The sequence below is a fragment of the Nerophis ophidion genome, linkage group LG01, assembly GCF_033978795.1.
Source record: "Nerophis ophidion isolate RoL-2023_Sa linkage group LG01, RoL_Noph_v1.0, whole genome shotgun sequence".
Taxonomy (NCBI): domain Eukaryota; kingdom Metazoa; phylum Chordata; class Actinopteri; order Syngnathiformes; family Syngnathidae; genus Nerophis; species Nerophis ophidion.
Window position 1 is genome coordinate 72893428 of NC_084611.1, and position 72089 is coordinate 72965516.

The window sequence follows — 72089 nt, forward strand, 5'->3', positions numbered from 1 at the left end:
TGGAATCCTATGAGCCAAAAGAACCCGATAGGACTCCTTTTTCAGCTGGACGGCATCCCTCACCACTGGTGTCCACCAGCGGGTTCTAGGATTACCGCCACGGCAAGCATCAACTACCTTGCGGCCACAGCTCCAATCAGCCGCCTCGACAATAGAGGTGCGGAACATGGTCCACTTGGACTCAATGTCCAGCACCTCCCTCGTGACATGTTCAAAGTTCCTCCGGAGGTGGGAATTGAAACTTTCTCTGACAGGAGACTCTGCCAGACGTTCCCAGCAAACCCTCACAATGCGTTTGGGCCTGCCAGGTCTGTCCAGCATCCTCCCCCACCATCGCAGCCAACTCACCACTAGGTGGTGATCGGTAGAACGCTCCGCCCCTCTCTTCACCCGAGTGTCCAAAACATGAGGCCACAAATCCGATGACACAACTACAAAGTCGATCATGGAACTGCGGCCTAGGGTGTCCTGGTGCCAAGTGCACATATGGACACCCTTATGTTTGAACATGGTGTTTGTAATGGACAAACTGTGACGAGCACAAAAGTCCAATAACAAAACACCACTCGGGTTCAGATCCGGGCGGCCATTCTTCCCAATCACGCCTCTCCAGGTTTCACTGTCCTTACCAACATGAGCGTTGAAGTCCCCCTAGCAGAACAAGGGAATCACCCGAGGGAGCACTCTCCAGTACTCCCTCGAGTGTACCCAAAAAGGGTGGGTACTCTGAACTGTTGCTTGGTGCGTAAGCACAAACAACAGTCAGGACCCGTCCCCCCACCCGAAGGCGGAGGGAGGCTACCCTTTCGTCCACTGGGTTGAACTCCAACGTACAGGCTTTGAGCCGGGGGACAACAAGAATTGCTAACCCAGCCCGTCGCCTCTCACTGCCGGCAACGCCAGAGTGAAAGCGAGTCCAGCTCCTCTCGAGAGAAGTGGTTCCAGAGCCCTTGCTGTGCGTCGAAGTGAGTCCGAGTACATCCAGCCGGAATTTCTCTACTTCGCGCACTAGCTCAGGCTCCTTCCCCCCAAGTGAGGTGACGTTCCACGTCCCAAGAGCTAGCTTATGTAGCCGAGGATCGGACCGCCAAGAGCCCTGCCTTCAGCTGCCGCCCAGCTCACAATGCACCCGACCCCTATGGCCCCTGCTATGGGTGGTGAGCCCATTGGAGGGGGGACCCACGTTGCCTCTTCGGGCTGTGCCCGGCCGGGCAACGGGGCCCTGCCGGCCCAAATATTCAATTTAATGCACTACAAAGACAAGATATTTGATGTTCAAACTCAAACTTTTTTTTGTGTGCAAATAATTAACTTAGAATTTCATGGCTGCAGCACGTGCCAAAGTAGTTGGGAAAGGGCGTGTTCACCACTGTGTTACAGTACATCATATTTTCTTTTAACAACACTCAATAAATGTTTGGGAACTGAGGAAACTAATTGTTGAAGCTTGGAAAGTGGAATTCTTTACCAATCTTGCTTGATGTACAGCTTAAGTTGTTCAACAGTCCGGGGTCTTGTTGTCGTATTTTACGCTTCATAATGCGCCACACATTTTCGATGGGAGACCTGTCTGGACTGCAGGCGGGCAAGGAAAGTACCCGCACTCTTTTACTATGAAGCCACGCTGTTTTAACACGTGACTTGGCATTGTTTTGCTGAAATAAGCAGGGGCGTCCATGATAACGTTGCTTGGATGACAACATATGTTGCTCCAAAACCTGTATGGTTTTTCAGCATTAATGGTGCCTTCACAGATGTGTAAGTTACCCATATGCCTTGGGCACTAATACACCCCCATACCATCACAGATGCTGGCTTTTGAACTTTGCGCCTATAACAATCCGGATGGTTATTTTCCTCTTTGTTAATGAGGACACCCCGTCCACAGTTTCCAAATATAATTTCAAATGTTGACTCGTCAGACCACAGAACACTTTTCCACTTTGCATCAGTCCATCTCAGATGAGCTCGGGCCCAGCAAAGCAGGCGGCGTTCCTTGGTGTTGTTAATAAATCGCATTCGCTTTGCATAGCAGTTTTAACTTGCATTTACAGAGAGTAGCGGCCAACTGTAGTTACTGACAGTGGTTTTCTGAAGTGGTCCTGAGCCCATGTGGTGATATCCTTTACACATTGATGTCGGTTTTTGATGCAGTACCGCCTGATGGATCAAAAGTCTGTAGTATCATCGCTTACGTGCAGTGATTTCTACAGCATCTCTGAACCTTTTGATAATTTTACGGACCGTAGATGTTAAAATCCTTAAATTCCTTGCAATACCATGTTGAGAAATGTTGTTCTAAAACTATTCGACAATTTGCTTACAAATTGGTGACCCTGGCCCCATCCTCGTTTGTGAATTACTTAGCATTTCATGGAAGCTGCTTTTATACCCAATCATGGCACCCACACCTGTGGGATGTTCCAAATAAGTATTTGATGAGCATTCCTCAACTTTATCAGTATTTATTGCCACCTTTCCCAACTTCTTTGTCACGTGTTGCTGGCATCAAATTTTAAAGTTAATGATTATTTGCAAAAAAAAAAAGTTGATCAGTTTGAACATCAAATATGTTGTCTTTGTAACATATTCAACTGAATATGGGTTGAAAATGATTTGCAAATCATTGTATTTCGTTTATATTTACATCTAACACAATTTCCCAAATCAAATGGAAACGGTGTTCGTACATATACAGTATGAATGTATATATATATATATATATATATATATATGTACACAAACACATGTACACACATATATATATATATATATATATATATATATATATATATATATATATATATATATATATATATATATATATATATATATATATATATATATATATATATATATATATATATATATACTGTATATATACACATAAACTGTACAGCAACTGTACACATATACCATACCAACTTTATTCATAAAGCCCTTCAAAAGCAACCACAGTTGAACAACACAGGGCTGCCTTTTAGGGATAAGCACAATATAAACTGATATTTGTTTAGTTAATTAACTATAATTTGAGTACAAATACTGTCTACTACACTTCTGACCCATGCAAACAAATACAATCATTGCATAAGGCGAAAAAGTTGAAATCTATTGATATTTCAGCTTTTCAATAAAGTCAGAAATAGACGACAAGCAACTCAAATATCTACTTTTGCTCATATAGTATTTCATATTCACATCTAACTATATTTGCAGTACGTGTGGTTCCAAAACAAATATAGACTAAGAAAAGCATTTGCAGAAAATATGTGCATGTTCAAGGCAGCAAGCAGAATAAAAAAGAGAGCCTATTGAATTAGAGAATGGTGACAGCTCCAGCATGTCTGCTTCCTCATTACTTGGCTCCGAGATGCACAAAAAGAAAAAAACACAAATGTGCTGTAACATGTTTCAACCACGCTGCTCATATTGATCCTACATTTTCCCTCAGGGTTGTCTGCCTTCACATTTGGCACGACTTCACTGGCTGGCTGTCATCAATGCCTGGCACGTTATTAGAAGTGAGAAAAGACGTGTACCAATTGTGTGAGGAAGTCGGCGGACTATTTTGTCACTGATTAAGACAAACTTTTGACATTTTCGTCAATTGTACTTTTTTTTTTTTTTTTTCCTGGAATACTCAATATTTTGTGTGACAGCAAGCAGCATATAAAGAGTTTAATGGACTAAAATACCAGTATAAAAACACTCTGGTAGGTTATAAATGTGACGTGTCGCAATTCTTATCTCATTGACATATTTTACAAGTTTTCATCTTAGTAAAAGGAAAACCTTGCTGCAGTTTAGTGATGACAATACCAGTACATACTCCACTGTCCTGGTCGCTTAGTACTATGTAGCTAAGTCAATGACAGGCAGATGAAAACACCACAACTTGTGCTTTATTTAAGGCCTGATTTACTAAAGGTTTGCGTGTACTAAAACACACGCAAACTACTAAACATGTTCAAATTAGATTGTGTCTGTTAAAGGAGAACTGCACTTTTTGGGAAATTTTCGTTTACAACCATGATGAAAGACATAATGATGGATGTTTTTTTTTTCTTTTGCATTCTAAATAATAAATAAATGCAATCAAAAGTCTGCTTACAATGAAGCCAATGAGACCTGCACAATTCTGCCTATAAAGCCCTTAAAAAACATCTAAACACCTTCATTGAGGTTTTAAATAATGATGCAAGTATATCTATCAATTAATCATAGTCCATTTATATAGCCCTAAATCACAAGTGTCTCAAAGGGCTATACAAGCCACAACTACATCCTCGGCTCAGATCCCAGGGCAAGGAAAAACTCAACCCAATGGGATACAATGAGAAACCTTGGAGGGGACCGCAGATGTGGGGACTCCTCCACTTCCCCCTGGCGACCGGTGCAATGGACGTCGAGTAGATCTAGTTAATAGTGTGAAAGTCCAGTCCATAGTGGGTTGCTACGTAGCAACCATGAATTGATTAACGTGGACCCCGACTTAAACAAGTTCAAAAACTTATTCAGGTGTTACCATTTACTGGTCAATTGTACGGAATATGTACTGAACTGTGCAATCTACGAATACACGTTTCAATCAATCAATCAAACCGGACCCAGCGTCTTTTTGTGTCCTAATTGGCAGTCAAAATGTAATAAACTTGTAAAAATACTGTACCGAATTTGTCTAATATGTTCACTATCTTATTTAATCACAAAATTGTTCCTTGATTCCAATAAGGAACATATGTTTAATGTATCATAAGATTTTTTTGGTTTAAAATACTGCCAAAAATTTCATTTTTTTGTGGTCCCCTTTAGTTAGAAATTTATCCAAATACAATTTGGTACCATTACCAAATTATTGGTATCGGCACAACCCTAATATACATATAAACCACAAAAAACAGATACGGAATCCTTCGGACCTTGGCACCATTTTTTAGACCTGTCCAAGCCAAGACTATGCGCATGAACTGGTGAAAACTACTAGGATAAGAGGCAAAACGTCTTCTGAGACAACTGGTCAATTGAACACCATGAGAACAAAATTTACCTGATGAATGAGAACACTTGTCGACACATTCATCTTCAAATAAAACAAAAACACATTCTATAAATGTGACATGCTTCCAGTATTTTTACATTTTAAAACACGTGGAAGCGTGCATCACCTTTTGAAGTAATCTTTCACGTGAGTACAATCCACGATCGGCATTGGGACACAAAGTAACACAGCGATAAAAAGCAATGGAGACGCGAAGGAACAGCAGATAGAGAATGACCGGCAGCAAATAGAAATTTAAGGCCCCTTCTACACTAAGCCGGTAAGGTTATCCAGGGTAAATCCCAACTAACCTTATCCTTGTCCACACACACACACTCACACACACACACACACACACTGGTCGTTTAAGACCCCTTCCTACCTCCGTCCGCAGAAAATGCGTACGTCATAGTCACCTCCAGTGATGCTTTGTATACAAGTTTTTAAATTAAATTTAACTTATCTGAACCATATCCAGTGTTGTGGTATTTCAATTAACTGGAATCCAGTGTGTTGTGGGGCCCTATTGTAGTGAATCCCACCTGAGACAATCTTTAATGGACATGTAAAAGTAAACAATGTGACAAAGAACATTTGACAATTTAACAATCAAACTAAGGATCACTCCTCACTCTTGTGCATTCAGCTTCATTGTCCATTGGTTTTTGGTGATTTTATATACTCTGGACCTAGACCAGTGGTTCTTAACCTGGGTTCGATCGAACCCTAGGGGTTTGGTGAGTCGGCCTCAGGGGTTCGGCGGAGGTCAAGACCCGACTCATTGTGTAAATAAAAACTTCTCCCTATTGGCGTATTACGGATACGGAAACAGCAGAACCAGACTGATTTGCAGGTGTGTAATTTGTTGTGAGTTTATGCACAGTGTGGGTTTTGTTCTTTGAACAAAGTGATGTTCATACACGGTTCATTTTGTGCACCAGTAAAAAAACATGATAACACTTTAGTATGGGAACATATTCACCATTAATTAGTTGCTTATTAACATGCAAATCAGTAACATATTGGCTCTTAACTAGTCATTATTAAGTACTTATTAATGCCTTATTCAGCATGGCCTTATTATAACCCGAACTCTCTAACCCTGGCCCTAACCCTTTTAAATTAAGTCTTTGTTACTTAGAATATGTTCCCCATACTAAAGTGTTACCAAAAACCTACAACTTTGTCTTGAATTTGAAAAAAAAACAACATTTTATTTTTCACTAAAGAAGGGTTCGGTGAATGTGCTTATGAAACTGGTGGGGTTCGGTACCTCCAACAAGGTTAAGAACCACTGACCTAGACGTTGACATACATGGCAGACAATAACTGATACAGTCTGTTTTGCCAGTCCAAATGCATTCCATGTTTTCCGTAGTCTTCCCTCGACGGCCACATCTATTGGAGTCCACATTCTCGTTGTCTCGCCTTCAAAAAATGGACAAAGTGTTTCGGTAAGTAGAATCACAGCTGACCAGGACATTGCAACGTTTTCTTGCCCTCTGAGATGTGTTGTATCCGGAATAGCTGCAATCGCTTTCTCTCAAGGTATTCATGTGTGACTTCCACAAGCGTCTGAACATGTAGAAGAAGGAGAAACATGGGCATGTCTGGAAGACTCGCCTCCATCTTTCCAGTGGTTAGCTTCGGTTGTTATGAAGCTGGCTCTGGCGCGTTATTTTTGACATCATTTCCTCTCTGAACTCAGTTTGTAAACGATCGATGAGTCCACATAAAGCTAAGAGCCGGAGATTCAAGAAATATACGGCACACTTACCCGTGTAAAAAAAATAACCTCGGAGGTGAACCTTAAAGCAGTGGTTCTCAACCTTTTTTCAGTGATGTACCCCCTGTGAACATTCTTTTTAATTCAAGTACCCCCTAATCAGAGCGAAGCATTTTTGATTGAAAAAAAGAGATGAAGAAGTAAAATACAGCACTATGTCATCAGTTTCTGATGAATTAAACTGTATAACAGTGCAAAAATATTGCTCATTTGTAGTGGTCTTTCTTGAACTATTTGGAAAAAAAGATATAAAAATAACTAAAAACTTGCTGAAAAATAAACAAGTGATTCAATTATAAATTAAAGCTGCAAGCAGTGATGGACGGGACCGACTTTTGCTGGTGTTTCCTGCCTTTACCCATTCAACATATCTTTACCTGCACGTTACCTACCATCCCTGCATCCTGGGGTCACACTGTTGCTTCTTTCTTTCACCCATACATGCTGGTGCTTCCTGCCATCACCCAGACAACATATCTTTACCCGCACATTAGTTACCTTCTCTGTATCCTGGAGTCAAACTGGTGCCTCCTTCTTTCACCCAGTCAACATATCTTTACCCGCACAGTACCTACCTTCTCTGCATTGTGTGGTCACGCTGGTGCTTCCTGCTTTTAAGTGGCCATCTTGAGACGGCAGCAGCGCAGCATCATCAGCGAAGCGGTTCTTTGAAGGCTCGTAAAATCAAAACCGGAGCAGTTAGAAAAACTCTTTGCGCAACTTTTAATCAGAAGGGTTCAATCTCTTTCCTGTGCGAGTTTGAAGCCGACACAACAAATGCGCTCAGAGGAGATAATGTTAGAAAATAGGTGACGGGTTTTTACAAAACTTTTGTTTTGAATGACATTCCTACCGGAAGTTACAAGCAGTTTTGTCTATGTTTTCTTTCCAAGAGCAGTTTTGTTAGTGTTTCATTCCTAGGGGGCGCTAGAGCGCAATTTTGAGTTTTGGGGTTTGGTTTTTATATTAGATCGCAATTTTCACAAGCCCTGATGTGTGTGTTGAGTTTGGTGAGTTTTGAAGCATTTTAAAGGGGTCAAATTACAGCTCAAAGAGGCAAAAATGACATTTTTTGGGAAACTTTCGTTTTGAAGGGGTTTTTGCCGACTTCCTGTTGATTTTTGCTGAAGGAGGTCAGTTTATGAAATCTAGGTCTAAGTCAGACCTACATAGAGGTTTTTGTTTCATGTCTCTACGACATTCCTAACTGCTACAAGCAGTTTTGTCTGTGTTTTTTCGTAGGGGGCGCTAGAGCGCAATTTTGACTTTTATTTTTATTTTTTATTAGATCGCAATTTTCACCAGTCCTGGTGTGTGTGTTAAATTTGTCGAGTTTTGAAGCATGTTAAAGGGGTCAAATTACAGCTCAAAGAGGTGGCGGTATTATAATAATAATAAAACCTTAGAAATACAATAAGGTCCTCTGTCCCAAAGGGACATTCGGTCCCTAATAAAGATTTCCCCACATAGAAGTAATCATCAACTTAAAGTGCCCTCTTTGGGGATTGTAACAGAGATCCATCTGGATTTATCAACTTAATTCCAAACATTTCTTCACAAAAAAAGAAGTCTTTAACATCAATATTTATGGAACATGTCCACAAAAAATCTAGCTGTCAACACTGAATATTGCATTGTTGTATTTCTTTTCACAGTTTATGAACTTACATTCAGTACCCTTATTTGAGAACCACTCCCTTAAACGATGGTTTAGTGTGGCCGACATAAATAATTATTTGTTTAAGGGGTTATCCCGCTTAGTGTAGACCAGTGGTTCTCAAATGGGGGTACGCGTACCCCTGGGGGTACTTGAAGGTATACTAAGGGGTACGTGAGATTTTTTAAAGATATTCTAAAAATAACAACGATTCAAAAATACTTTATAAATATATTTATTGAATAATACTTCAACAAAATATGAATGTAAGTCCATAAACTGTGAAAAGAAATGCAACAATGCAATATTCAGTGTTGACAACTAGATTTTTTTGTGGACATGTTCCATAAATTTAAAGATTTATTTTTTGGGGGAAACATTTTTAGAATTAAGTTCATGAATCCAGATGGATCTCTATTACAATCCCCAAAGAGGGCACTTTAAGTTGATGATTACTTCTATGTGTAGAAATCTTTATAATTAAATCACTTGTTTATTTTTCAACTAGTTTTTAGTTATTTTCATATCTTTTTTTCCAAATAGTTTCAGAAAAACCACTACAAAAGAGCAATATTTTTGCACTGTCATACAATTTAATAAATCAGAAACTGATGACATAGCGTTGTATTTTACTTCTTTATCTATTTTTTTCAACCAAAAATGCTTTGCTCTGATTAAGGGGTACTTGAATTAAAAAAAATGTTCACAGGGGGTACATCACTGAAAAAAGGTTAAGAACCACTGGTGTAGACATAGCCAAAGAAAAAAAGGATTCCGTAGCATCCGTCCATAATGAACAAAGTGTACACCTCGCCAACGAGACATCTTTTTCTATTTAATTGCGCTCTATATCAAAAGCCATATGGACACAAGGTACTGAAGGACGATAGGTATGTCTTCATTGTGGAAATGCCTTCTCTGCCCTGGGGGATCGTAAAATGCTCATTAATTCCTTATATTAGCTTAAACGCCCTTATTGAAGGCCACCTTGATGATTATTTTTCCCCCCCTACTTATTATCTATTCCCTTAGTGGGCTGCTTGGGGTACTGCCAGGTCAAAGGATGGCTGTGCATGTGTGTGTTATAGAGCAGTGGTCCCCAACCACCGGGCCGCAGAATAATTTTTTATTAAAAAAGAAATAAAAATAAAACTTTTTTTTAGTTATTTATTAAATCAACATAAAAAACACGATATACACTTAAAAAAAATATATTAAATCAACATAAAAAAACACAATATACACTTAAAATTAGTGCACCAACCACAAAAACCTCCCTTTTTCATGAAAAAAACGTCCCTTTTTCATGATAAAGAAGAAAAAAAAAAAAAAAAAAAGGACCCCCCCCTCGGTCCGCGGATACAAAAAGGTGGGGACCACTGTTATAGAGAACAAGCCAATGTACAGGCCAGCAGACCCCGCGCCCCCCCCCCCCCCACCCCCTTGTCTCATTCTGCCATGTATAGACAGGTGGGCCTATCGCCGTTGCCTTGGTGATGCGCGCCTGCAGCCGATGGCGGTGGATGCAAAATGTCAATTAATGCATGCTGACAACAGCAGACCAGAGAAAGAGCTGGAAAAGACACACAGTGAGGACTTAAAAGAAAGACAGGAGGTGTCCAAGAAGTGATGGACAGACAAAGATAACAGAAGGTTATATTAAGGGGGGAGGGTGGTTGTGTGAGGAGCGATGGTTTGCCACACAAAACGAGAACCGAGCGCCAAGGTGCTGACAGAGAATATCGCTCCACATTTTTTACGACAACCTTTCTCTTTTTCCAAAAGCAGCTTGTGTTCATTCCTCCTCCTCTCTCCCTCCATCTTCCTCATCCTCTCTCCCCGCTCGCAACCTTCAGCTCCAGCCTCCACCTCTCTCTGGCAATTTGATTAAGTCGGAGAGATTAGGTGGCACTGGAGAGCGCAGAGGACCAAAGAGGGCGAAGACAAGAGACATTCTGCTCTAATCACGCCATTGATCTGTTCAGGCATGTGGCCGGCGCAGATTATGGGATGGAGTTTGGCGCACGGTGGGATTCAGCGTACGAGATAAGGGCGCCTGGCTGTTTTTGGAAAATGACGTTCATTTACACGCCAGCCGGAAAAGCGGGGGATTTTTGGAAAATGTCAGCGTCTTCACTGAAAATGAAGTGTGCTCGTTCAATGGAAGCGTGCGTCAGTAACAGTAATGGAGGAACACCTTTGCATTTAGTGGCGTTTCTGATTTTATTCGCCAACAAAGTGGCCTGATTATACACCTTTAGCAACCGGTATATCTCCTCAAAGATAAATATCATAAAAACGAAACGGTAATGGTGTGTCTATGTATGTGTGTAGTGTGCATATGTATGTATATCCATCCATCCATTTTCTACCGCTTATTCCCTTTCGGGGTCGCGGGGGGCGCTGGCGCCTATCTCAGCTTCAATCGGGCGGAAGGCGGGTTACACCCTGGACAAGTCGCCACCTCATCGCAGGGCCAACACAGATAGACAGACAACATTCACACTCACATTCACACACTAGGGCCAATTTAGTGTTACCAATCAACCTATCACCAGGTGCATGTCTTTGGAAGTGGGAGGAAGCCGGAGTACCCGGAGGGAACCCACGCATTCACGGGGAGAACATGCAAACTCCACACAGAAAGATCCCGAGCCTGGATTTGAACCCAGGACTGCAGGACCTTCGTATTGTGAGGCAGACGCACTAACCCCTCTGCCACCGTGAAGCCCTGTATGTATATATTTATCATTTATGTATATACAAGTTCATTAAGTGTGTACATAGTGAACAGGTAGTTGTAGCTCAGAGTAATTTATGATTTAAAGAAAAGGGATGGAATTGAATAAGTGTAAACTTCTTCTCACTCCTTTTCAAATATCAATCCATCCATTTTCCACCCCTTGTCCTTTTTGGGGCCGCAGGGGATCGCAGCCTGCTAGCGGGGTGTATAAAATAGTCAGGAATTGTCATGAATACAAAGGATTATGGGTATTTGTTGTGTTGCGTTTATGTTGTGTTACTGTGGGATGTTCTCCCGAAATGTGTTTGTCGTTCTTAATTGGTGTGGCTTCACAGCGTGGCGCATATTATTAAGAGTGTTAAAATTGTTTATATCACAACCATTAGTGTACTCTGTGTCACCCAGTATACCTTGCAGTCGTGTGCGTGTATCTGCGGAAGCCACACACATGTTGCTGGGCTGACAAGCAGATCGTACATGTTGTAGAAGGTGACAAAGCCAATGGCTTCGCAGCACGCCCTAACACTTATTATCTGGGTGAATGGAAAAGGATATCGATCATAGAACCATGCATATCAAATATTTCCGGTTCAACCGCCACCCGCCCGAATCTAATTAAAATCTGTTTTTCGTCATGTCAACCGCCCGACCCGCGGTTTATCCGCGGAGTCCGCGGATGAGACCGCAAACCGCGCATCTCTAATCAGGAGTGTCCAAACATTTACCAGCAAGGGCCGATAAAGTTGAAGCATAAAGATGTAAATGACGATCCTTCACTTCCTTTATGTTTGTTTCCTTGTTTTTGTATTCACTTCCCATCAGTGCTCTTTAGGGCTGCCAATCTTTGGGTGTCCCACGATTCGATTCAATATCGATTCTTGGGGGTCGCGATTCGATAATAAATCGATTTTTTCGATTCAACGCGATTCTCGATTCAAAAACGATGTTTTTCCCATTCAAAGCGATTCTGTATTCATTCAATACATAGGATTTCAGCAGGATCTACCCCAGTCTGTTGACATGTTAGAGTAGTAGATTAAAAAAAAAAAAGCTTTTATAATTGTAAAGGAAAATGTTTTATCAACTGATTGCAGAAGTGGGAATTTGTTTTAACTATTAAACGAACCAAAAATATGACTTATTTTATCTTTGTGAAAACATTGGACACAGTGTGTTGTCAAGCTTATGAGATGCGATGCAAGTGTAAGCCACTGTGACACTATTGTTCTTTTTTTAAATTTTCATAAATGTCTAATGATAATGTCAATGAGAGACTTTTAATCACTGCTATGCTGAGATTATAACTAATGTTGATACTGTTGTTGATAATATTCATTTTTGTTTCATTACTTTTGGTTTGTTCTGTGTCGTGTTTGTGTCTCCTCTCAATTGCTCTGTTTATTGCAGTTCTGAGTGTTGCTGGGTCAGGTTTGGTTTTGGAATTGGATTGCATTGTTATGGTATTGCTGTGTAGTGGTTTATGGATCGGTAAAAAAAAGAAAAAAAAAAAGAAAAAAAATCGATTACAAAAAAAAAAAGAGAATCGATTGTGAATCGCTTCTCTTTTTTTTTTTTTCGATTGTGAATCGCATGAGGTGGCGACTTGTCCAGGGTGTACCCCGCCTTCCGCCCGATTGTAGCTGAGATAGGCGCCAGTGCCCCCCGCGACCCCAAAAGGGAATAAGCGGTAGAAAAATGGATGGATGGATGGATTGTGAATCGCACAACGCGAGAATCGCGATTCAAATTCGAATCGATTTTTTCCCACACCCCTAGTGCTCTTATTTTGTTCCATTTCTTCTTTGTTCCGCAACGCACTGTTTCTTCCACACCTGCCGTTGATTGGCAGCCGGTCCACACCTGCTGCCAATCAGCATTTGTTGTATTTATGTGTCGTCTCGAGCACTACTTTACCTGCAAGACTGCTTCCTCTCTGTTCCATCCATCCATTTTCTACTGCTTGTCCCTTTTGAGGTCGTGGGGGGTCGCTGGAGCCTATCTCCGCTGCATTCGGGCGGAAGGCGGTGTACACCCTGGACAAGGTGCCACCTCATTGCAGGGCCAACACAGATAGACAAACAACATTCACACTCACATTCACACACTAGGGTCAAATTAGTGTTGCCAATCAATCTATCCCCAGGTGCATGTTTTTGGAGGTGGGAGGAAGCCGGAGTACCCGGAGGGGAACCCACGCAGTTACAGGGACAACATGCAAACTCGACACAGAAAGATCCCGAGCCCGGGATCGAACCCAGGACTACTCAGGACCTTCGTATTGTGAGGCAGATGTTGATGATGATAAAACCATCTTACCTGCTCGTCGCTCTCCTGGTTCCTGCATCTGGGGGTCCCAAACAATTGCAGCCATGCGAGTTCCTCACATGCCTGATGCCGTCCCAAACAATTGCAGCCAGCTGAAGAACTTGCATCACCCCAAGATGCAGGAACCAGGAGAGCAAAGAGCAGGGAAGATGATTTTATTATCACCAACAGAGAGGAAGCAGTCTTGCACGTAAACGTTCCACAACACGAAGTGACCTTTGAGCACTGAGAAGCGCTCAAGACCAGGCATAAATACAACATATGCTGATTGGCAGCAGTTGTGGACTGGCTGCCAATCAACGGCAGGTGAGGAAAAAACAATGCTCTGCGGAACAAACAGGAAATGGAACAAAATAAGAGCATCTGTGGGAAGTAAATACAAAAACAAGGAAAAAAACAGAAAAGAAGTGACAGATCGTCACAGACAGTTTGGTTATGTTTTGTTTGTCCTCTGTCTGTGTTTTTTTTCCTGTCAGCGCTCTTATTTTGGTTCCTTTTCCTGCACGTCTCGCTGAGCGCCTCGCTGAGCGCTTGTTTCCCTCACCTGTACTTGATTGGCAGTGCGGCACACCTGCTGGTAATGGCCAATTTATACCTGCCTCTCCCTCCAGTCAGCGCTGGAGTATTGATAGCTGTTCGCAGTTTTCTGTCTCCTAGTTCCTTGTTTTCTGTTTGCCTGTTTCCTGGTTCCTGTGTGCTGTCACCTGTTTTCCTGGTATGCTGTAAACTGTTATCCTGGTTTGTGTTTTACCTGCTTTTTTGGACATTACATCATGTTTTCCTGCACCAAGCCTGCCATCTCTGCATCTTGGGGTTCGTCACCAACATTCCCTAACAGTAAATAGCCCAAGTAGACATTATATTTATAAAATTGTTGCATTTGAATCAATTGTAATGTTGATAATGGAGGTCATTCTAGTTATTCCTTATAAATAGTGGTATTTGTAATAGTATTTTTATTGCTAAATTTATAGTGCAATAATGCTCATTGTCTACTTCATCACCTGGTTCTTCTTTATAATTTTTGGTATCATTTTTATTTGCTGATGGAGTTATGTTGTTGTCTTTCTGTGTTATCCCCCTCTGTTTTTTTTTTCTTCTTCTTTCTATCCCTGCCTGCACCAAACACTGAATAAACCGATTGAATAAAGTCAAATACAAATATTTGATATTAGATAGATGTAGATATTGGTGATATCTACATCAACGATATTATTTGCCTGAATGGCTGGACTGGACATGTCAAAAAATAAAAAAATAAAAAAGTTGAACGCCGTAGGGGCCACCGTCATGATCTAGCACGGGGGTCGGGAAAGTTTTTGGCTGAGAGAGCCATGAAAGCCAAATATTTTCAAATGTCATACATTATTTTTTTTAACACTGAATACAACTAAATGCGTGCATTTTTAAGTAAGACCAACATTTTCAGAGTATAATATGTCTCTTATTCTTTATAATAAATTGTTGTTTTCAAGATAACCAACAATGAATACAATACTTCTTACCATTATTGTGACTTTTTGAACAGGTGTGGTAGAAAACGGACGGATGTATTAAAATGCATGAGAATGTTTTATCAATCAATCAATGTTTTTTTTTATATTTTCCGTTCGGGCTCCAGTACTCTGGAATGCCCTCCCGGTAACAGTTCGAGATGCTACCTCAGTAGAAGCATTTAAGTCTCACCTTAAAACTCATTTGTATACTCTAGCCTTTAAAAAAAACTCCTTTTTAGACCAGTTGATCTGCCGCTTCTATTCTTTTTCTCCTCTGTCCCCCCCTCCCTTGTGGAGGGGGTCCGGTCAGATGACCATGGATGAAGTACTGGCTGTCCAGAGTCGGGACCCAGGATGGACCGCTCGTCGGAACCCAGGATAGACCGCTCGCCTGTGTATCGGTTAGGGGACATCTCTACGATGCTGATCCGACTCCGCTTGGGATGGTTTCCTGTGGACGGGACTCTCGCTGCTGTCATGGATCCGCTTTGAACTGAACTCTCGCGGGTGTGTTGGAGCCACTATGGATTGAACTTTCACAGTATCATGTTAGACCTGCTCGACATCCATTGCTTTCGGACCCCTAGAGGGGGGGGGGGGGGTAGCCCACATTTGAGGTCCTCTCCAAGGTTCTCATAGTCATCATTGTCACTGGCGTCCCACTGGGTGTGAATTCTCCCTGCCCACTGGGTGTGAGTTTTCCTTGCCCTTATGTGGGTTCTTCCGAGGATGTCGTAGTCGTAGTGGTTTGGACAGTCCTTTGAGAAATTTGTGATTTAGGGCTATATAAATAAACATTGATCGATTGATTGATATAGCCCTATATCACAAGTGTCTCAAAGGGCTGCACAAGCCACAAAGACATCCTCGGTTCAGATCCTACATATGGGCAAGGAAAAACTCACAACCCAGTGGGATGTCAATGTGGATGACTATGAGAAACCTTGCAACATTACATTACATCACAAATTGCAAGAAATTTGAATTATTCCGCTCTCAGTGCTGCTAGAGTGCCGAATTACGCAACCGGGCGTGACGTCACGCGCAACCCACGTACTGTAATATGCCACCATTGGATTTTACATAAATCGGTGCCTGGTAGCACTGGCTGGATCCGGTCAATGCCAAAAAAGTACCGGATTTGGTAGCCATCCCGATATAAGACTACTTCTTGTAACATGTATTTTCATGCATTCTTGCATGCATTTTTGGTTCATTCCAGGCACACCATCACCACAACGGCGCATCCCAGAGCCCATTTTTGGCCTGATAAAAATAAGTTATGTTGTCTAAATCAGTGTTTCTCAACCTTTTTTGAGACAAGGCACATTTTTTTCCATTTAAAAATCTGGAGGCACACCCTTAGCAGAAAACATTAAAAAAATGAAACTCCACCAGATCCTCCTCTTGCCTTATTTTGAGTTTGTTGGGGTTTTCCTGTGTGTAGTGCTTTAGTTCTTGTCTTGTGCTGTTATTTTGGTGTTTTCCAGTTGCAGTTTTATGTCTTCCTTTGAGCGCTATTCCCTGCACCTGCTTTGCGTTAGCAAGCAAGGCTATTGAAGTTGTTGCTATTCTTCTTTGTGGGGACATTGTTGTTTGCCATGTCATGCACGGATGTACTTTGTGGTTGCCGTTCTTCTCTGCTCCACACGCTGCAAGTTTTTGCTGTCTTCCAGCATTCTGTTTCTGTTTACTTTGAAAACAGTTCAGTTTTACTGTCATTTTACATAGCCATCCCTATGCTTTATTGCCTTTTCCTTTTGTTCATTTTTGGCGTAAAGCGTTACATACCTTTTTTTACCTGCACCCTGTGGTCTGCATATTGGGATCACAGTTCTACAGACAAGTTCTACACAGCACGGACACTAAGGAACGGCACAGTATTTGCAGATTATAATTATTCATTTGCAAAAAAAACATTTTTTTGGACCAATTAGGTGAAGTTGCATCATTTCCCACGGCACACCAGACAATATCTAACGGCACACTGGTTGAAAAACATTGGTCTAAATCATACTTCTACGGTACATCCCCCAGAAAGGGCGATGTGTGCTGCATATTCCACAACATAACATAAAAGCACAGGTTGAAGCAATGGAGCATACGAGGTCATAAAATTAGCACAGACGTGCTAATGTTGGAACGCATTTCCTCAGCATATCTGCATATTGAGAATGAAATAGGCACGGACACTACCCAAAACCAAATACCTTTTCCCTGTCAGTACCTAACAGGCTAACGGGCATATATTTCCCTTGTTAGCCTATATGTTGATGTGTCATTGACCGGGCTAGCATGCGTCAGATGAAAAAATCTTCTCCGCCTTCAATCGTCTCCATCTTTCAAAGGCATCCCCGATACAAATCCTCGTTTTGTTCCTGGCTTTGCCATGGATAAGTTGAGAATCGTAACGAGGCCTTTTAGATTTACTAAGGTCCGACATGTTTAGTAACTTTACCAGTGGCAGTAGCCAGACGAAGATGGCAGTGTGTAACTGGCAACCTGGATGTGACACACTTACAGACTTTCTAATTGGTTAAACGATCGAAGGCGGGGCATCGAAATGAACACATAAACAAGAATTCAGGGCTGTAAATTTAATTTTGAAAGAAACATATCCTGGCTGAACTATTGTTATCAGTTATTGAGATATCTGAAATGAAGTGAAGTGAATTTATTTATATAGCACTTTTTCCTCAAGTGTCTCAAAGCGCTTTGCATAGTGAAACCCAATATCTAAGTTACAATTAAACCAGTGTGGGTGGCACTGGTGGCAGGTGGGTAAAGTGTCTTGGTCAAGGACACAACAGTGGTGACTCGGGTGGCGGAAGCGGGGATCGAACCTGCAACCCTCAAGTTGCTGGCACGGTTGCTCTACCAACCGAGCTATACCACCCCCCGTGAAATGGACATTTCTGTTGTCCTCTGTGTTTTTTATACACTTTGATTTCTATTATACTGTTTTAATTGATTTTACCCTTTAAAATAGTTTTTAATCATATTTGTTTTTATATTGTTTTTATTGGTTTCATATTTATTTATTTATTTTTTTACTATTTTTTTTAACACGGCTGTGCAGCACTTTGGAAACGTTATTGTTGTTTAAATGTGCTGTATAAATAAAGTGGATTGGATTGGATTATTTATTAATGCCTTTTGACATATCAGGGCCATTTAATGATGGCTTTGTTGCGATCCACTGCTCGGATCTTTACATATTCTTGTTTATTGTTCCTTTTCTGTATCACACTTTGTAGTTCGACCTCCTCAGTTCCTGTTTAGTCTGTCACCAAGGTTTCATATTGTTTTTACCTGCTACTCACGGTCCCTGCAAACATGTTTTACTAATTACCTGCCTTATTCAAGCTCGCCCCTTTTGTTAGTTCTGCCTGGGTTCCTAATTTGCCTACGTACGTGCAACAGTGAAGACTGCTCTGTTTATATATTCTCGCTAGCTTAAACGCTACGCCTTCGCTTTTTCTTAGCTTTCATGCTATTGTGTTGTTTTACCTCTTTTGTGCCTTCGTGCCAAGTATTTGGTGTTTCGTTTGTTATTCCTAGCCTCCATGCTAGCACCAGGGTTTTTGTTCTAGCCTGTTTGAGGTTAAATAAATACTTTATTTCTTACCTTTTGCTGTGTTCTTGCCGACGCATCCCTGGAGGAACAAACCCGGCATTGCTATGCCACTCAGCGTTACAGGCTTGACATTAAAATTATTACATATGGCAACCTTTAAGGACCACAATCAGACCTCTGCGCTGAAAATCTCCAAGTTGTATTATCCTGATCCATACGACGCTGGCATGAAAACAGAAGTTCGGAACATTCTGATTAAAGGCCTACTAAAATTAGATTTTCTTATTCAAACGGGGATAGCAGGTCCATTCTATGTGTCATACTTGATCATTTCATGATATTGCCATATTTTTGCTGAAAGGATTTAGTAGAGAACATCCACAATAAAGTTCGCAACTGTCGGTGTTGAGAGAAAAGCCTTGCCTCTACCGGAAGTCGCAGACGATGACGTCGCAAGTGTGGGGGCTCCTCACATATTCACATTGATTTTAATGGGAGCCTCCAACAAAAAGTGCTATTCGGACCGAGAAAACGACAATTTCCCCATTAATTTGAGCGAGGATGAAAGATTCGTGTTTGAGGATATTGATAGTGACGGACTACAAAAAAATAAAATAAAAAAAAAAACAAATAAAAAAAAATAAAAAAACGCGATTGCATTGGGACGGAATCCGATGTTTTTAAACACATTTACTAGGTTAATTCTGGGAAATCCCTTATCTTTCTATTGTGTTGCTAGTGTTTTAGTGGCTTAAATAGTACCTGATAGTCAGAAGGGTGTCTCCAAGGGTGTCTTGACGCGCAGTGTCTCAGGGGAGTCAACGGCAGCTATGGACGGCACAAGCTCAGCTTTTCTCCGGTAAGAACTGACTTTTTAACCACAATTTTCTCACGGAAACCTGCTGGTTGACATTCGGTAGGGATCCATGTCTGCTTGACCGCTGATCTATAGTAAAGTTTCAGCTCTGGGAATTTTAAACAAGGAATCACCGTGTGTTTGTGTGGCTAAAGGCTAAAGCTTCCCAACTCCATCTTTCTACTGTGACTTCTCCAATATTAATTAAACACATTGCAAAAGATTCAGCAACACAGATCTCCAAAATACTGTGTAATTATGCGGTTAAAGCAGACGACTTTTAGCTGTGTGTGTGCGTAGCGCTCATACTTACTAAAACGCGTGACGTCTTGCGTACACGTCATCATTACGCGATGTTTTCAAGACGAAACTCCCTGGTAATTTAAAATTGCAATTTAGTAAACGAAAAAAAGCCCTATTGGCATGTGTTGCAATGTTAATATTTCATCATTGATATGTAAAATATCAGACTGTAGTGGGTTTCAGTAGGCCTCTAAGAACATTTACTTCAATGTCCACCCGGATTTAAGCATACAAATGAAAATGTTTCCTTGTTGTTGTGTGTCTTAAGACTGTGTGTGTGTATCTTTGAATGCAGAGGTCACCATACATGTATATCCTTCATAGTTTACATGCTTCTTATTTGTATATGCGCATATTCAGACATTTAATGTCAATTTATGCATAGGTAGGTGTGTGTGTGTGTGTGTGTGTGTGTGTGTGTGTGTGTGTGTTGGTGTGCATGCATTGTGGAATGAGCACATGGGATTTGAGAGGCTCACTAGACCTAAGTTGAATTAATGCATCCCTGCTCCCCCTATGCCAATTTCCATCAGGGGTCTCTTGACCCTCCCACTCTTGCAGACTCATAATGGTTCCATTCGGGCGTTAGCAGTATGCATTAGCAGGGAGCACGGCGACACTGAGCTGGACTGTATTTCCATAAGACTGGGACATAGAGGCCCTTCCATACATATATTAGCCTCTTTGTGTCTGAGGGCGACTAACGCAGTGTTTCTCAGCCCCACACACACACACACACACACACACACACACACACACACACACACACACACACACACACACACACACACACACACACACACACACACATACGTGTTTGGGTGACATATGAGGACTTATGACAAAAACGTGACATATGGGGACATGCCTTTCCAATGGTCCTGCAGGCCTGGGATTCAGACGGTTAGTGAACCAGAATTTTAGAAACACAGTGGTCTATTGAGATTTTTGCAACTCTTTTGTTTTTTTCTGAACCTGATTTTTATGGTACATATGAGGACTTGTCAGGTTTAGGTGCCATATGAAGACCAGAGTGTTTAAGATTTCAAGTTTATGTGACATATGACGACCATGACGTCACCGAGTGTTTAAGATTTCAGGTTCATGTGACATATGATGACCATGACGTCACAGAGTGTTTAAGATTTCAGGTTCATGTGACATATGATGACCATGACATCACAGAGTGTTTAAGATTTCAAGTTTATGTGACATATGATGACCATGACGTCACAGAGTGTTTAAGATTTCAGGTTCATGTGACATATGATGACCATGACATCACAGAGTGTTTAAGATTTCAAGTTTGTGAAATATGACAACCATGACGTCACAGAGTGTTTAAGATTTCAAGTTTGTGAAATATGACAACCATGACGTCACAGAGTGTTTAAGATTTCAGGTTCATGTGACATATGAGGCTAATGACATCAGAGACTTAACAAAACCACCTGAGTTGGTTTAGTTGATGTGTTGTCATTTTAAAAAATCCCAATCCCATGCTACTGTAATCTAAAACCAAGAAGAGTTTAAAAGAAACATGGGTATAAATGTAATTGTCGACTAAGTGTAACTGAATTGTTTTTGTGGATTTTGTCGCTAAGAATTATCTGGAATAAATACAAAACGCTTGCTGTTTATTTTGCTTTTTTAATTGCTGGTAACATACTCAAACTACCACAGAAGATGTGGGAAAACATTTTTTTCCCCTTTTTTTAATATAATTCTGTTATGGATGTAGTACTTGATGGCAAGCCAATCTCTGTCCTGTAGAGCTACTAGTTCTTTATGGAGGGAGGCTTCACAATCTTTTTTACCTGGTACTTTGTTGCCAGTTACAAAATGCAACATGTGTCATTCAACTGCTTCCACTTCTTCCCCTTTGCAGCTGTCATAAAGGAGACAAAATACAATTTCATACTGAAGGAAAAATGACTATAACACAGTGAAAAGGTGCAAAACGTAATATAATATTCTAGTAAATGATGTGGATTATTTATTTACCCCGCTTTGGAGTGGACCAAGTGGAAGAAGCTTGAGACATACCTACTTCCAGCGATTTGTCCTGCTGTCAATCTGAAAGGAAGAATTAGAAAACTGTAAAAGTAAACATTTAACATATTGTGCTTTGTGAAGCAGCGGAGTATATGTGTTGTCCGTCTATTTATCAATAATGCAGACGAGGAGTGTTGGCTGAGTTCTTAACATTTGCTTTCAGAGCCTGCATATCACAACATACAAGATGCCGTCATGGCGACACAACTTATCCCGGGCTACCGCGCATGCTCGTCACTCCTGTTGCATGCTGGGTAGGGTAGTTCTTTTTTCCCCTGGCTCATAACATTAAACTATAGTACCATGTATATGCGTTCAGTTTATCAAAGCACCAAGCAAACAGATATGGTCATAATTATTTTAAGTCCACTACGCAGAATAAACACAACATTATTAATATTGCTACTACGGATAATTTGATCAAAAATTCCCTAAAACAGCGCACTACCTATAATATAAGTTTTTTAAACATAAGATCCCTGATAAAAAAAAAAATGTTTCTGCTGTTACCTCAGAAATTGCCTGTTCAGATGTTATGATTGTGGCTCAGAGATTTGTATGTAGATTATATTTATTTTCCATAACAAACAAGATAACTTAAATACCCTGGCAGTGGCAATAAGCTTAAATGTTTGTATTTACATTTTTTGAGTTGATTTTCATCAAATTTGCTATTTAACTGCTACTGTTTAACAAGGACTGATTTAAATTGTGTTTGCACAACAAATGTTTTGGCGCTTTTGTTCATGTGGGAGAATATTCCAATAAAGGTGCACTACACACTACTTTTGAATTCATTATTGGGCTTTGCGTATACAATGCAGTTAATCGCGATTAATAAGAGAAATAGTGCGATTAACTTCGATTAAAAATGTTAATCATTGCCCAGCACTAATATATATACAAACCCCGTTTCCATAAAAGTTGGGAAATTGTGTTAGATGTAAATATAAACTGAATACAATGATTTGCAAATCCTTTTCAACCAATATTCAATTGAAAGCATTACAAAGACAACATATTTGATGTTCAAACTCAAACTTTTTTTTTTTTGCAAATAATAATTAACTTTGAATTTCATGGCTGCAACACGTGCCAAAGTAGTTGGGAAAGGGCATGTTCACCACTGTGTTACATCACATTTTCTTTTAACAACACTCAATAAACGTTTGGGAACTGAGGAAACTAATTGTTGAAGCTTTGAAAGTGGAATTCTTTACCATTCTTGCTTGATGTAAAGCTTAAGTTGTCGTGTTTTACGCTTCATAATGCGCTACACATTTTCGATGGGAGACATGTCTGGACTGCAGGCGGGCCAGGAAAGTACCCGCACTCTTTTACTACGAAGACACGCTGTTGTAACACGTGGCTTGGCATTGTTTTGCTGAAATAAGCAGGGGCGTCCATGATAATGTTGCTTGGATGACAACATATGTTGCTCCAAAACCTGTATGGACCATTCAGCATTAATGGTGCCTTCTCAGATGTGTAAGTTACCCATGCTTTGGGCACTAATACACCCCCATACCATCACACATGCTGGCTTTTGAACTTTGCGCCGGATGGTTATTTTCCTCTTTGTTCCGGAGAACACCACGTCAACAATTTCCATATATAATTTGAAATGTGGACTCGTCAGACCACAGAACACTTTTCCACTTTGCATCAGTCCATCCTAGATGAGCTCGGGCCCAGCGAAGCCCGCGGCGTTCCTCTGTCTTGTTGATAAATGGCATTTGCTTTGCATAGTAGAGTTTTAACTTGCATTTACAGATGTAGCGACCAACTGTAGTAACTGACAGTGGTTTTCTGAAGTATTTCTGAGCCCATGTGGTGATATCTTTTACACACTGATGTCGGTTTTTAATGCAGTACATCGCTTACGTGCAGTGATTTCTCCAGATTCTCTGAACCTTTTGATAATTTTACGGACCGTAGATGGTAAAATCCCTAAATTCTTTGCAAAAAAAATGTTTAGCAGTTTTAACATCAAATATGTTGTCTTTGTAGCATATTCAACAGAATTGGGGTTGAAAATTATTTGCAAATCATTGTATCCTGTTTATATGTACATCTAACACAATTTCCCAACTCATATGGAAACGGGGTTTGAATGTATTTATATAAATATAGCCTATTATTTGCGCACTATTTACAAGTTATGTACCAAAAACACGACCACCGAAAAAATACTTTGATCAATGAAAACAGCGCTGCAAAAACCGGCTGTAAACAAGAGGCACTGCATTTTCTGAATTGAAACACTCATTTTAAAGCTTTGACATTAACATTTTAACACACACTAATCTGGTTCAGAAAATATGAGGACCTTATATGAAACACACTTTCTTGGTTCAAACAATATGAGGACATGACGAGTGCTCACATGTAGAATTTATGTTGTTGACTTGTAACATCTCCTGTTTTGCTAAACATGAGTTCCAAACTCCTTACTGACTAACATGGATGTACCCTTACGAAAATGTTGTCATATAAACTGATCTGTGAGAGATTAAAATTAATAAATGTCTTTCAAAATATAGGTTGGGTCAAATTTAGAGCAGATATAGTAAAAATAGACATGTAATAACCTGTTGGAGGGATGAAGTCGGTTTATGGCTGTCATCTGAATCTAGAGAATGTTGAGATAGAACCTCAACAGTTGGTTTCTGCAACAAAACACAAAAATATAATGTCATAACTAATTAATTATAACATTCTCACCACTTTTTGTTGATAAAAATCTGAGCATACAATGCCAGATAAAGGGTAAAGATTATTACAGAGTTTCAGCTCTTAGACAATTCATTAAGAATGTAACACACACAAAAATCTGGTTCAGAAAATATGAGGACCTGGATTGAGACACTCATTTTAAAGCTTTGACATTAACATTGTAACACACATTTTCTGGTTCAGAAAATATGAGGACCTTATATGAAACACACCTAAGTCTTTCTTGCTTCAAACAATATAAGGACATGACGAGTGCTCACATGTAGAATTTATGTTGTTGACTTGTAACATCTCCTGTTTTGCTAAACATGAGTTCTAAACTTTCTACTGACTAACATGGATGTACCCTTGCGAAAAAGTTGTCATATAAACTGATCTGTGAGAGATTAAAATAAATAAATGTCTTTCAAAATATAGGTTGGGTCAAATTTAGAGCAGATATAGTAAAAATAGACATGTAATAACCTGTTGGAGGGATGAAGTCAGTTAATGGCTCACATCTGAATCTGGAGAATGTTGAGATGGAACCTCAACAGTTGGTTTCTGCAACAAAACACAAAAATATAATGTCAGAACTAATTAATTATAACATTATCAGCACTTTTTGTGGATAAAACTCTGAGCATACAATGCCAGATAAATAGTAAAGATTATTACAGAGTTTCAGCTCTTAGACAATTAATTAAGAATATAAAACACACTAAAATCTGGTTCAGAAAATATGAGGACCTGAATTGAGACACACATTTTAAAGCTTGGACATTAACATTGTAACACACACTAATCTGGTTTAGAAAATATGAGGACCTTATATGAAACACACCTAAGTCTTTCTTGGTTCAAACAATATAAGGACATGACGAGGGGTCACATGTAGAATGTATGTTGTTGACTTGTAACATCTCCTGTTTTGCTAAACATGAGTTCCAAACTCCTTACTGACTAACATGGATGTACTCTTACGAAAATGTTGTCATATAAACTGATCTGTGAGAGATTAAAATTAATAAATGTCTTTCAAAATATAGGTTGGGTCACATTTAGAGCAGATATAGTAAAAATAGACTTGTAATAACCTGTTGGAGGGATGAAGTCGGTTTATCGCTCACATCTAAATCTGGAGAATGTTGAGATAGAACCCCAACAGTTGGTGTCTGCAACAAAACACAAAAATATAATGTCAGAACTAATTAATTATAACATTAACAACCACTTTTGGTTGATAATATTCTGAGCATATAATTCTACATAAACAGTAAAGATTATTATAGCGTTTTAGCTCTTAGACTATTATTTAAGAATGTAACATTCACTAAAATGTGGTTCAGAAAATATGAGGACCTGGATTGAAACACTCATTTTAAAGCTTTGAATTAAACATTGTAACACACACTAATGTGGTTCAGAAAAATATGAGGACCTTATATGAAACACACTGAAGTCTTTTTTAGTTCAAACAATATGAGTACATGACAAGTGATCACATATAGAATTCATGTTGCTGACCTGTAACATCTCCTGTTTTGCTAAACATGAGTTGTAAATTCCACAGACTAACATGGATGTACGCTTAAAAAATGTTGTCATATAGACTGATCTGTGAGAGGTTAAAAGGATTAAATGTCTTTTGAAGTATAGGTTGTGTCAAGTTTTTAGCAGATATAGGGCAGCACGGTGGAACAGGGGTAAGTGCATGTGCGTCACAAATCGAAGGTCCTGAGTAGTCCTGAGTTAAATCCTGGGCTCGTGATCTTTCTGTGTGGAGTTTGCATGTTCTCCCCGTGACTGCGTGGGTTCCCTCTGGGTACTCCGGCTTCATCTTACCTCCAAAGACATGCACCTGGGGATAGGTTGATTGGCAACACTAAATTGGCCCTAGTGTGTGAATGTGAGTGTAAATTTTGTCTATTTGTGTTGGCCGTGTAATGAGATGGCGACTTGTCCAGGGTGTACTCCGCCTTCCGCCCGAATGCAGCTCAGATAGGCTCAAGCACACCCCGCCAACCCAAAAAAGGGACAGGTATTAGAAAATGGATGGATGGATGGATAGTAAAATAGTCAAGTAATAACCTGTTGGAGGGATGAAGTCGGTTTATCGGTCACATGAATCTGGAGAATGTTGAGCTAGAACATCAACAGTTGGTGTCTGCAACAAAACACATAAAAATAATGTTAGAACTTATTAATTATAACATTATCAGCACTTTTTGTTGTTAACATTATGAGCATATAATGCCAGATAAATAGTAAAGATATTTATAGAGGGTTTCTGTCTCTTGTCCCGCTCATGTCTTGAGATGAACTTCCCTCGGTACTCGACCACAAAATAACCTTTTTAAATTGATGCAAGAGCAAATACACCATATTCTGATAAAACAGTTTATCAATTAACAATGTTTGGAATATCTGTTTTAAAAAGCAATAATAATAGTCGTTACTTGACTAAAAATTATATTACAAACAGAATTACTCTTTCATAAATGTAAATAATTATTAAATTAAGTACAAACCCCGTTTCCATATGAGTTGGGAAATTGTGTTAGATGTAAATATAAACAGAATACAATGATTTGCAAATCATTTTCAACCCATATTCAGTTGAATATGCTACAAAGACAACATATGTTTGCCTGTGTATCGGCTGGGGACATCTCTGCGATGCTGATCCGCCTCCGCTCGGGATGGTTTCCTGCTGGCTCCGCTGTGAACGGGACTCTCGCTGCTGTGTTGGATCCGCTTTGGACTGGACTCTTGCGACTGTGTTGGATCCATTGTGGATTGAACTTTCACAGTATCATGTTAGACCCGCTCGACATCCATTGCTTTCCTCCTCTCTAAGGTTCTCATAGTCATTATTGTCACCGACGTCCCACTGGGTGTGAGTTTTCCTTGCCCTTATGTGGGCCTACCGAGGATGTCGTAGTGGTTTGTGCAGCCCTTTGAGACACTAGTGATTTAGGGCTATATAAGTAAACATTGATTGATTGATTGATATTTGATGTTCAAACTGATAAACATTTTTTTGGTGCAAATAATCATTAACTTTAGAAATTGATGCCAGCAACATGCAACAAACAAGTTGGGAAAGGTGGCAATAAATACTGATAAAGTTAAGAAATGCTCATCAAACACTTATTTGGGACATCCCACAGGTGTGAAGGCTAATTGGGAACAGGTGGGTGCCATGATTGGGTATAAAAACAGCTTCCCAAAAAATGCTCAGTCTTTCACAGGAAAGGATGGGGCGAGGTACACCCCTTTGTCCACAACTGTGTGAGCAAATAGTCAAACAGTTTAAGAACAACCTTTCTCAAAGTGCAATTGCAAGAAATTTAGGGATTTCAACATCTACGCTCCATGATATCATCAAAAGGTTCAGAGAATCCGGAGAAATCACTCCACGTAAGCGGCATGTCTGGAAACCAACATTGAATAACTGTGACCTTCGATCCCTCAGACGGCACTGTATCAAAAACCGACATCAATCTCTAAAGGATATCACCACATGAGTTCAGGAACACTTCAGAAAACCACTGTCACTAAATACAGTGTGTTGCTATATCTGTAAGTGCAAGTTAAAGCTCTATTATGCAAAGCGAAAGCCAATTATCAACATCCAGAAACGCCGCCGGCTTCTCTGGGCCCGAGATCATCTAAGATGGGCTGATGCAAAGTGGAAAGGTGTTCTGTGGTCTGACGAGCCCACATTTCAAATTATTTTTGGAAATATTGGACACCGTTTCATCCGGACCAAAGGGGAAGCGAACCATCCAGAATGTTATCGACGCAAAGTTCAAAAGCCAGCATCTGTGATGGTATGGGGGTGCATTAGTGCCCAAGGCATGGGTAACTTACACATCTGTAAGTTACCCATCTGTTTGGAACAACATTTGCTGCCATTTAAGCGCCGACTTTTTCATGTACGCCCCTGCTTATTTCAGCAAGACAATGCCAAGCCACATTCAGCACGTGTTCAGCTTCATAAAAAAAGAGTGCAGGTACTTTCCTGGCCGGCCTGCAGTCCTATCAAAAATGTGTGGTGCATTATGAAGCGTAAAATACGACAGAGGAGACTGAAGCTCTACATAAAACAAGAATGGGAAAGAATTCCACCTTCCAAGCTTCAACAATTAGTTTCCTCAGTTCCCAAACGGTTATTGAGTGTTGTTGAAAGAAAAGGTGATGTAACACAGTGGTGAACATGCCCTTTCCCAACTACTTTGGCACGTATTGCAGCCATGAAATTCTAAGTTAATTATTATTTGTAAAAAAAATTATTCCGTTTGGATTTACATCTAACACAATTTCCCAACTCATATGGAAACGGGGTTTGTAATTAATGTGTTACTTGAGAAAGAAAAGTTTTAAATATCTAGCATATGCAGTTGAGAGACATTTCATGAGAGCAGAGTGTGTGTGTGCCTTTAAAAAGCTGTGCCTTTTGCCAAGTGACGTGGGACTTCAGCGCCCAGACATAGCAGAATAGTTCAGCTGTATTTTTTAGCTTAGCAGTGGCAGTTAAGATAGTTCTGTTGAATGTTTTTGTTTGTGTGTGGATGAGGCCTCTTTCTATTTGATATCGTGTTCGTAATTACTTCCGGGGGTTGCTTTCATTAGTAAAAAGATATTACCTGCACTAACCCTTTTGTGCTTCTAACGCTGTCTTGTTGACATACAATCACATCAAAAGTAGCATGCCAGATTACATAAAACGCATCGTAACAGCGTTGTAGCGTACATAAAAGTTATTAGCTTACTCGTTACCGGTAAAAGTAACAGCATTAGTAACATCGTTTTCATATACCGCTGTTATACCATCCATCCATCCATCCATCCATCATCTTCCGCTTTTCCGAGGTGGGGTCGCGGTGGCAGCAGCCTAAGCAGGGAAGCCCAGACTTCCCTCTCCCCAGCCACTTCGTCTAGCTCTTCCCGGGGGATCCCGAGGCGTTCCCAGGCCAGCCGGGAGACATAGTCTTCCCAACGTGTCCTGGGTCTTCCCCGTGGCCTCCTACCGGTTGGACGTGCCCTAAACACCTCCCTAGGGAGGCGTTCGGGTGGCATCCTGACCAGATGCCCGAACCACCTCATCTGGCTCCTCTCCATGTGGAGGAGCAGCGGCTTTACTTTGAGTTCCTCCCGGATGGCAGAGCTTCTCACCCTATCTCTAAGGGAGAGCACCCCTACCCGGTGGAGGAAACTCATTTGGGCCGCTTGTACCCGTGATCTTATCCTTTCGGTCATGACCCAAAGCTCATGACCATAGGTGAGGATGGGAACGTAGATCGACCGGTAAATTGAGAGCTTTGCCTTCCGGCTCAGCTCCTTCTTCACCACAACGGATCGATACAACGTCCGCATTACCGAAGACCCCACACCGATCCGCCTGTCGATCTCACGATCCACTCTTCCCCCACTCGTGAACAAGACTCCGAGGGGCCATAGAGGTCAGGTGCATTGTGAGCTGGGCGGCAGCCGAAGGCAGGGCACTTGGCGGTCCGATCCTCGGCTACAGAAGCTAGCTCTTGGGACGTGGAACGCTGTTATTCCAAACACTTCTAATTAAAGCCATATAATACAACCTCTATTAGACAGTAAGGAAATGATCCAAATGAGATGTTGGTACAGTTACCATTGATATGATACATAACAAGACATACCTTTCCAATCATTGATCCACTGGGCCTTAAAACAAGACTTGTCACATCCAGATCAAATAAACTCGGTAGCTTCAGCCTCAGGATTACGTCTCGCTCTTCTTTTGGGCACGATGTCTATATCATGTGTTGATGCGCCTAACAAATCCACACATAAAAATGAAAAAAGTCAGTGACACAGAAATAAAACAAAGAACCAAACCCTTCAAAAACTGTTAAATTTAGGATCAGTGCAGACATGAAGCTTCTCAAACAAAGAACTAATGTAACAATATCAGTAACATGCCTACTCCACAGTGCTTATCAGCTTGACATATTTGTATTTGAGAAAAAGTATAAACAATTTGAAGAACTTTAGTCTGTCTTGTTTAAAATTAAGAAAAGGTTTACTAGCATAGTGATCAAGGGTGATGGGTCAAATGCAGAGAATAATTTCACCACACCTAGTGTGTGTGTGACAATCACTGCTACTTAGAATCTTCCATGCAACTTTAAAAAAAAAAATTTAAACGCCTTGGCCTTGGCCCAGAACTGAAATGCTTAATTTGACCTCATAAAATCAAATCTGATTGCAATTAATAACAACAAACAGTTAACTGTTGTTTACAATGAACTATTTTCCTATGTTAAAAAACATTGGTCTATTTAATTACGTTAAACTTCATTTTATGCTCACCTGATTCAACCATGCTGCCGAAGACTGTCAAAGATGGTTTGTGACCAAGATAGATGTCCCCCTCCGGTGATGCAGGTCCCGGAAGTGCTGTTCACTGAGCGCTCTGTTGTGCTCAAAATCGTGTGTGAAGTTTTGTATTTCGATTATAAATGGTCCTTTTGGAAAACCCTTTTTATATATATTCAATATTAAGTGTGATACGTGAGCTGTATAACTTCCATGAGGAAAATAATTAACTAGTGATTTAGCCATCTGTTAGGATCAGACATCATCCAACGGCCAATCAGGCGGCGCCTAACTGAAAATTGGACCAATCAGACGCCGAGACTCTTCACAGTGGGCGGAAGTAACCATCTTGAATACAATGTGAAGTGAATACCTCCAAAAACAATCCCCAATTGAATCCAAAATTTGTCCCAAAGATAAAAATACCAAAATCATGTGCTATTGTAACCATTTGAAAATATTAAATACTGTATGTAGTTTGAATTCCATTTGAATTATCGCCTTTGTCTCAATCAAGGTTGAAAGTTTTTTTTCAGGCACATTTAAAGTAATTATTGTGCGGCATTGTATTTTAGACAACAGAATAGAAAAAAGCCCAATACAGTAAAATACTGAATCAAACCGATTAAATCATCACCATAATCCCTTTATTATTGATTGTCTAGCCCAAATCCTCTCCAGATAAACCAAATGAATAGATAAAACTAACATAAAAAAGGTTGAGATCATCAGATCAGTTGAAAATGTGTTACTTGATTTAGATTTCAAAAGTATGTTCATTGCTGTAATGATTATATGTTTTTCAAATGTTGGAGTGTGTGAGTTTCTGCCCCACACGACATATGAGGACATATGACATATGAGGACAAGTGTGTGTGTGTGTGTGTCATAATAGCAAAGATGGCCACTAGGGGCAAAATCGAAAGTGACCCAAAAAATTACACACACTTTCACACACTTTTTCTGAAAATTTGACAAATGAAGACTTTAGAGATTTTTGGTCTGGGAACATGCTGGGAGGGTCTAGAACACGATAGCATTGCGGGAAATATGGGGACATGGAAAATGTCCTCATATTTCAACAGGTCCTCATATGTAAGGTGAAATTTCATAAAAATGTCCCCATATGTCACTTTGACAAACGCACACACACACACACACACACACACACACACACACACACACACACACACACACACACACACACACACACTCATTATTGTAATTGTTACCTTCTTGAGATCTTTGAAAAATGCCTCCCTCTTTAAGGACCACCCTTTCTAGATGTATAACGATTTGTATTTGCAACAATAATAATATACACATACTATGCAAATATAATAGATGATAAATGGGTTGTACTTGTATAGCTCTTTTCTACCTTCTACTCAAAGCGCTTTGACACTACTTCCACATTTACCCATTCACAAACACATTCACACACTGATGGAGGGAGCTGCCATGCAAGGCGCTAACCACCACCCATCAGGAGCAAGGGTGACGGACGTGACGAAGTTGGTACTAGGTGGGGATTGAACCAGGGACCCTCGGGTTGCGCACGGCCACTCTCCACTGCGCCACGCCGTCCCTTAAAAAAGTAAAAGTAAAAAAGTAAAAAACACACCAATAAAAAAGCAAGCTTTTAGTTATTTTTTGAATTTTTTATTTTTTGTTTTTAATTGGTTTTTAATCTGCATTATTTAATTCAAGTTATTACAGTATGTGTCTATATACAGATTTATTTAATTTAATTGATTAATTTTGGCCAAAGAGGGCTCATTTCAATTTCTTACACACACTTGTTATTTCATATGTTGGCCAGAGGGGGAGCACTTCAAATTTTTACACACACTTGTTGTTTCATATGTTGACAAACAGTCAATTTGAAATATCCCTTCTTTTTGGGACCACCCTAATTTTGATAGATTTCACCACCAGGGGTGCAAATGAGACATTCTCTATTAGATGCAATGGTTTTCCGTATTGGGACCATGATTTCGGTCTTAACTTGTTCACCGGTCCTCATGTGGACGGTACTTTTCCTTGTTGATGTCTCAAGAAGGGTAGAAATACAAGAACACGCACGCACGCACACACACACACACACACACACACACACACACACACACACACACACACACACACACACACACACACACACACACACACACACACACACACACACACACACACACACACACACACACACACACACACACACACACACACACACACACACACACAGTAAAATGCCTAACTATAAGCGCACCTATAGCAATAAGAGCACGCATGCATATAAATAGTGCATACCGGTAGTAGTCCACAGCCAGTGCAGCCCAAATGAATGCAAACACACACAGCGATGCAGCCGTAGCGATTGGACCATCACAGCAAGCAACACTTGCCTGTGATAAGACAGAAGACAAACACCATAGAATGTGTGATCGATCGATCTTGAGCGCATCGCAAACACTGCAGGCAGTGGCCATGTGGCACATGTATGACAAAACATGTGAGTGTGATACAATTGATGGTTACTGCTGGGTTTGTTGTTCTATGACACAATGATAACAAACACACAGTAAGTCTCATAAAAACACACCAATAAAAAAAATAAAATAAATGAAGGGTTCCAGCAGCTGGGGTGGAATTACCTGAGTGGTCCATCAACCCATCCATTTTCTACCATCATTCCCTTTTTGGGGTCGCGGGGGGCGCTGGCGCCTATCTCAGCTACAATCGGGCGGAAGGCGGGGTACACCCTGGACAAGTCGCCACCTCATCGCAGGGCCAACATAGATAGACAGACAACATTCACACTCACATTCACACACTAGGGCCAATTTAGTGTTGCCAATCAACCTATCCCCAGGTGCATGTCTTTGGAGGTGGGAGGAAGCCGGAGTACCCGGAGGGAACCCACGCATTCACGGGGAGAACATGCAAACTCCACACAGAAAGATCCCGAGCCTGGGATTGAACCCAAGACTGCAGGACCTTCGTATTGTGAGGCAGACGCACTAACCCCTTGCCACCGTGAAGCCCCGGATGGCTACCAAAAGCGCCTTATTGCAGTGAAACTTGCCAAAGGACATGTAACCAAATATTAACATTGCTGTATGTATACTTTTGACCCAGCAGATTTGGTCACATTTTCAGTAGACCCATAATAAATTCATAAAAGAACCAAACTTCATGAATGTTTTTTGTGTTTGTGCTCCAATCACTCAATCACAAAAAAATAAGAGTTGTAGAAATTATTGGAAACTCAAGACAGCCATGACATTATGTTCTTTATATATATATATATAATGTCTTTAATGTCCTCTGTGTTCTTTGATGTTTGACGTTTCCCTCTTACACACATGTAAGAGGGATGTGTTCTATGGCTATGAGTTGTTTTTTTCCCTTGGCCTCAGTCTGCACCCCCTCTCCAGGGCCCAGGCTAAGACCGATTTTTTTTATTTTATTTTAATATTCTATCCCCCCCCCTTGTTTACCTGTATCTCATCTTTTTTGTAAGGGGCGCTGGAAGCCGATCCGGTTCTGTCTACCTGTAATGTTTGTCTGATCTTGAATGGGATTGTGCTAAAAATTTTAATTTTCCTGAAAGAACTCTACTGACGGAATAAATAAAGTGCACACACACACACACACACACACACACACACACACACACACACACACACACACACACACACACACACACACACACACACACACAACCCACACACACACACACACACACACACACACACACACACACACACACACACACACACACACACACACACACACACACACACACACACAGTTTTTATCTAATTTTCAAAAATCATAATTATGAATGAAAATTATTACAATCAATTTTAAATTTCAGTAAATGAAAATTGTGAATGTGAATCACTCTAGAACAGTGGTCCCCAAACTTTTTGTAGCTGCGGACCGGTCAATGCTTGAAAATTTGTCTCCAGGACCGGGAGGGGGTGGGGGGAAGGGTTTTCTTCATAAAGAAATACAATCATGTGTGCTTACGGACTGTATCCCTGCAGACTGTATTGATCTATATTGATATATAATGCATATATTGTGTTTTTTATGTTGATTTAATGATTAAAAAAAAAAAAAAAAAAAAAAAAAAAAAAAAAAATATATATATATATATATATATATATATATATATATATATATATATATATATATATATACATATATATTTCTTGTTTGGCCTGGTACCAATCGGTCCGTGGACCGGTACCGGATGGGGACCACTGCTTTAGAATAGAGTTGATTAAAATGACACTTTGAGCATTGTGTCTTTTCAAAAATATGTTATTAAAATGGATAAGTGTGCACACACGAAGTCAGACAGACGACCAAATACAGTATGTACATTAAGATTTTTTTTTAGTATATACATACATTCTATCGGACATGAAGTGGAAGAGACATCACAAAGAACTGGGCTTCCAATTCAAGTGATTGCAAGATGCATTGTTCAAATGTTTTAAATAAAACCACGTGGACCTTCAGTGTTTCAGATTTATAATTTCCCTTCCACTCGGCGAAACAGCGGCTTGGAAAACGCGAACAAATGAAAATAATTTCTTTGCAATCAAACGTTTCATTTGTCGTGTCAATGGAGGCGAGGAGCGTGCTTGTGAATTGTAGACCTTCCGTTTTATGGAGTAGCTCTAATAGTCACAGCCCCTCAAGTGCTTAAATTGCCATCAAGTATTAGGGCTGGGCTTTCATCAGCATTTGATCATGAATGAGCAAGACCCTTGGAGAGCACCTTAATGAACATCAGCATGGGCATGACTCACATCAAACACAACACACACACACACACACGCCTCATTTCCACACAGTGCAAATATCAGCAAACAGCTGACGCTGCTCTCTGCTGACCCACTTCCTGCTGCACCGTCTTCAAAGACAGAAGTAAAAGTGCCGAAAGGAGCACGAGGGGATTAAACTGAAAGCGAGGGAGTAATTGGTGGCTGCATCTTTATTTCAGTGAGTGCGAGGCTCTTTATAAGGACATATAGTGGAGTACGGCTCGCCGGGGGGCACACATTCACACACTGCCTCCACCTCCAAATGTTCCATTCATTTACAATTTACCGAAGGAGACACTCGTCTTCATTTGGGATTCACACGTGCTTGCCTGTGGCTGATGGCTATTTCATCATCCTCACAATACAGACAGTCGCAAGAAGTTACATGAGCTCCCATGCATGTGTAAGAATGTATATGTGAGTGTATGGAAGGGTATAACTGGCTGGCTTGAGCATTTGGAGATAACTGGTAGCTGAGATAGGCGCCAGCGCCCCCCGCGACCCCGAAAGGGAATAAGCGGTAGAAAATGGATGGATGGATGGTACACACCGTAACTTAAGGGTATTGTAGTGATAAAGATGAAGATGCAGACATTCTGGTTGGTCACAGAGCCCAGTACAGTGGTTCTTAACCCGGGTTCGATTGAACCATAGGGGTTCGGTCAGTCGGCCTCAGGGGTTCGACGGAGCCTCTGTCCAAACCTGACTAAATAACAAGTTCAATGTTTTATTATTATAATCAAATGACAGCAATCATTCTCATGAGATTATTTTGTAATATAAGTGTTTTGGCACACTTACAATGACAAAAAAACCCATTGTTTTTCATGAGCTCTGTACAAGGTGGGGTTGGAAATACTTTGTACCCCTTTCAGATATCGCATTTAGGTCCAACTAAAACAGGGGTGTCAAACTCAAATAGACTGGGCCAAAATTTAAAACTGAACAAAGCCGCGGGCCGACGTTGAACAAATTCATTTTTTAATATTGACCCAAACAACTTTTTCATTGAATATTGAACAAGCAAGGCTTATATAACTTTATAGTGACATGCAAAATTGAGTTTAAAATAATAATAATAATAATCAAAAAATATCAATGGCATATCAAATCAAATTTAAATAAAAATTGAATGCCCCTTTTGTATTTGCAGCCTTCTGAGGTAAATATTTACATTAACTTTTTCCAGAGGCTAATACATTTGAAAATAAAATAATGAATAAATCAACCGTTCAGGCCTTTTTACTGCTCAGTTAATGTCGGGGCTCAGGTGGGTGGGGTAAGGGGGGCGGGTTTGTTTGTAGCGGGGAGGGGGTGTATATTGTAGCGGTCCCGAAGAGTTAGTGCTGCAAGGGGTTCTGAGTATTAGTTCTGTTGTGTTTATGTTGGGGAGGAGACCCTGTCCCATGCGAAGGAGTTCAAGTACCTAGGAGTTTTGTTCACGAGTGATGGAAGAGTGGATCGTGAGATCGACAGGCGGATCGGTGCGGCGTTTTCAGTAATGCGGACGTTGTACCGATCCGTTGTGGTGAAGAAGGAGCTGAGCCGGAAAGCAAAGCTCTCAATTTACCGGTCGATCTACGTTCCCATCCTCACCTACGGTCATGAGCTTAGGGTCAAGACCGAAAAGATAAGATCACGGGTACAAGCGGCCGAAATGAGTTTCCTCCGCCGTGTGGCGGGGCTCTCCCTTAGAGATAGGGTGAGAAGCTCTGTCATCCGGGAGGAGCTCAAAGTAAAGCCGCTGCTCCTCCACATCGAGAGGAGCTAGATGAGGTGGTTCGGGCATCTGGTCAGGATGCCACCAGAACGCTTCCCGAGGGAGGTGTTTAGGGCACGTCCAACCGGTAGGAGGCCACGGGGAAGACCCAGGACACGTTGGGAAGACTATGTCTCCTGGCTTGCCTGAGAAGGCCTCGGGATCCCCCGGGAAGAGCTAGACGAAGTGGCTGGGGAGAGGGAAGTCTGGCCTTCCATACTTAGGCTGCTACCCCCGCGACCCGACCTCGGATAAGCGGAAGAAGATGGATGGATGGATGGATGGATGGTGTTTATGTTGTGTTACGGTGCAGATATTCTCCCAAAATGTGTTGGTCATTCTTGTTTGGTGTGGGTTCACAGTGTGGCGCATATTTGTAACAGTGTTAAAGTTGTTTATATGGCCATTCTCAGTGTGACCTGTATGCTGTTGATCAAGTATGCCTTGCATTTACTTACATGTGTGTAGAAGCCACATATATTTCGTGACTGGGCCGGCACGCTGTTTGTGAGGAGGAAAAACAGACTTGACAGGTTGTAGGGCACGCTAAAGGCAGTGCCTTTAAGGCACACCTCCAATATTGTTGTCCGGGTGGAATTCGGGAGAATGGTTGCACCGGGAGATTTCCGGGAAGGGCTCTGAAATTCGAGAGTCTCCCGGGAAATCGGTGAATGCGGTGTTACAGCGGCACCGCTGTATAACACCGGCGGGCCAGCTCTAATGTTAATTTGATATTGCCTCAAGGGCCAAATTAAATTACATGGCAGGCCAGATTTGGCCCGCGGGCCAGAGTTTGACACATATGCACTAAAACATTCACTCGTTGCACAATGAGATGTAAACATGGGATCATCTGTACATTCCTGTAACGTTCTGTTTGTAAAATATATCTTTATTTGTATTTCTTTAATATAGTAACATCAATAAATTAAGAAAAAAAATTTGATTTTTCACTAAAGAAGGGTTCGGTGGATGCACATTTGAAACTGGCAGGGTTCGGTACCTCCAACAAGGTTAACAACCACTGGTTTAGTAGAAATGTTCTATTTATGTCATTTACAGATACAATTTTTTTTCTTGCTTGGATGTGTCTTTCAAATTTATTCAGTGCTTGATTTCTTTGTTTAGACTTAGACTTCCTTTTGTTGTCATTCAAATTTGAACTTTACAGTACAGATAAGTACGACATTTTGTTGCATTGGCTCGTTGTATCCATCCATCCATCCATTTTCTACCACTTGTCCCTTTGGGATCGCTGGGGTGCTGGAGCCCATCTCAGCTGCATTTGGTCAGAAGGCGGTGTACACCCTGGACAAGTCGCCATCTCATTGCAGGGCCAACACAGATAGACGGACAACATTCCCACACTAGGGGCAATTTAGTGTTGGCAATCAACACTAAATTGAAAAAACACTAAATCAATCAAGTATTTAGTCAGCCACCGATTGTGCAAGTTCTCCCACTTAAAATGATGACAGAGGTCTGTAATTTTCATCATAGGTACACTTCAACTGTGAGAGACAGAATGTGAAAAGAAAATCCAGGAATTCACATTGTAGGAATTTTAAATAATTTATTTTTAAATTATGGTGGAAAATAAGTATTTGGTCAACCATTCAAAGCTCTCACTGATGGAAGGAGGTTTTGGCTCAAAATCTCACGATACATGGCCCCATTTATTCTTTCCTTAACACGGATCAATCGTCCTGTCCCCTTAGCAGAAAAACAGCCCCAAAGCATGATGTTTCCACCCCCATGCTTCACAGTAGGTTTGGTGTTCTTGGGATGCAACTCAGTATTCTTCTTCCTCCAAACACGACGAGTTGAGTTTAAACCAAAAATTTCTATTTTGGTTTCATCTGACCACATGACATTCTCCTAATCCTCTGCTGTATCATCCATGTATCCATTTTGGTATAAATTCAACACGTCGTGTTTGGAGGAAGAAGAATACTGAGTTGCATCCCAAGAACACCACACCTACTGTGAAGCATGGGGGTGGAAACATCATGCTTTGGGTCTGTTTTTCTGTTTAGGGGACAGGACAATTGATCCGTGTTAAGGAAAGAATAAATGGGGCCATGTATTGTGAGATTTTGAGCCAAAACCTCCTTCCATCAGTGAGAGCTTTTTGAATGGTTGACCAAATACTTATTTTCCACCATAATTTACAAATACATTCTTTAAAATTCCTACAATGTGAATTCCTGGATTTTTTTTATTCACATTCCGTCTCTCACAGTTGAAATGTACCCATGATGAAAATTACAGACCTCTGTCATCATTTTAAGTGGGAGAACTTGCACAATTGGTGGCGGACTAAATACTTTTTTTCCCTACTGTATCCCCAGGTGTATGTTTTTGGCGGTGGGAGGAAGCCAGAGTACCTGGGGGGAACCCACGCAGTCACGAGGAGAACATGCAAACTCCACACAGACAGATCCCGAGCCCGGGATTGAACCCATGACTACTCAGGACCTCGTATTGTGAGGCACATGCACTAACCCCTGTACCACCGTGTTGCCCTAGCTCGTTTTGGTGCAGGATAAAGGAGGAATAATGTGCAGGTATAAATAAATAGATTACTGTACAGATTAGTCTTCTAACGATACCAATATTTTGGTACCGGTACTAACATTTTTTTGATACTTTTTGTTACTTTTCTAAATAAAGGGGACCACAAAAAATAGAATTATTGGCATTATTTTAACAAAAAATCTTAGGGCACATTAAACATATGTTTCTTATTGCAGTTAAGTCCTTAAATAAAATAGTGAACATACTAGACAGCTTGTCTTTTAGTAGTAAGTCAGCAAACAAAGGCTCTTTATTAGTCCGATGATGTATTCAATAACATGTTGTATCATTTCTATTCTATTATTTTGTTAACATTATTAAGGACAAGTGGTAGATAATGAATTATTAATCTACTTGTTCATTTACTGTTAATATCTGCTTACTTTCCCTTTTAACACTACACTTCTGTTAAAATGTGATAATCACTTATTCTTCTGTTGTTTGACACTGTACATTAGTTTTGAATGATACCAGAAATTTTGGTATCAATCCAATACCAAGTAGATACAGGTTCATACATTGGTCATATTTAATCTCCTCATGTGTCCAAGGACATATTTCTTGACTTTATAAAAATAATATGAATGAATAAAATCAGTTTATTTCGGTCATATAATCAAACATCAACCATTTTGTGTGACCAGTTTAACAGTACAGATTAGACATAATTATCAATCATACACATTTACACAAATAAGGAAAAGAAAAGAAAAATAATGACTGAAAAAGGAATAGGCTGAAGCCAAGGCTTATATTTGCCTATCCTATGCATATTATATATATTATATAACTATATATGATATATACATATAAAAGAAACAGTAGCAGTCATGGCGCCTGTTGTTTAGTTGGCCGTACTCTCTTTATACTCAACTCTGCAAAAGGATAGACCAGGGGTGTCAAAAGTCCCACTAGATGAGTTTGCTACGTATAAAAATTAACCTACAATTTCTGGAATGAAAGAAACAGCTGTTCTAAATGTGTCCCATGAATAGCTATTCCTTGTATCTTTGTAGATGATGTTACATATGTACAAAATAAACCACGTGATGTCGAAGAAAATGATCAAACTAAATAAATAATATCCTGTAATTTGATTTTGATATAATTTTTTATCTTGACAGACACCAATGAGTTGCTTGATGAATGTTATCACATATTTTTTTTCAGAAAATATAAATAACGACAAATAAATGATTAACCGCTACGTCTAAGTGTAAAGAAACCCTAACATTATGATTTGTACATTTGTGCCTGTTCTATTTTCAAACAAAGACAACAATCGGAGGTTGTCTTTATTTTTAAGTTATCGTGCCGTGATTTTACCAGTCCAGCCCACTTGGGAGTACATTTTTCTCCATGTGGCCCCCGATCTAAAATGAGTTTGACACCCCTGGGATAAAAGGAAAAAATGAGCTTATTGACTACAATGGCAGACTTGCACAAAGCACTTGGGATATATTCATACCAAATAAGGAGATATCCGCTGATGTCACAATTGTGGTAAAAAATCACCAAATGGAGCAAATCCAAACGACTCATTTGGAGGCAGTAAGGCAAGATTATTTTATAAATATCTCCACCTTGCCTCCATTGTTTGAATTGATATTTTTGGGACTCATCCCTATCCTAAATACACAAAACCAGGTACCAATAGGTAAGGCCTATAAGCAGCCTCCCTAGCACCACACACATCATCAGCAGATGCAGAGAGCTTTCTGCATCATTAAGTATTCCACACACTCTCTTTCATGCTCTCCCTTCAGGCAGGAGGCTGCAGAGCATCCGGAGTAGGACCACCAGACCGAGGAAGAGGTTTTATCCGGAAGCTGTTAAACTGCTGAACTCTGATGGTGTTCTGTAGAAAAGAATATCAATCTCCCAACTGTCCTTAATATGATGAGCATACATTTTTTTTTTTTACATTTTAGATCAGGGTTCTCAGACACACAGCCCGCAGGCCAATTGCGGCCCGCGAGACTTTATTTTGCGGCCCCCACCATAATATGAAAGTTTAATGTTAGTGCGGCCCCCGAGTTTTATATGAATGGCGCTTGACAGCGTTGTGTTATTTGGGTCCAAAATTACTCTTTCAACGTTCTGGGTTGCCTACCCCTGCATTAGTGGAAAAGCGGCAAATGAGTGAAAGCGACAGAGACATCGCCATGGATACCAGGGTTTTCTTACGTGCCTGTCTGCAGTCACACGGCGACACCTGTCCGTAAGTAATAACAGTCCCTGATAACCTGGACCAAGTCAAAATGTTTATTTTTTTATTTTTTTATTATTTAATTTGCATTGCCTCACATTTCTTGATTCTCATTTTGTTCATTTATATTTTGATTTTATTTTGTGTTGAAAACAAAAATAAAGACATTTAAAAGGTTTTTTTTAAAGAAATATTTTCTTGCGGCCCAGCCTCACCCAGACTCTGCATCCAGTGGCCCCCAGGTAAATTGAGCTTGAGACCCCTGTTTTAGATAGATAGATAGACAGTACCTTATTGATTTCTTCAGGAGAGTTCCCTCAGGAAAATTACAATTGCAGCAGCAGTGTACAGAATTGAGATCGAATATAAAAAGTAAAAAGTGTAAGGGGGTGTAAATGGAAACAAAATGGAAAAATATTACAATGATACATATAAAAAACAGCAATGGGAATAAAAAAATATAGTAGTAAAATAAGAATATAACAAGAGAAACTAGGCAGTAGTGACCATATTATGAAAAAGTATTGCACTGTTATTGTTGTATTTTTCTTGCAGTATAGGATATCTATTAGGGCTCTGAATCTTTGGGTGTCCCACGATTCGATTAAATATCGATTCTTGGGGTCAAGATAATATATCGATGTTTTCGATTCGATTCGATTCTCGATTCAAAATCGAAATTTTTCCGATTCAAAATGACTCTGTATTCATTCAATGCAAAGGATTTCAGCAGGATCTACCCCAGTCTGCAGGATCTACCCCAGTCTGCTGACATGCTAGCAGAGTAGCAGATAAAAAAAAAAAAAAAGCTTTTAAAAATGTAAAGGACAATGTTTTATCAACTGATTGCAATAATGTGAATTTGTTTGAACTATTAATCGAACCAAAAATATGACTTATTTTATTTTTGTGAAAACATTGGACACAGTGTGTTGTCAAGCTTATGAGATGCGATGCAAGTGTAAGCCACTGTGACACTATTGTTCTTTAATTTTTATTTTTATAAATGTCGAATGAAAATGTCAATGAGGGATTTTTAATCACTGCTATGCTGAAATTATAACTAATATTGCTACTGTTGTGGATAATATTCATTTTTGTTTCACTACTTTTGGTTTGTTCTGTGTCGTGTTTGTGTCTCCTCTCAATTGCTCTGTTTATTGCAGTTCTGGGTGTTAATGGGTCAGGTTTGGTTTTGTAATTGGATTGCATGGTTATGGTATTGCTGTGTAGTGGTTTGTTGGGTTGATGAAAAAAAAAAATAATAAAAAAAATCGATTTTTCGTATTCGAGTCGATTTTTTTCCCACACCCCCTAATATCTATCTATTTTTCTATATTCATATATTCCAATGAACATATGCTATTAATAACCTACTCTATTTTAATCAAAGTCTATTTATCTCATTATAGTTCTTGTGGTGCTACTACTATTCTTCACAGCTTCAATATTACAAATTTGGATGCTTTAAATGGCCGCTTGGCACCATATCTGCTGAGTTGTTTTTGAAAGCTGTTCAAGGCTTGGATCCATTGCAGTCTCTCCAACATCAAAGTAGGGGAAAGTCTTGAATTGAACTGTGGCCCCTGAGGCAAACTTCCATTTTGGCAAAGTAGCGGTGGTAGAAGGAGCCGTATGCGAGATGCTGCCACCTACAGTGAGCACGGTAATGAATTCAGCTCAGCGGCGACAAAGAGCCTCTGGCAAATAGGAACAGAGGTTCCAAAATCGGCTGCAATGAACCTCAATCATACGCCACTTAGCCTGCCTGTCTGTCACTCAAAACAGAAGCATGAATCACCGGATTAAAAGGGGAAAATAGAGCTGAGCGAGGTGAAATTGGAAGAGTTTCCTATTTAGTAGGTCGTTCCACATAAAATCCTAGTAATTGTAAATTTCCCCCCACAGTGCAAGATTCATCCTGGAGGATTATTGCACTGAAATAGAAGAGGTCGGACTCATTCCGTGTACGTTCTCGGTGAATATGTTTGTAGTGATGGGCGTCCATGCCAAAGGGAGCATCCAAAGAGATAACGCCGCCTCCGAGGGACCAAATTAGGAGCAAAACGTGCGTTGTCTGCACTTGTTTCTGCGTGTGTGTAAGCTCATGCCCGCAGGCGATGGGCAATAAAAAAGTCAGTGGGCGTAAATGTGAGGCATTACCTTGGGATGCGAGTAACGGCCAAAGCAGAGACGGCGACTGGCAAAAAGGTCAAGGCGAAGCAAGGAGAAGAAACGCCTGCAAAAGGTCGACTGGCTACACAGGGGGGAGAAAAGAAAAAAAAAAAAAATTCCATGTGAATAAAATCACGGAACAGCGTGTTCTCTGACCTCCGTTGAAAGAAATTAGCCGAAGTCTGATTGAAATTATACCTGAGGTGATGAAGGCTTGATGACGGGCTGCAATTAAAGTGTGAAATTGTCATGCGGTGCTCATTTTCTGGATGTGTGAGCGCTCACTTTTTCTTTCTGTAGTCTGATAAAATCAGCTCCTCTGTGTGAGTTCCGAAAGAATGAAAGCCTGTGAAAGCATGTGGAAGTGAAAGATGTTGCACTGATGTATTTGTGTTTGTGTGAGGGACCATTTGTTCGTGATACTTCTCGATTCATGATAGGTTACTTAAAGGCCGACTGAAATGAGATTTTCTTATTTAAACGGGGATAGCAGGTCCATTCTATGTGTCATATTTGGTCATTTAAAGCCTTTTTATTAGCGAAAGGAACAGTTTTGTTTTTAATAATCTAAATTTCTGAATAAAAAAACACATGACATTTATTGTTTCTAAAAGTTTTTCATGATTTTTCCCCCTTTTTTCGAATCCCTTAAACAATATCAATTTTAGAAAACATGGGAAAGTTTGGAATGTTAGGGTAAATCATCATCCCACATCCATCCATTTTCTACTGCTTGTCCCTTTCATTTTACCTTTAATCACAAACTTGTCCGCCAATGGGTGTTGCGTTTTGGAGAAACTCCTTCTCCACTCTACCAACCGGTATAGCTCGGTTGGTAGAGCGGCCGTGCCAACAACTTGACGGTTGCAGGTTCGATCCCCGCTTCCGCCATCCTAGTCGCTGCCGTTGTGTCCTTGGGCAAGACACTTTACCCAACTGCGCCCGGTGCCACCCACATTAGTTCAAATGTAAAAATTAGATATTGGGTTTCACTATGTAAAGCGCTTTGAGTCGCTAGAGAAAAGCGCTATATAAATATAATTCACTTCACTTCACCTTGCCTTTACCGGAAGTCGCAGACGATGCCGTCACAAGGGTGAGGGCTCCTCACGTCCTCACATTGTTTATAATGTGAGCCTCCAGCAGCAAGAGCTATTCGGACCGAGAAAACGACAATTTCCCCATTAATTTGAGCGTGGATGAAAGATTTGTGGATGAGGATATTGATAGCGAAGGAATAGAAAAAAAAATAGAATAAAAAAATAAAGTTAATAAAAAAAAGGCGACTGCATTGGGACGGATTCATATGTTTTAAGACACATTTACCAGGATAATTCTGGGAAATCCCTTATCTTTCTATTGTGTTGCTAGTGTTTTAGTGAGATTAAATAGTACCTGATAGTCGGAGGGGTGTGTCCACGGGTGTCTTCACGCCATTCTCTGAGGGAAGTCGACGGCAGCTGCATGGACGGCGCAAGCTTAGCTGATCTCCGGTAAGAGGCGACGTTTTACCACAATTTTCCTCACCGAAACCTGCCGGTTGACAAGTGGTCGGGATCCACGTTCGCTTGACTGCTCTGATCCATAGGAAAGCTTCACCTCTGGGAATTTTAAACAAGGAATCACCGTGTGTTTGTGTGGCTAAAGGCTAAAGCTTCCCACCCCCATCTTTCCACTTTGACTTCTCCATTATTAATTGAACAAATTGCAAAAGATTCAGCAACACAGATGTCCAGAATACTGTTTAATTGCGCCATGAAAAGAGACGACATTTAGCCGCAAATGGTGCTGCGTTAATATGTCCCCTTTCAACCCAGGACGTCACGTACACGCATCATCATTCCGCGACGTTTTCAACAAGAAACCCCGCGGGAAATTGAAAATTGCAATTTAGTAAACTAAAAAGGCCGTATTGTTATGTGTTGCAATGTTAATATTTCATCATTGATATATAAACTATCAGACTGCGTGGTCGGTAGTAGTGGGTTTCAGTAGGCCTTTAAGATGTCTGGACTGTACCATTTTCCAGTCTGAAGTAGGATGACTAATTCCGTTGTTTCTTAAAAGAGTCTTTCTAAGATTTTTTTTAACATTGAGACACTTTTTTTGTGGTCCACATTAGTGTTATACTGTTTACCAGTATTAATATAGTACCGCGTTACTAATGAATCACCTTCGGTACTATACCGCCTCTGAAAAGTACCGGTCCACCCCCCCGCTTCCCCGTCGTCGTCACTTCGTGTCATTGCTGGTTTACTCGACGAGCATGTTCGGCAGTGCACAATCACGGAGTACTTACAAGCAGACACAGTGTGTAGACAGAAAAGGAAGAACAGACGCATTTTGGCTTAAAATCTTACAACAAAGGTGAAGTTATAACATTGGAACACCCACCAAAATAGGTGCTTTAAGACATGTCTAGCTAGCTAGCGGCAGTGTTTTAGCTACTTCTAAATCACTAATCCTGGTCTCCATGGCGACAAATAAAGTAATTTTATTACAAGTATCATCCCTGTAGGACGAGGAATAGCTAAACATGCTTCACTACACATCATAGCTCACCGGCGTCAAAATGTAAACAAACGCCATTGGTGGATCGACATCCGCTGTAATGATATCAAGTACAGACGCGTATTTAGTCGATACCACTATGATTACGTCAATATTTTTTGGCATCACATCTTCTTTCATTTTTTTAAATGTGTATTATGTTCATACATTCGGGAAATACATCCCTGGACACATGAGGACTTTTAATATGACCAATGCATGATCCTGTAACCATTTGGTATCGGATTGATACCCAAATTTGTGGTATCATCCAAAACTAATGTAAATTATCCAAAACAACAGAAGAATAAGTGATTATTACATTTTAACAGAAGTGCAGATAGACCATGTTAAAAGAAAAAATAAGAAAATATTAACAGTAAATTAACAAGTAGATTAATAATTCATTTTCTACCACTTAATCTTTATAATGTTGACAAAATAATAGAATGGAAAATGACACAATATGTTACTGCATATGTCAGCAGACTAAATTAGGAGCCTTTTTTTGCTTACTTACTTCTAAAAGACAAGTTGTTTAGTATGTTTACTATTTTATTTAAGGACAAACTTGCAATAAGAAACATGTTTAATGAACCTTGAGATTTTTTGTTAAAATAAAGACAATAATGACATTTTTACATTTTATTTTATCACAACATAAATGTATGTGCATTTATTTTTCATCAGTTTGAGTCCTCTCTTATGCAGTATATTCGATTATTATGCACCTGGGGACAGGTTGATTGGCAACACTAAATGGTCCCTAGTGTGTGAATGTGAGTGTGAATGTCATCTGTCTATCTGTGTTGGCCCTGCGTTGAGGTGGAGACTTGTCCAGGGGGTATCCCGCCTTCCGCCCGATTGTAGCTGAGATGGATGGATGAATGTATGGATGGATGGATTTATTTGTGTAATCAGCCTGACCGATGCCTTTGATAATAATATTTGTAATTAACACAATATTTCATATCATTTATGCTGTTAAATTGTAACTAGGTTAGATATAATTATTTAATAACATTGGAATCCTGAGTAAGATTAGTAATTCCGTGTTAATATTTGAGTGGGGCCCGGGGCCCTGTGGAGTGGAAAATGTGGGCCCCGAGGTCAAAAAGGTTAAGAACCCCTGATATGGAGGATAGTATACAAATAAAATGACTAGAATGTTCCATTTAAGATTGTGGTGGAGTGTAACACTCACTTAAAGGCCCACTGAACCCACTACTACCCACCACGCAGTCTGATAGTTTACAGTATATATCAATGATGAAATATTAACATTGCAACACATGCCAATACGGCCTTTTTAGTTTACTAAATTGCAATTTTAAATTTCCCGGGACTTTTTTCTTGAAAACGTCGCGTAATGATGACGTGTATGCATGACGTCACGAGCTGTTATGAATATGAGCGCTGCGCACACACACAGCTAAAAGTCGTCCGCTTTAACGGCATAATTACAAAGTATTTTGGACATCTGTGTTGCTGAATCTTTTGCAATTTGTTCAATTAATATTGGAGAAGTCAAAGTACAAAGACGGAGTTGGGAAACTTTAGCCTTTAGCCACACAAACACACGGTGATTCGTTGTTTAAAATTCACGAAAGTGAAACTTTCTTATGGATCAGAGCGGACATGGATCCCGATTACATGTCAACCAGCAGGTTTCGGTGAGAAAATTGTGGTTATAAAGTCGCCACTTACCGGATATCAGCTGACCTTCTGCCTCCCGTACAGCTGCCGGCGACTTCCCTGAGACACTGCGCGTCAACACCCGGCCGTGGACGTACACTTCCAACTATCAGGTAGTGTTAGACTCACTAAAACACTAGCAATACAAAAGAAAGATAAGGGATTTCCCAGAATTATCCTAGTAAATGTCTCTAAAAACATATGAATCCGTCTCAATGCAACGCGATTGCAATCGCGTTTTTTTTTTCTAGTCCGTCGCTATCAATATCCTTAAACACGAATCTTTCATCCTCGCTCAAATTAAGGGGGAAATTGTTGTTTTCTCGGTCAGAATAGCTGTTTTTGTTGGAGGCTCCATTTAAAGGGGAACATTATCACCAGACCTATGTAAGCGTCAATATATACCTTGATGGTGCAGAAAAAAGACCATATATTTTTTTAACCGATTTCTGAACTCTAAATGGGTGAATTTTGGCGAATTAAACGCCTTTCTGTTTATCGCTCTTTTTGCGATGACGTCAGAACGTGACGTCTCCGAGGTAATACAGCCGCCATTTTCATTTTCAACACATTACAAACACCGGGTCTCAGCTCTGTTATTTTCCATTTTTTCGACTATTTTTTGGAACTTTGGAGACATCATGCCTCGTCGGTGTGTTGTCGGAGGGTGTAACAACACTAACAGGGAGGGATTCAAGTTGCACCACTGGCCCGAAGATGCGAAAGTGTCTGCTGACAGACCCCCATTGAATGTGCCAGAGTGTCTCCACATTTTACTGGCGATGACAGACATGGCACAGAGACGTATGGATAACCTGCAGATGCATTTGCAACGATAAAGTCAACGAAATCACAAAGGTGAGTTTTGTTGATGTTGGATTATGTGCTAGTCAGACATATTTGGTTGCGGCGTGACTGCCAGCTAATCGATGCCAACATGCTACGCTAATCAACGCTAACATGCCATTTACCGGCGGTGCTAAGGCAGACATGGCACAGAGATGTATGGATAACCTGCAGATGCATTTGAAACAATAAAGTCAACTAATTCAATAAGGTGAGTTTTGTTGATGTTGACTGCTAGCTAATCGATGCTAACATGCTATGCTAATTAATGCTAAAATGCTATTTACCGGCGGTGCTAAAGCAGACATGGCACAGAGATGTATGGATAACCTGCAGATGCATTTGCAACTATGTTACGTTTCCTTCCACCCACATTTAATGCGAAAAAAACACTTACCAATCGAAGGATTTAAGTTGCTCCAGTGTCACGAGATGCGAAAGTCCTGATCGTTTGGTCCGCACATTTTACCGGCGATGTTAGCGCAGCTATTCGGCCATGCTATGGTTATGAATAGCGTCAATAGCTATTCGCTCAATAGCTTCAGTTTCTTCTTCAATACTTTCATACTCCAACCAGCCGTTTCAATACATGCATAATCTGTTGAATCGCTTAAGCCGCTGAAATCTGAGTCAGAATCCGAGCTAATGTCGCTGAATCTTGCTGTGGTATTCGCCATTGTTTGTTTACATTGACGGCACTGTTTGATGTCACAGGGAAATGGATAGTCGCATCGCAAATGGCGAAAACCAAGCACTTTAAAGCTTTTTTTAGGGATATTCCGGGACCAGTAACATTTAAAAAAACCCTTAAAAAAATACAACAAGCCACTGGGAACTGATTTTTATTGTTTTTAACCCTTTTGAAATTGTGATAATGTTCCCTTTTAAAATCAATGTGAATATATGAGGAGCCATCAACATGTGACGTCATCGTCTGCGACTTCCGGTAGAGGCAGGGCTTTTCTCAAGTTGCCAACTTTATCGTGGATGTTCTCTACTAAATCCTTTCAGCAAAAATATGGCAATATTGCGAAATGATCAAGTATGACACAGAATGGACCTGCTATCCCCGTTTAAATAAGAAAATCCCATTTCAGTAGGCCTTTCAGAAGTTAGGAATATAAAGACAGGACTGAACCATTAGTGTTTTAGGCGAAAGAGAAACAGTTTTATCATGACTCAAATAGTAAGAGGTTTTTCTTTCAGAAGCACATATAAAAACATGACCCCGATAATCCATAAGTGATAATCCGGTGATCTAACGACATTAAATCATAAACACATGCTCTGGATAATTAATCACATCCATGTTATTTACACACACTGAAGTGCTGAACATGATTTACATCATTATGATTATGAATGCCATAATTACTGTTAGTGCTGTTATTACTCTCATTATTAATAGAAACTTCATTATTATTAGCCTGCCTGCTGGTGTACTACTTAGTTTAATTATTATGTTAGACTGTCCGGCAGGATGCCGCTGCACAGCTCCGACAGTGACAAGGTCAGCAAGTAAGGAGATCCCACACTTACTTAATTCTGCCACTCATAATCTCCTGTAAATGATAGAGAACGCCTTAATTCTTCCCTTGCTCAATTTATTAGTGTGTGTTTGTGCTGCAGGGACCCAGCAGTGCATTACTGTCACGGCTAATCCAATTAATGTGTGTGTGCGTCTGGTTGGGCCTAAGGGGAGGAATGGGGAGCAGGTATTGGATGGCGAAGAGGGAGACGGTGCACCCCGCTGTGGGCGCAGCACGACGGGGAGACATTTTTTATCACCCCTATGATGGCCTTATAATTGGTGTGTGATATGCCGGGAATATGGAGCATCTGTGTGTGTGCGTGTTGCTTTGCACTTGTGTGTATTTTATGCATTTATTTGCAAGTGTGCACATTTTGTACAATGTGTGGAATTTACAGAGGGAGTGTGATGGCGAGGTTATTAGTGTCAGGCTTTCTCCTGACAGTTTGTCTATGTTTTAGTTTTTTTCCTCTGCATTTGTCTGTTTCCTCTGTGTTTAGTATCTCCTGTCTTTAGTTCCTGTCTAGTGCTCTTATTTTGTCAGCTTCCTGTCTTGTTCCCTGAGTGCTGTGTTCCTCCTCAGCTGTGGCTGATTGGCACCTGGCCACACCCGTTGCCAATCAGCCTGCTCCTATTTGTACCCACTTTGTCTTCCAGTCAGTGCTGGATCATTGTCGTTGCCACATGTCGCTCCTGTCGTTGCTATCGTGTTGTTTTATTGCAGCGTAGCGGTAAGCTACATTCGTTTGTTTGTAACTTACTGTCTTTTGTTCCTGCTTCTGTTTTGTTTTCACTCTACAAGTAACGACTTCTGTTTTCCTGTTTGCTACCCGCTAGCTTCCACGTTAGGCCCTTTTTTGTTTCTTGCTAGCTTCTATGCTAAAGACCCTTAGTTTGTTATCCGCCTCGTGCGCGCTTTGTGTTAGTACCCTTTTGTTTGATTTTGTCTTAGTATCTTTATTAAATCATGTTTTCTCACACCATGCCTGCCTCCATCTCTGCATCTTGGGGTTCGTCAACAAATAACTCTGACAATTAGCAGGGTAGGCGTAACTGGGAGAAATGTAATGACAAGTCTTTTTTGGTACAGTATGGTTTGGTTTCGTCCAAAATGCCGCCGCAGTTTTTGAATACCCTATCACAGTGTTTTTCAAACACTGTGCCGCGGCACACTAGTGTGTCGTGTGATACAGTCTGGTATGCCGTGGGAGATGATCTAATTTCACCTATTTGGGTTGAACATATTTTTTGCAAACCAGTAATTATACCGTATTTTTTGGGCTATAAGTTGCAGTTTTTTTCATAGTTTGGCCAGGGATGCGACTTATACTCAGGAGCGACTTATGTGTGTATAGGGACGGCGTGGCGCAGTGGGAGAGTGGCCGTGCGCAACCCGAGGGTCCCTGGTTATATATATATATATATATATATATATATATATATATATATATATATATATATATATATATATATATATATATATATTTACTACAAAGCCACGCTGTTGTAATATGTGCTGAATGTGGCTTGGCATACCATACTCTAACACCCCGCCTCGGGTGAAGGTAATGTAACCTTTGCAAACCAGACTTCAAATCAAGGATGGCAAGGCACGCAGTTGACTCCTCCTGAGTCTTTTAGCCAGTCATGCAGAGCCATGGTGAGTGACAGGTTGTAACTTGTTTGTGGAGCATGCTGTTTGTGGTGTGTCAATGTAGAGCTTCTTAACAAATGTGCACGGTTTGTGAGGAAGTCAAAGGTCAAACAGTGACAGTGTGGGGTCAAACTGTCACACATACCATCACGGATGCTGGCTTCTGAACTTTGCGCCTATAACAGTCCAGATGGTTCGTTTTCTCTTTGGTCCGAGGACACGACGTCCATAGTTTCCAAAAACAATTTGAAAAGTGGACTCGCCAGACTACAGAACACTTTTCCACTTTGCATTAGTCCATCTTAGCTGAGTTTAGGTCCAGGGTGTTGTGGATAAATGGCTTTCGCTTTGCATAGTAGTGTTTTATTATTGAAAACCCAAAAAGTGTCAAAACGTGAACAACAACAAGAAGACAAAGCACCCACAATCTGTAACTGTAATAAAGACAATATTAGTATTGTATATTGTATATAGTACATTTATATTCTAAATATATTTCAAAAAGTTGCATGCATTAAATAGGCCTATATATAATTAATCAAAAAGCATATTAAAAATAATCAAAATATAAATCATCCATTATATCAAAATACATATATTCACAATCAAAAGGTCAAACATCAAATATATCAAAGTACAGAATTAAATGACTAAACATATTTAGCAAAATAAATTAGCAATCAACAAAACTCATTGAACCGGTTACATCACAACATAATCTCATCATCAAAATAATCACCTCAGTAGTTGGTTTGATGTATGAAGACCGAAATTCTTGGTCAGGACAGAGAACCTCCTCTGGCAGTGACAGACAGCAGACTGGCAGAAACATGGCATTTCCACCTCTTAAATAGCCCATAACCCCGCCCAGTAGCTGGAACCAATTTGACAGGGGAAATTAAGAAATCAGTTATTTTGTAATTTACACCATAAGTAACTATCACATGTCTAAAAAATATTCACATTGTACTTTTGTATTTGTAAAGCAGTCATTTTTGTTCACAGTGTATTCAGGCTTAGACAACACAACTTTCAAATTTCCAGTGTCCCTCTTCAACACCCAGTTACCGACAATAATGGTTTGGCCCAAATTAGGCCTAATTAGTCAAAGCAGGTGTGCTCACCTACATAAAGCCCTAATCCCCACCCAGAGTCTTTTAGCCAGACATGCAGAGCCATGGTGAGTGACAGGTTGCAACTTGTTTGTGGAGCATGCTGTTTGTAGTGTGTCAATGTAGAGCTTCTTGACAAATGTGGACGGTTTGTGAGGAAGTCAAAGGTCAAACAGTGACAGTGTGGAGTCAAACTGTCGCACATACCGTCACGGATGCTGGCTTCTGAACTTTGCGCCTATAATAGTCCAGATGGTTCGTTTCCTCTTTGGTCCGAGGACACGACGTCCATAGTTTCCAAAAACAATTTGAAATGTGGACTCGCCAGACTACAGAACACTTTTCCACTTTGCATCAGTCCATCTTAGATGAGTTTAGGCCCAGGGTTTTGTTGATAAATGGCTTTCGCTTTGCATAGTAGTGTTTTAACTTGCACTGACAGATGTAGCGACGAACTGTAGTTGCTGAGAGTGGTTTTCTAAAGTGTGCAGTGTTTCACGCCAACCTAATGCTTCACAGACGCACTTTTCTGTATTTTTCGGACTAAAAGTCGCATTTTTTTCATAGTTTGGCCGGGGGTGCGACTTACACTCAGGAGCGATTTATCTCTGAAATTATTAACACATTACCGTATAATATCAAATATTATTTAGCTCATTCATGTAAGAGACTAGACGTCTAAGATTTCATGGGATTTAGCGATTAGGAGTGACAGACAGTTTGGTAAACGTATAGCATGTTCTATATGTTATAGTTATTTGAATGACTCTTACCATAATATGTTACGTTAACATACCAGGCACCTTCTCAGTTGGTTATTTATGCGTCATATAACGTACACTTATTCAGCCTGTTGTTCACTATTCTTTATTTATCTTAAATTGCCTTTCAAACGTCTATTCTTGGTGTTGGATTTTATCAAATACATTTTTCCAAAAAATGCGACTTATACTCCAGTGCAACGTATGTATGTTTTTTTCCTTCTTTATTATGCATTTTCGGCAGGTGCGACTTATACTCCGGAGCGACTTGTACTCCAAAAAATACGGTAGTCTGCAAATTATGTGTTATTGTTGAGTGTCGTGTTGTCTAAAGCTCGGCAGAGTAACCGTGTAATACTCCTTCATATCAGTAGGTAGTTGTCGGAAACAGCGGGAGGCAGCGTGCAGGTAAAAAGGTGTCTAATGCTTAAACCAAAAATAAACAAAAGGCGAGTGCCCCTAAGAAAAGGCAATGAAGCTTTGAGAAGGCTATGCAGAACGAAACTGAACTGGCTACAAAGTAAACAAAAACAGAATGCTGGATGACAGCAAAGACTTACTGTGGAGCAAAGACGGTGTCCACAATAGAGAGTATTAAGACCATACCTTCTGTCAAAAAATGATTTATGGGGGGTCATAAATCAATGATTTATGAGGGGTCAAGGTCAAAGGTCAATGATTTATGAGGGGTCAAGGTCAAGGGTCAAAGTCAAAGGTCAAGTTCAAAGGTCAGGGTCAAATGTCAAGGTCAAGTGGGTGTGGCTTACCCGGAAGAGGGTGGGGTTAAGACCTGCGGTGGGAGTGGTTAAACCAGGAAGAGGGTGGAGTTTTAACCAGAAAGAGGGCAGAGTTAAGACCTGCGGTGGGAGTGGTTAAACCAGGAAGAGGGTGGAGTTAAGACCTGACGAGGGAACAAAGGAGGGTTCAGTTTTTTAAGAAAGCTTGAGAATGTCGTATGAATAGCATGTGACCAGCCATTTGACAGTTTAAATGTTTACGATCGTTTGAAACAACTTCCAGATTTCGATGTATTGATGGCTGGGAATGTTACGTGTGGAGATGTGGACACGCACGCACTTCACACACGCACACACACACACACACACACACACACACACACACACGCAGAGGAGGGGTACAAAAGGGCGGTGTAAGGCTTAGTCATTATTTGGAGCTTTATACGTTAGCGTAAAGACTTTGTTCGATTCGGTCATGATTAGTGAAACGCCTGTGTCGATTTATAAAAATAATAAAACTTACATTGACGCTCCGCAAAAAAGTCGAATGTTTCTAAATCGTATTCAGATGCCACCGACCGAGTCTTTGCGTGAGAAATGGGACTTGGAAGCGTACGGGATGGAGGGATCTTTTGGATTTGTATTCAGATACGAAATGGGTGATATCTGCTTATTTCAGCTAAAAGAAAGAAGAGACGGAAGCCCTTTCTCGATATTTTCATCGTTATCTACCGTGGATTGGGAAGTTTTTGTTACGTGGGGAGATGTGGACACGCACACACACGCACACACGCACACACACACACACACACACGCACACACGCACACACACACACACATTCGTACGCACACATCGTTAAGACCAGAAGAGGGGACAAAGGAGGGTTCAGTTTTTACTGACCAGCCATTTGACAGTTTAAATGTTTACGATCGTTTGAAACAACTTCCATACCTCACGAAAACATATTTAAACAGATGGAGAAACTATCGCAGAACACAGTGTAACCTAGCAACTGACCAGCCATTTGACAGTTTAAATGTTTACGATCGTTTGAAACAACAGGTCAGTTTGGGGACAAAGGAGGGTTCAGTTTTTACTGACCAGCCATTTGACAGTTTAAATGTTTACGATCGTTTGAAACAACAGGACATGCAAGCAACGCACACACACACGCACGCACGCACGCACGCACGCACGCACGCACGCACGCACGCACGCACACACACACACACACACACACACACACACACACACACACACACACACGCACACAAGCACACAAGCACACACACACACACACACACACACACACACTCACACACACACACACACACACACACACACACACACACACACACACACACACACACACACACACACCCCATTACCTCTGCTATACCATGTTATTAGACATTGGTTTAACTCCATTTAAGCATTTAAACGTTAAAAGCATTGCACTTGTACGACGTTGTAATACTTTTTTTTTTTTACCAGCCGATGACGACGAAGTGAAAGACGATGAACTTTGTTTAAACGATCTTACAAAGTTGGAAGATGATTATCGAGGTGTGTTTAAACCTTCGAATTATTTAATATTATGTGTATTCATTATTTTGTTTCATAGAGGAATTGCCGTAAGATCCTAACGCGATTGTTTTAACACAATCGCAGTCTGGTGAGTCAAATGATTCTCATTTTACAAGAAAAAAACATGCGGTATACAATACATATATACATATATTTACTTACAGATTTTCCGTTTACATCTCCGGCTCGCTGGTCTCCCTTAACGCTGGCGGGTCCGTCAACGGCCGTTCCAGGCAGAGGAGAAGGCTTGATTGCGCCAAAGACTCCAGACATCGAATCCTTGCTCCGAGGGGAAATCATCGAAAACGACGGTGAATGTCCGACAGGCACCCGCTGTAAGTTTTTCTCGTTTTCTGTAAGCTTTTTAAGATTCTCAGGAGCTTTAAAGAGCTCCTCTCATTCCAATGTCTTTCGCTCAAATGAATTTCGCGCCTAAGGGGAATGGGCGGGGACTGATTCCGGAGGTGGGCGGTTGTTTCCGCCAAGCAACCTTCTGGTGTGCATTAGCGTCACTTACTGAAATGGAGTGTGGACCAAGATGGATCCCTACTCTATATTCTTTTATTTAACCCAATGTTTTTTAAATACGTGTATAATGCTTTATATCCTATGTGTTGTGAATTCCATCCTACAATATCTTCCAAGGAACCCAAAGAAATGTTACCACACCTCCCGCTTTATTTATTCTATAGATTGCCTGAACTATTTCATAAACTAAATCTTGTCTTGTTTCTGATGCTATGTTTTTTTTTATGCTCATCAATGCACTGTTGGACTGCGAGCACACAACTACTTTCCTTGCTTTGTTTTCCTCTATCCAGTTAACTGCCATATAAATTGCTACCAATTCCCCCGTAAAAACAGATAGTTTATCACTGATTATTTTATTTAATACTATGTTTCCTTGTGGGATAACTGCTACAGCTCTTACCTTTATTTATTTATTTTTTTATAGTTTTTGATGCATCCGTATATATCATATCTCAATCCATTTTTCTATCCGGTAACTATTTAAATTTCTATTCTTTAGTAATTGCATGTTTTCTTTTGGGTTATCAAACATCCACGGTGGTATTGCAGGCATTGGTACTGTAGGACTAACTTTAATATTGTCAATTTTAACTTTATTACATATGTCTCCTATAATCCACCCAAAACTATTCTTTTTTGTTTTCTCTTTTTCTTGGCAGTTTGGTAGCACTGGACAAGCCGGATATCCTTGCTTGGATCCTTTTAAAGTTGCCCGATAAACTGCTGAGAGTTGATCTCTCCTCTTGTCCAAAGGTTTTTCGTTCATTTTTACTTGTAATACTGCCACTAGGGTTGATGTAGTAGCTCCACAACATAACCTTAAAGCCTGTGACTGGATCCGGTCTATTTTCCCAAGTCATGTTTTTGAAGCAGATTGGTAAATAATGCATCCGTAATCAATAACAGATGGAATTAAAGTTATAAATATATACATGTATTGTTTTCAACGTTAACCTATCAGCCCCCCAATCATTACCCCTCAAAGCCCTCATTATATTTAACACCTTTTTACTTTTTCCCCTATTTTTTTATTTTCCGGAAGGAACACTCCTGAAGGAATAAATAAAGTACTATCTAATCTAATCTAATCAAATCTATTTTGCTGATGTGGGTTGACTAGTTCATATTTTTATCGAACCATATTCCTAAATATTTAAATACTTGTACCTCTTCTATATTTTCACCTTAGAGTTTTTATTTGGAGCTTGTTTTGTACTTTTGTCTTTGTAAAATGTATGACTTTTGTCTTTCCAACAGAGAATCTTAAACCTCAAGCCGTTCCCCAGTCTTGAACATTATTTACCACTTTGTTAGTTTTTTGATAATTTCTTTTGACTCTAAATAATATACTAGTCTTTCATTAATCTTTTTTTTTTTTCCATTACTTTCCCCAAATTTATAATTTCCTGCCTCTTCCGGGTCTTACCCTGACTTGCATATTGGAATTGTTACCGCTAATTTTCCCCTCTGCCGGTCATTCTCCTTCTTCATATATCCTGTCATATCATTTCAAGACCACTTCTTTGACGATGCTACCTAAGTTTTTGATCATTTGATAACCCGCTAGGTCTTTCCCCGGTGACGTATTTTTAACCTTTTTCAAAATTCGAACCATTTCATTCAAAGAAAATGTCATATCCATAGTGTTGGTAAAGCTATTATCGTTGTCTTCCATCATTTCCCCAATATTTAAACTCATTGTTTTTCTCTCTTTTGTTTTTCCACATTTCTCAAATTATCATTACTGTGCACTTTAACAAATGTTTTTGCTAAAGGTTCTGCTGTTTCTTTACCCGTGACTACATCTTCTTTAATAAATGTGGCACATCAGCCTCTTTACCCTTCATTCCTATCTTTACGAATCGTTATATATCCTTTTATTATAAAGTTTAATTTTGGCTTCAGCCCTGTTTCTTGAATACAAATTATATGTGGTTTAGTTTTCATATTTTTAATATATCCCTTTAATTCATGTTCGGTTGCTATCAAACTTCTGGCATTCCACCGGACAATTAACAGGGTGTTGGAATGTGGTAACATGACTCCGTCACGTCTACTCTCCGTAGTACAGCTTGCACCCGGTCCCAAGATAGTTCTTTCAACAACTTTGCTGCTGCTTTGACAATCATTTTGATCTTCTCAGTCTTATTTTTTACTTTCATTTTGTATCAAAGCTGAGTTGTGCTCTCTGGTTTATTTTGCAAATGAACCGACAGAACATGATCATGTACAAGACTCGCCTACCCACAATGCACTGCAGCCCAACGCTCCTGGTCGGATGTTTTTTCGGGGTTCATGGAGAGATGCGGTAAAGAGTGGTAGCCAAGACACACGGTCACACACGGTCACACACGGTCACACACGGTCACACACGGTCACACACGGTCACACTCGGCAATTATTTTGACCTGGGGAGCAGATTTAGAGGAAAAAATGTGTCTGGGGGGCCGGGATATCTGATTTTCAGGTACAAAAAACTTCACAATGACACAAAATAAACACAACAGTTAAACCTCACACTAAAAACAAGACATTGACTTGTACGTTCAAAAGACAGAATAGAACAAGACAAGACATGCAATGCCATCTACAAAATGTTATGTAAATGTTAGTCATTACACACGCGGCTATGGTTTTGATGTATTTGTTACAGACATGTTTACGTCAAGTAACATCACATGGTTCCATTTGCACCTTTCAACAAATCTGAAAAGGAATATTAAGAAGTAAAACTTATATTTAATCCTACCTCTTCTCCGAGCACACGGTGATTGTACATACGGGTCGAAAAATGTTGACCTAATTCAGCATTTCTCAAAGTGTGGGGAATAGAGACATGACAGGTGGGGCGCGAGGAAAGGGAGGACATTTTTATTTTTGATTTTTTTACTATGCTTTCATTTTCTATACACACTGTAAATCACTTTGTGATTCTGTCTGTGAAATCCGCCGTATAAATAAATGTAAATTACTTATTTTTCCTGTAGGCTTTAAATTTCTCGGCAGGAGCGAAAGTTTGACAGACATAGCAACAGTAACTTTTGCATGCGGGGCTAAGAGGAACAAACTTTCGCGCGGATGGGTAGCAGGCTAATGTGCGGACCACAATTACACAAAATGGATACATTTGCAACTCACACCTCAAAGGTCTGCGGAGAAACAAAAATATGACGGGTCTAATCAACCAAAAAGTCAACCTAAAAGAAAATATGGCGAAGGGTATCTTGCTCTTGGATTCACGGCAGCGGAGGTGGGGGCAGAGGAGAGACCCCTGTGTGTTCTTTGTCTAAAACGGCTAGCAGCAGACAGCATGAGACCCAACAAATTAAAGAGACAACTCGAGACCTCACATGATGTCCAATAAATTGTTTTGTTGGGGCGATGGGGGTAGGTGGGCCTTGAAAACTAACCCCTTAGTCTAAAGTGGGGATGACAGAAAAAAAAAAGTTTGAGAAGCCCTGACCTAATTGTACGGATCTCACTTTAAACGGCAAACCGATCATTTAAATGTTTTCACTTTGAATATGAAACGAGGAGTAAAATGTACAATGTACAATATTATCAATTATTTCACAATGACATGTTTTAAGGATATTGTACAGTATAATTAAATCTAAAATGAATGTGTTCACTTTCAGGATCATTTTATTTTTAGCCAGTAAACAACTGTTATGTACTTTTGAATCGGGTTTTCAAAAAAAAAGAAAAAGGGAGGGACAATCAAGGATCAACAATGGCACGACTTTCACTAGCTTGCGTGAGGTCAAAAGACAAGAGATTTTAGACCAATGCTGCTTTGGATCTGTTCCTGCTAAACTAGTAAGTGACTTTCAATGCTCAAATCAGAATAATAATACTAATTTTAGCTACTGGAAATTTGTGTGGTAGCAATAAATACCCACCAGCGCGATACTTCGCAGTTCCACACTGACCAACCACGCAACAAACTCAAAAGAACTGTACAAGGAAAAAACAATGCAGTGACTTCAAACTGCAAATATAAGGTTTGAATAAAATATGTAGGTTGGTGTGAATGTTGTCCGTCTATCTATGTTGACCCTGCAATGAGGGGGCGACTTGTCCAGGGTGTACACCTCCTTCCACCCGATTGTAGCTGAGATAGGCGCCAGCGACCCCCATGTCCCCAAAAGGGAATAAGTGGTAGAAAACGGATGTAGGTTCCTACTGTGGAAAGTTCAGTAATACAGAATCATTGTGGCATTATCGTGTCAGTTTGACGCTATATGCGCTAGTCCTCATGGTAAATGTGGTTTTCCTTTTGGGAAAACGCCATCGCTTTGGTTCACTGGTGCAGCCAATATAAACCAAAACTGAAAGTTCTTAAGTGGGGCTTTAAGTAGAGTTTATAAATCTTGTATCTGTGCCACATATAGCCTTATTTCAGTGTCAACAGTCTCCAGCTTACTTGCTACACATGTTTTGGCTCTGCCCATCCCTGTGCAGTTATTGGACCGACATTTTTAATACTTTGTCTGTTGTTGTAATTACCTACTAGGCCTTCTTTGCCTTTATTTGTTGTTGTATCTTTATGTTAGCAATTGGGACTTTTTGAATGAAATTGTCTGTGGCTCCATGTTAACGAAGTTGCCTGTACTATTTGACTGATGCATTTTATTGATTGATTTATTATTTTTCTTTCTTTTTCGTTTTGTCTCCTCAGAAAAAAAATGTGGTAACTTTGTTTGTTTTATAACTTGTGCCAGGATAGCAGTAATTGCACAAAGGCATTCTTCTTCTTTTAGTTTTCTGACAGCACGTAGGCGTTCGCATCAACTTTCGTCTTTTTAACAAATGGGTAAAGGGGGGATGATGTATGCCGTAAAACTAGTTGGCACATTTAATATTTAATAATAATGAATATTGTAAAATTCTATAATTTTTGTTATTTAAAGGGGAAAACCCGATTCAAAAGTACATAACAGTTGTTTACTGGCTAAAAATAAAATGATCCTGAAAGTGATCACATTCATTTTAGATTTAATTATACTGTACAATATCCTTAAAACATGTCATTGTGAAATAATTGATAATATTGTACATTGTACATTTTACTCCTCGTTTCATATTCAAAGTGAAAACATTTAAATGATCGGTTTGCCGTTTAAAGTGAGATCCGTACAATTAGGTCAGGGCTTCTCAAACTTTTTTTTTTTCTGTCATCCCCACTTTAGACTAAGGGGTTAGTTTTCAAGGCCCACCTACCCCCATCGCCCCAACAAAACAATTTATTGGACATCATGTGAGGTCTCGAGTTGTCTCTTTAATTTGTTAGGTCTCATGCTGTCTGCTGCTAGCCGTTTTAGACAAAGAACACACAGGAGTCTCTCCTCTGCCCCCACCTCCGCTGCCGTGAATCCAAGAGCAAGATACCCTTCGCCATATTTTCTTTTAGGTTGACTTTTTGGTTGATTAGACCCGTCATATTTTTGTTTCTCCGCAGACCTTTGAGGTGCGAGTTGCAAATTTATCCATTTTGTGTAATTGTGGTCCGCACATTAGCCTGCTACCCATCCGCGCGAAAGTTTGTTCCTCTTAGCCCCGCATGCAAAAGTTACTGTTGCTATGTCTGTCAAACTTTCGCTCCTGCCGAGAAATTTAAAGCCTACAGGAAAAATAAGTAATTTACATTTATTTATACGGCGGATTTCACAGACAGAATCACAAAGTGATTTACAGTGTGTATAGAAAATGAAAGCATAGTAAAAAAATCAAAAATAAAAATGTCCTCCCTTTCCTCGCGCCCCACCTGTCATGTCTCTATTCCCCACACTTTGAGAAATGCTGAATTAGGTCAACATTTTTCGACCCGTATGTACAGTCACCGTGTGCTCGGAGAAGAGGTAGGATTAAATATAAGTTTTACTTCTTAATATTCCTTTTCAGATTTGTTGAAAGGTGCAAATGGAACCATGTGATGTTACTTGACGTAAACATGTCTGTAACAAATACATCAAAACCATAGCCGCGTGTGTAATGACTAACATTTACATAACATTTTGTAGATGGCATTGCATGTCTTGTCTTGTTCTATTCTGTCTTTTGAACGTACAAGTCAATGTCTTGTTTTTAGTGTGAGGTTTAACTGTTGTGTTTATTTTGTGTCATTGTGAAGTTTTTTGTACCTGAAAATCAGATATCCCGGCCCCCCAGACACATTTTTTCCTCTAAATCTGCTCCCCAGGTCAAAATAATTGCCGAGTGTGACCGTGTGTGACCGTGTGTGACCGTGTGTGACCGTGTGTCTTGGCTACCACTCTTTACCGCATCTCTCCATGAACCCCGAAAAAACATCCGACCAGGAGCGTTGGGCTGCAGTGCATTGTGGGTAGGCGAGTCTTGTACATGATCATGTTCTGTCGGTTCATTTGCAAAATAAACCAGAGAGCACAACTCAGCTTTGATACAAAATGAAAGTAAAAAATAAGACTGAGAAGATCAAAATGATTGTCAAAGCAGCAGCAAAGTTGTTGAAAGAACTATCTTGGGACCGGGTGCAAGCTGTACTACGGAGAGTAGACGTGACGGAGTCATGTTACCACATTCCAACACCCTGTTAATTGTCCGGTGGAATGCCAGAAGTTTGATAGCAACCGAACATGAATTAAAGGGATATATTAAAAATATGAAAACTAAACCACATATAATTTGTATTCAAGAAACAGGGCTGAAGCCAAAATTAAACTTTATAATAAAAGGATATATAACGATTCGTAAAGATAGGAATGAAGGGTAAAGAGGCTGATGTGCCACATTTATTAAAGAAGATGTAGTCACGGGTAAAGAAACAGCAGAACCTTTAGCAAAAACATTTGTTAAAGTGCACAGTAATGATAATTTGAGAAATGTGGAAAAACAAAAGAGAGAAAAACAATGAGTTTAAATATTGGGGAAATGATGGAAGACAACGATAATAGCTTTACCAACACTATGGATATGACATTTTCTTTGAATGAAATGGTTCGAATTTTGAAAAAGGTTAAAAATACGTCACCGGGGAAAGACCTAGCGGGTTATCAAATGATCAAAAACTTAGGTAGCATCGTCAAAGAAGTGGTCTTGAAATGATATGACAGGATATATGAAGAAGGAGAATGACCGGCAGAGGGGAAAATTAGCGGTAACAATTCCAATATGCAAGTCAGGGTAAGACCCGGAAGAGGCAGGAAATTATAAATTTGGGGAAAGTAATGGAAAAAAAAAAAAGATTAATGAAAGACTAGTATATTATTTAGAGTCAAAAGAAATTATCAAAAAACTAACAAAGTGGTAAATAATGTTCAAGACTGGGGAACGGCTTGAGGTTTAAGATTCTCTGTTGGAAAGACAAAAGTCATACATTTTACAAAGACAAAAGTACAAAACAAGCTCCAAATAAAAACTCTAAGGTGAAAATATAGAAGAGGTACAAGTATTTAAATATTTAGGAATATGGTTTGATAAAAATATGAACTAGTCAACCCACATCAGCAAAATAGATTTGATTAGATTAGATTAGATAGTACTTTATTTATTCCTTCAGGAATGTTCCTTCCGGAAAATAAAAAAATAGGGGAAAAAGTAAAAAGGTGTTAAATATAATGAGGGCTTTGAGGGGTAATGATTGGGGGGCTGATAGGTTAACGTTGAAAACAATACATGTATATATTTATAACTTTAATTCCATCTGTTATTGATTACGGATGCATTATTTACCAATCTGCTTCAAAAACATGACTTGGGAAAATAGACCGGATCCAGTCACAGGCTTTAAGGTTATGTTGTGGAGCTACTACATCAACCCTAGTGGCAGTATTACAAGTAAAAATGAACGAAAAACCTTTGGACAAGAGGAGAGATCAACTCTCAGCAGTTTATCGGGCAACTTTAAAAGGATCCAAGCAAGGATATCCGGCTTGTCCAGTGCTACCAAACTGCCAAGAAAAAGAGAAAACAAAAAAGAATAGTTTTGGGTGGATTATAGGAGACATATGTAATACAGTTAAAATTGACAATATTAAAGTTAGTCCTACAGTACCAATGCCTGCAATACCACCGTGGATGTTTGATAACCCAAAAGAAAACATGCAATTACTAAAGAATAGAAATTTAAATAGTTACCGGATAGAAAAATGGATTGAGATATGATATATACGGATGCATCAAAAACTATATAAAAAAAATAAAATAAAGGTAAGAGCTGTAGCAGTTATCCCACAAGGAAACATAGTATTAAATAAAATAATCAGTGATAAACTATCTGTTTTTACGGGGGAATTGGTAGCAATTTATATGGCAGTTAACTGGATAGAGGAAAACAAAGCAAGGAAAGTAGTTGTGTGCTCGCAGTCCAACAGTGCATTGATGAGCATAAAAAAAACATAGCATCAGAAACAAGACAAGATTTAGTTTATGAAATAGTTCAGGCAATCTATAGAATAAATAAAGCGGGAGGTGTGGTAACATTTCTTTGGGTTCCTTGGAAGATATTGTAGGATGGAATTCACAACACATAGGATATAAAGCATTATACACGTATTTAAAAAACATTGGGTTAAATAAAAGAATATAGAGTAGGGATCCATCTTGGTCCACACTCCATTTCAGTAAGTGACGCTAATGCACACCAGAAGGTTGCTTGGCGGAAACAACCGCCCACCTCCGGAATCAGTCCCCGCCCATTCCCCTTAGGCGCGAAATTCATTTGAGCGAAAGACATTGGAATGAGAGGAGCTCTTTAAAGCTCCTGAGAATCTTAAAAAGCTTACAGAAAACGAGAAAAACTTACAGCGGGTGCCTGTCGGACATTCACCGTCGTTTTCGATGATTTCCCCTCGGAGCAAGGATTCGATGTCTGGAGTCTTTGGCGCAATCAAGCCTTCTCCTCTGCCTGGAACGGCCGTTGACGGACCCGCCAGCGTTAAGGGAGACCAGCGAGCCGGAGATGTAAACGGAAAATCTGTAAGTAAATATATGTATATATGTATTGTATACCGCATGTTTTTTTCTTGTAAAATGAGAATCATTTGACTCACCAGACTGCGATTGTGTTAAAACAATCGCGTTAGGATCTTACGGCAATTCCTCTATGAAACAAAATAATGAATACACATAATATTAAATAATTCGAAGGTTTAAACACACCTCGATAATCATCTTCCAACTTTGTAAGATCGTTTAAACAAAGTTCATCGTCTTTCACTTCGTCGTCATCGGCTGGTAAAAAAAAAAAAGTATTACAACGTCGTACAAGTGCAATGCTTTTAACGTTTAAATGCTTAAATGGAGTTAAACCAATGTCTAATAACATGGTATAGCAGAGGTAATGGGGTGTGTGTGTGTGTGTGTGTGTGTTTGTGCTTGTGTGCTTGTGTGCGTGTGTGTGTGTGTGTGTGCTTGTGTGCTTGTGTGCGTGTGTGTGTGTGTGTGTGTGTGTGCGTGCGTGCGTGCGTGCGTGTGTATGTGCGTTGCTTGCATGTCCTGTTGTTTCAAACGATCGTAAACATTTAAACTGTCAAATGGCTGGTCAGTAAAAACTGAACCCTCCTTTGTCCCCAAACTGACCTGTTGTTTCAAACGATCGTAAACATTTAAACTGTCAAATGGCTGGTCAGTTGCTAGGTTACACTGTGTTCTGCGATAGTTTCTCCATCTGTTTAAATATGTTTTCGTGAGGTATGGAAGTTGTTTCAAACGATCGTAAACATTTAAACTGTCAAATGGCTGGTCAGTAAAAACTGAACCCTCCTTTGTCCCCTCTTCTGGTCTTAACGATGTGTGCGTACGAATGTGTGTGTGTGTGTGCGTGTGTGTGTGCGTGTGTGTGTGTGTGTGCGTGTGTGCGTGTGTGTGCGTGTCCACATCTCCCCACGTAACAAAAACTTCCCAATCCACGGTAGATAACGATGAAAATATCGAGAAAGGGCTTCCGTCTCTTCTTTCTTTTAGCTGAAATAAGCAGATATCACCCATTTCGTATCTGAATACAAATCCAAAAGATCCCTCCATCCCGTACGCTTCCAAGTCCCATTTCTCACGCAAAGACTCGGTCGGTGGCATCTGAATACGATTTAGAAACATTCGACTTTTTTGCGGAGCGTCAATGTAAGTTTTATTATTTTTATAAATCGACACAGGCGTTTCACTAATCATGACCGAATCGAACAAAGTCTTTACGCTAACGTATAAAGCTCCAAATAATGACTAAGCCTTACACCGCCCTTTTGTACCCCTCCTCTGCGTGTGTGTGTGTGTGTGTGTGTGTGTGTGTGTGCGTGTGTGAAGTGCGTGCGTGTCCACATCTCCACACGTAACGTTCCCAGCCATCAATACATCGAAATCTGGAAGTTGTTTCAAACGATCGTAAACATTTAAACTGTCAAATGGCTGGTCACATGCTATTCATACGACATTCTCAAGCTTTCTTAAAAAACTGAACCCTCCTTTGTTCCCTCGTCAGGTCTTAACTCCACCCTCTTCCTGGTTTAACCACTCCCACCGCAGGTCTTAACTCTGCCCTCTTTCTGGTTAAAACTCCACCCTCTTCCTGGTTTAACCACTCCCACCGCAGGTCTTAACTCCACCCTCTTCCGGGTAAGCCACACCCACTTGACCCTGACATTTGACCCTGACCTTTGAACTTGACCTTTGAATTTGACCCTTGACCTTGACCCCTCATAAATCATTGACCTTTGACCTTGACCCCTCATAAATCATTGATTTATGACCCCCCATAAATCATTTTTTGATAGAAGGTATGGTCTTAATACTCTCTCACAATGTACATCCAAACATGACGACAATCAACAATGTCCCCACAAAGAAGGATGAAAACAACTGAAATAGTCTTGATTGCCAAAACAAAGTCGATGCGGGAAATATTGCTCAAAGGAAGACATGAAACGGCTACAGGAAAATACCAAAAAAAGAGAAAAAGCCACCAAAATAGGAGCGCAAGACTAAAACTAAAACACTACTCACAGGAAAACAGCAAAAAACTCAAAATAAGTCACGGTGTGATGTGACAGGTGGTAACAGTACACCTACTTTGAGACAAGAGCTAAAGTGATGCATGGTTGGTAATGGTTTAAATTCGTATCCAACAATTGCGACAACGACTTTTTACTGTCACTGAGTTTTGTTTTTTAATGATTTCTGCTGGTGGTGTGCCTACAGATTTTTTCAACGTAAAAAATGTGCCTTGGCTCAAAAAAGGTTGAAAAACATTGTCCAATTAGATTTCATCGGATTTATCGATAAGGAGTGACGGATTGTTTGGTAAACCTATAGCATGTTCTATATGTTGTAGTTATTTGAATGACTCTTACCATAATATGTTACGTTAACATACCAGGCACGTTATTAGTTGGTTATTTATGCGTCATATAACGTGCACTTATTTACCCTGTTGTTCACTATTCTTTATTTATTTTAAATTGCCTTAAAATGTCTATTCTTGGTGTTGGAATTGATCAAATAAATTTCCCCCCAAAATGCGACTTATAGTCCAGTGCGACGTATATATGTATTTTTCCTTCTTTATTATGCATTTTCGGCAGGTGCGACGTATACTCCGCAGCGATTCATAATCCAAAAAATACGGTATACAACCTGAAATGAAACCTACTGTAATGTGGGAAATCCTGACTGCTCTGAAAAAAAATAGCAGTGATTAAAAGTAGTGATGGGTACCAATTCATGGTAATCGATACAGTTCTCAGTGGTACCAATTATTACTGTAGTTTTGCGTTTGTTCATGTGTTAATAAATGTTAATTTTTTTTTTGGTAATAAAATATATTTTTTTGTATTTAACATTTGGCAGTGAGCTGTCCAGTTATATATTCATTTCTTACACTTCTGATTTTCATTTGCAAGTATTATATAGTACATTTTGCATGCAGTTGCAATAACAACACATTAGGTAGAAGTACTGTATAGGCTACGGCAGTGGTTCTCAACCTTTTTTCAGTGATGTACCCCCTGTGAACATTTTTTTTAAGTCAAGTACCCCCTAATCAGAGCAAAGCATTTTTGGTTGGAAAACAGAGATAAAGGAGTAAAATACAGCACCATGTCATCAGTTTCTGATTTATTAAATTGTATAACATTGCAAAAATATTGCTCATTTGTAGTGGTCTTTCTAGAACTATTTGGAAAAAAAGATATAAAAATAATTAAAAAATTGTTGAAAAATAAACAAGTTATTCAATTATAAATAAAGATTTCTACACATAGAAGTAATCATCAACTTAAAGGGCCTTCTTTAGGGATTGTAATAGAGATCCATCTGGATTCATCAACTTAACTCTAAACATTTCTTCACAAAAAAAGAAATATTTAACACCAGTATTTATGGAACATTTCCACAAAAAATCTAGCTGTCAACAATGAATATTGCATTGTTGTATTTCTTTTCACAGTTTATGAACTTACATTCATATTTTGTTGAAGTATTATTCAATAAATATATTTAGAAATGATTTTTGAATTGTTGCCATTTTTAAAATATTAAAAAAAAAAAATCCCACGTACCCCTTGGCATACAATCAATCAATCAATCAATGTTTACTTATATAGCCCTAAATCACTAATGTCTCAAAGGGCTGCACAAACTACAACACAAACCACTACAACATCCTCGGTAGGCCCACATAAGGGCAAGGAAAACTCACACCCAGTGGGACGTCGGTGACAATGACGACTATGAGAACCTTGGAGAGGACGAAAGCAATGGATGTCGAGCGGGTCTAACATGACACTGTGAAAGTTCAATCCATAATGGATCCACACAGTCGCGAGAGTCCAGTCCAAAGCGGATCCGACACAGTAGCGAGAGTCCCGTTCACACAATCAAGTACCCCGAGGGGTACGCGTACCCCCATTTGAGAACCACCGGCCTACGGTGTGTTGCCTAGCCAGGAAGTAGTCTTTGCTAATAGGTTGAATATGCCAGTCTTGTATTTTATTGCGCCCTGCAAAGTGTTTGAACTGTAAAAACTGCATCTTAGTGGTTTTGAAATCACCATGTAAAATCGCTAATGCTAATTGGTAGCACGTATATGGCATATTCAATGTACATTAGCATCGAGCTAAGGCATTTTGATAAGTAGAGCACTTTCTATCAGACATGCTTTTTTTTTCGGTGTTCAAAAAAATGTAACATTGCCTCAAGGCAGTGCGGCTGAGTGGTCGTTTCCTCGCCAAGTGTTAGAGCTGGCTGAGTCAGCAGCCGGAAGTGACGTCACGTGCAACAAATTCCAAATTCGTATCCATCCCTAGTTAAAAGTGAAAATAATCTAAAAAAATAAAAAACACACACACACACACAAGGTGAATTGTGAACTACAGTTTTACTGTTAACTTATTTTTTTTACACTTTTGTAAGAGTGTCATGTAAAAAAAAATACCTGTATGGATATTTAAAAAAAAATACTTAATGATTGCCATTATTTAACCCCGGAACTGATTTATTCAGTCTCTTTATTTATTATGGAATAAAAAAGGCTTTCAAAGCACTCAAATCAAAGGTTGACCAGTTGTACAGAGATTAGAAAATAGATGGATGGAAGGATGTTTTGGAAAATAACAATGACATATATTTGCAAAACATTCCCTTTTGGGGTAACTGAGCCGCTGAACTTTGTAATATTGAAGTCATTTTCCCTGGTTGTGCACAATAATGCCGATTATTTGCAGCCCTCATGACAGCAATTATTGCAGGGGCTTTAATTAAAGATGGCAGCAATCATACACTCGGGACAAAACAAAACAGGCTGTCAGACATCACAGTGCAAAAAGGGGCATCTTTCATCTTGCTAATTACGCGCTGATAGCAACCAAGACAAAAGTAAGAAAGGTGGCACTTTGTTTCAAAGAAACACAAAATTGGCAGGAATCATAGTTTGCTCTTTTTGCACAATTGAAGTAATTTCGCACTATTTTCCATTTTGCTCTTACATTGAGAAATTGGTTCAAAAAAGTCCATGCACATGCACACAACCATCAACGTGCATTACCACTCACTTGCAAACTACCAATTTTGTCATCATTGTCGGGCATAAGTAAACATAAAGGGAGCATAAATATACAGTAGGTCTTGTGGGCGAAAAAGGATGGAAGACGAGCTTGCTTTTATGCATTTTATTGTGTTAATTAGGGCCATTGTTGTGTTCCCTTCAAAAACCAGAGTGAAAGGAAAAGGAAGAGACTGCTAACAACCCTTTAACCCAAAGGTGTCAAACTCTGGCCCGCGGGCCAAATTTGGCCTGCCGTGTAATTTATTTTGGCCCTTGAGACAATATGAAATTAACATTAGAGCTGGCCCGCCGGTATTATACAGCGGCGGTGCATTCACCGCTAATTCTAATACTTGCCAATCCTCACAATTTTCCCAGGAGACTCCCGAATTTCAGTGCTCCCCCCAGAAAATCTACCGGGGCCACCATTCTCTGAATTTCTCACGATTTCCACTCAGACAACAATATCGGCGGCATGCCTTAAAGGTACTGCTTTTAGCGTCCTTTACAACCTGTCGTCATGTCCGCTTTTCCGCCATACAATCAGCGTGCAGGCCCAGTCACGTAATATATGTGAATTCTACACACACACAAG

General features: G+C 39.9%; 2 long non-coding RNA genes across 2 annotated transcripts; one reads left to right on the plus strand and one right to left on the minus strand.

Annotated features, from left to right (window-relative positions):
- Positions 1 to 6417: 6417 nt before the first annotated feature.
- Positions 6418 to 42477, plus strand: LOC133538967 (uncharacterized). Its single transcript, XR_009803149.1, has 3 exons — positions 6418 to 6495; positions 39866 to 40081; positions 41858 to 42477. It is a non-coding gene; the product is annotated as an uncharacterized LOC133538967 (long non-coding RNA).
- LOC133538925 (uncharacterized) lies at positions 21421 to 25802 on the minus strand. Its single transcript, XR_009803138.1, has 4 exons — positions 25041 to 25802; positions 24431 to 24508; positions 21789 to 21860; positions 21421 to 21672 (listed from the first exon to the last, which is right to left on the minus strand). It is a non-coding gene; the product is annotated as an uncharacterized LOC133538925 (long non-coding RNA).
- Positions 42478 to 72089: the final 29612 nt, after the last annotated feature.